Source organism: Schistocerca serialis, chromosome 11 (genome assembly GCF_023864345.2).
Source record: "Schistocerca serialis cubense isolate TAMUIC-IGC-003099 chromosome 11, iqSchSeri2.2, whole genome shotgun sequence".
Lineage (NCBI taxonomy): Eukaryota > Metazoa > Arthropoda > Insecta > Orthoptera > Acrididae > Schistocerca > Schistocerca serialis.
The window spans coordinates 188,837,723-188,909,811 of NC_064648.1; the positions used below are offsets into that span (position 1 = coordinate 188,837,723).

At 41.8% G+C, this 72,089-nt stretch overlaps 1 long non-coding RNA gene across 1 annotated transcript; it reads right to left on the reverse strand.

Annotated features, from left to right (window-relative positions):
• Positions 1-2,922: 2,922 nt before the first annotated feature.
• On the reverse strand, positions 2,923-37,364 carry LOC126426722 (uncharacterized). The gene is made up of 3 exons (XR_007576402.1): positions 37,327-37,364; positions 24,662-24,855; positions 2,923-3,057 (listed from the first exon to the last, which is right to left on the reverse strand). It is a non-coding gene; the product is annotated as an uncharacterized LOC126426722 (long non-coding RNA).
• Positions 37,365-72,089: the final 34,725 nt, after the last annotated feature.

The window sequence follows — 72,089 nt, forward strand, 5'->3', positions numbered from 1 at the left end:
GGCTGAGCTGCACGTCACACCTACCTCGTGTCATACGAAGATGGCGAGGGATGCTGCAATCTCTAGTTCCTCTACATCCAAAATAGAAATCCCTCCTCCACGAAATTCACCGTTAAGGTTCGCTGTAATTTGACACTTTCTGAAAAAATGACTCTATGTAATACCGTCTGTGGCAGTGATGCTCAGTAGGAGTGTATATTAAATTCACACAGGGATCGGTTCCATTTGCACTGTTCGCTCACTCTGTTTTTATTCGAACAAATTGGCCATCATCTGTTGATTACAAATCACACTAAATTCGAGGTACTACGTCCTTACAGTTTAACTCTTGCCAGACATATGTTCTTTCACATTAACTTCTGACAAATTTTTTTCCCTTCCACTATATTAATTGTAAAAATACACTTTTAAGCAACATGGTTTCTTCTTTACAAGTGCTACACAGTATATACATTGATTTTTAACGTTTTCTTTAATACCTTACTGTATTTCTCAATCAGTATGTCAACATCCTGTACAACAACTGCTCTTATTCCTGTGTCCTGTGCAATTGTCCTTTAACACTATGCATTCACTTCAAACAACATGTCACAACGACACTTGTTTGTTACTGTCTCATACTATAACATTTTGTACCCCTCTGACCAATCAGAACACTAATCAGCGCTACGAACACCATTACATGTTCTTCCACACAGTTGAGTTATCTCCATCTTCCTGCTCCTCTGGTTTGACACTGATACTAATTTTTCTTGGCACAGTACTGAACATACACGTAATACACACATACAATTCTTATTTAAGACTTGCATATTTCCAAAAAATAAATACTGTCATGGAACAATGTAGATAAGTAAATAAATTCGCAAAAAAATTCTGTATCAAGCTGAAGTTAAATATGGTACAAGGGAATAATTTTCAGATACACAATGCGTTGCCAGAGGTGAAAGTCATGTAAATTGTCATTAAAAAATTCCTAGTACTAGTCGGAGACAGAATTTTGGGTTGAGCGATCTAGTGTGAGACAAAAGACGAAGCACAGTTCTGCAGTTATTTGCAAGATAAGAAGGGTAACGTAGACATCTTTTTGAAGCTTTGTAGGAATAAATGGGAAAGGCAAACATTCCTGCAAAGACATTGCAAGAGTATATTCTGTTCCCTTCACTGCCCAGTGGTTGAAATATTTTTTTCATATGCAAGAAATTCTTGCAGTATTTTCGTTTTTATCATATGCTATGGATAACAAAATATTTTTGTGAAAATTTCGGAGACCAAGTTAACATGTTATCACAGGGTGGGTTGGAAGAAATGGAGCAAGAAATTCTTATTATCTTGTAGCAAATTACATTTTAATAGTAGTTACTTAATGTCAATTCATTAAATTAACTAGACAAACACAGACATGTAGAATAATTTAGAACAAGTGAGAAAAATACACTGGTTTTGCGTTAGCAGTAGGAGTTAATTTTGTGTTGTCAGCTGGATTCAATCATTATGACTGGTCACTGGCTGTAGTCCTGCCTACAGTCGAGACAGCCCTTTGGAAACAATATCCATGTAACTTACAACGAGGATTGCGCAAGGAGAGACCGTTCATTTCTCCTCCTTTCCAGATTTCTCTCAGCTGTTGAACAGAGCTCCTGTCCTGGGCGTATGATATCCGGATTCCACCACGACAGCACTCTGTTCCTGAGCAGAGGCAGCGTCGTTCCATTACAAATGAAGAAAACGAACTGCAGTGGTCCCTGCAGCATCGTGGCTATGTGTACGTAGTACACAAACTGCGCTATGCCTTGTGCCTGGTGGAACCCAATTCTAATAATTATACCTATCCCGCTCAAAATAACACCCTTAACTGACATAAAAACATATTGTTTCTTAGAGGCAAATTTATCGTTACTAAAGATTTTGAGTTGCCGCATGGAGTTCCGAGCATGTAAGTACATGTATCCCACCGACCCAAGACAAACCAAATTGAAAGTTATCGATAGAGAAATCCCCGCAAGGAATATTATCCGACTGTGCATCAGGTAATATTTGCTCATCTTTTCGAAAGCAATAGTTGCTGTGCATACCACACTCCACGGTATCAGTGCGTACAGCGCTTGACCACGGAATACCCTTCTGGCTTCAGCAGGTGGCAGGTCGTCAGGGAGCCTAAGATGACGGACACACGCGTACATTTGGTAGCAGAATAAGTTTAGCCAGATACATCTTAGAAGAGTAAGGGCACTATCAATGTGGACCATCGTAGATAGGTCGGGGACACCTGTCATACGATAAATGACCTCAGAACACAAGATCTGCGTTATACCCGTGATCTGAATGGACAAGAATATCTTTCCCGGGACATTACGTAACTGGGGCAGGTACATGTATACAACAGTGGTCAAAAAGCGGAAAATAATATTTAAGGCTATAAATGACATTTCTAAAGGTTTTAAGCTGTCGATTTTGAAATCTTTGTATTTCAAGGTGGCACTGTTCAAGCTGTCTTTGTACTTAAGAGCCCTTTCTGTTGGCCTCACATACCCTTTGTAGAACTCTCTTTCCCACGTTAAATTGTACGTCGTGAAGTGTGATCCGTTTGTGTAGAAACTGACGCCGCATAAATCGAAAGACTTATGGAAAGAAAAATCGCCACACATCAGCAACAGGACTGCTCTGGAAACAGAGCAGATGGTGTCTGTAGCGTTCGACTGCAGGCAGGACTGATCGCCAGGGCTGTCGAAATAGCAGCGAGCATCATGTACGGATTGTAGCATACTAAACGGGACGTCCTGACAAACGCCGAACGAGTTGGCTGTCATCCAGGCCAGCAGGCAGAGGTTATCCTCTGCGTGTAGGCCAGGTAGCTGGTGACGGGTACGTGGGGCGACCTCTGCACCACGTCGTCCCACAGCTGCACGCGGCACCGCTCGCGCAGGTTTTTGGTTTCCGGTGGCAGGTCTTCCAGCGGACACGTGGGGTGGTCGAGGGCGTTCGCCAACAGCTGCACGCAGTCAGTGTCCACGGAGAGCATGGCGTTGCTTCTGTCCTCCCTCTGCCACTCCTCATCTGGAAAAGAATCACTGCGAGTTGAGTGGTGCTCACACACCAAATGTATGCAGAAGCAGATGTACGCATCTGATCCCAGAGGCTCCTCTGGATGATAAGACCAGGTGTATTTCATCATCGATGATAAATAATGTCAACAAAACTTTTTGTATTTGGAAAGATATATACCAGAGTTGAATCGAGAGAAGAGCACGTAATTCGTTTTCATCTACAGAGTACGCAGGAAGTCCTCAAAACCCTCCTGACTATCTACAGTAACTGTTCATCATTTCCTTGTGCCTTTCTCCCACGTCAACGCAGGGTCGGCGTTGTTACTATGGATTTGCCATTGTTAGTGCATAGGGCATCCAGATCCCCTTCCTATCCCCCCCCCCCATAACCTCCCCCCCCCCAAGATGGAATTAGTGTACCCCAGCTGTCTGCGTCTAGTGAAAGCCATGGAATAGTGTGAACGTGTTCAGATGTCTGGGAGTCGTGTAATGGAGGCGGGACGTGGGGACTGCCCGGTATTCACCTAGTGGGATGTGGAAAACCGCCTAAAAACCACATCCACGCTTGCTGGCACACCGGCGCTCGTCGGTAATCCACCAGGCGGATTCGATTTGGAGCCGGCGCGCCTACCCTAGTCCAGGAAGCAGCGCATTTGTGCTCTCGGTTAACTTGGTGGGTGACTTTGTGCAATCATTGAGGACATACATTCGTTTGCTTGGTATCCCTCCTTTGAAGCTGACGAAAAGCGTTGGTGTAATTACTATACTCTTTTGTTTCACTACAGCACCATTTCAGTTGTGAATTCGTGTTGAAACAGTTACACTGTAGAGGTGCGTTTAGTGGCGCGTGTATGAATATACGAAGGTCCACAGAGAGGGCAAACAACGAAAAACATTATGAGAGTATTTGCCATGGTGCAAATCGTAAAGCAGCTCTGCTTGTTTGAGCGCAATAAGCTGGTTATGTATCGAAGGCTGGTAGCGTGCTGGACGTAAAAAATACAAATGAAAGCGTGTTTCCTCAACCGGCCGAGCAGTCTGGAATGAAATCCTTTCGCAAGAGTTGCTCACATTCAAGCATTGTGGTCACCAACATATGACCACATTAAAAAATATTTGATAATGAAAGGATTTAGGCCAAAGTTAATGAATAAAGTATCTGACTGCTGCTTGGAGCAACTAGTTGCGACCTGCCGCGTCTCGCCCAAGAGTGTTAACAACAAGTATTATTTTTTATAGTCTCTAGCCGTATTTTGGAGTCTGAAGCGAAGCCTAATCACAGGCTCTACTGTAGAGATTTTGGCGCAATTTCCACTAGCAGAGAGACAGGTTCACGAAATAGGTTTTTGTATATCATCTGTAAATTTTTAGTGCAAACTTCCTGAGCTTTGATAAATTAAAGTCCTTGCCTGAGTGAAAACCATGCGATTACCATGGCACGTTTACCTGTCTACATGTGAACGCTAATCTCAGTAACTGCTGCAGGTGTGCGTGTGTGTGTGTTTGTGTGTGTGTGTGTGTGTGTGTGTGTGTGTGTGTGTCTGGAGCTTACAGTCGGTCAACAGCGAGATTATCAGCACCCTTACTCACATTAAAAGAAACAAATGTGGATAAAACTAAGAAAATGGTAACACACAGTGAGGAGGAAACCTTTAAAGTGACGCTCATCCTCTCTCTCCTACCTCACTCGCGTTGACCACACAAGCACTCTGTCTCGCACCAGTTAAGGCAACGGATAAAGGGTGAAAGGTGCTATATCTGGGATTAAAACGAAAATAAAAGGACAGGTGAGCTAAAAAAAGAGACTCTAAGAAATCTGATTGGCTGACCACATACGAAAAAGATGGGTTAGCTGGGCACACAATTAATACGTTAAAATCATCTCCCTAAAATTTTCGGAAACATAGTTGACAAATCACAAAACCATAAGACTCTCATCACATTCGTTTGAACGTTAATTAAAACGGAGGGCAGATCTATCAGCAAATCAGTCGCTGCCCACTGGTCGGAGAATAAAACACAGTGTGATAAAATCTGGCACACTATGATCTGTATGCCACAAGTACTACACAATGGACAGAGTCCTCACCGGAGCAAGAAGCCACGTGTCACAGGGCTGTGGCCTGTGTGAAGACGACTGGGCAGCCGCTCATCCTCCCACCGACCCAAAAGCAAGGAGACGGCAGGCAGGTGGATGGCACACCGCGCTAACTCAGCAGCACGGCACGCCTCCCTGCTTGCTAGACCTGCCCTATCGTTTCCAGCAATATCCACATGCCCTGGCACTCAGCAGACTGACTTCTCCTTCCACTGCCGTTGTAGTAGGAGGAGGACGTCCTGGATATTGTGCACTACTTTAGCTACTGGGTACAAACGTTGTAGAGAGTGAAGAACAATTAGCGAATCAGACAAGACAAGAAATTTATCACGTTAAGCACATCTCGTCTGCTACAGTGCCTGCAAGGTCGCATGTCAATCTGCATCAAAGACAAAAAACTTGCAAGGCAGTCAGACATCGAGTATACAAACAGAGAAAACAATAGTGCAACCAACAGTGTCCCCCTGTTTCGACCCATCCATAAAGACAGTTATAAAGGTTTGGTGACCATTAAAAAAGTCCTTTGGAGTGCTACATCTGCTATACTACACTAAATCTAAAGTTACTCTGGACCTCTACAGTAGTCAGGGTAGCAGACTGTTAAAACACTGCATTTGGGGTTGCACTTGTTCCACACCAAGTGACTACAGCACATGCCCTACCTAGTGTCCATATGTCCATGTTGCTCATGGAGAAATGGCATTCCAGAGGTGGAGGAGCAATGGTATGGTGTGCAGGTGTAGTTGGAGCTACAAGAAACTTACATGCCTGATTCACCATGAGGAGGTGTCGCTAGATGGTGAATGGCCGTTTCCCAACCTTAGCACAGAGACTGCGTATGGGGCTGGTTCTGTAAGCGCATCCTAATATCCTTATGCGTCAATAATCTTGAGGTAAAAAGACCTCGTTGACCTGTGCACTGTGCATCCATAGTCTAGCCACGAACACACAAGAGCCCTATAAAACTGGAGCAGACACACCCTGTCTCATCCCCTAGACCTTAGGTCAAGGCACTTTACAGTATTCAGTGCCTTCTGGGTTCTGGCTTTCAGGTCTCACAGGTGTGGCAACCACGAAAATTTGGAGTTCAAACTGAGGCCCAGAAACTTGATTGAGTCTTAAAAATGTCGACTTGTATCCCTCACATGCAAGTCAGGTAAATTAAAATTACAATGAGAATAATTAAAATTCTTATCTGCAGAAAACTGAAAACCTGTCTTTGCAGCCCACCTCCCTAACTTCCGCACTCTAAGTGCAACTGGTGGGTCGCCGTAGCACTTCTGGAGGAGGAACATGAAACAGCAAAATTGTCCACAGTTAAGAAGCACTGTACAAGGCTCCTTTCTGTATATGTGATACTGTTTATCGCTAAAAAAAAAGAGGTTAAAACTCAAAACATTGCTCTAGGAACACCATTCCCTTGCTCAAAACATTCCAACAGCGTGTTACGAAATCAAGCCCTAAAAAGGCGCTTAGACATGAGGGACCATATGAAGATGGTGAGGTGACCATGAAAGCTCCATTCGTGGAGTTGCACGAGAATACTGTGCCTTCTGGGTTCTGGCTTTCAGGTCTCACAGGTGTGGCAACCATGAAAATTTGGAGTTAAAACTGAAGCCCAGAAACATAGCGTTGTACACCTTACTGATATCAGAGAATATGCCAAGACAGTGCTGTCTGCATAGTAAGGCCTGCTGAATAGCCACCTCTAGTAGAGTCAGGTTGACAACAGTGGATCGAAACCTCCAGAATCCACACTGAGAGTGGCTAAGCAGTTGCCTTGTTTGTAACAGCCAGACCAAACGACGGTTAACTATTCGCTCAAGGGTCTTCCCTCCACAGCTTGTGAAGGCTGGCATCAGCAGTAGTCGCTGCAAAATGATCTGCCAGAGTTTGAGTGATGTTTCTGGGTGTAGTTTGGAGACACTTCTATTTCAGCACTGCTGTTAGAAACCCTCATAATGGGTTCCAGTACTTTTATAGAAGAAGTGGAATGGTTGAAAAAGTCCAGAAACGCTTGGTACGCCGTTTTCTTGCTCTCCTTAATGATGTGTTAAGTATTGGCTCTCGTGACCTGAAAGGCTGTGAGATTGTTTGCTGCTGGGCTGTACTTAAATCGTTGAAGAGCTAACTGTATGCCTGTCCTGGATTGCTGAGCGACACACACCAGTCCAACAAGCAACAGGACCTTGGGATTGATAAGTCAGTGGTGTGATGGATCTATCGTGTGATGTGGTCCACCCATTCGCTGACACTGTTGCAGTCTTCAGACACAGCCAGATGGACGAAAAGCATCCAGTTAGCCCTACTGACCAACAATTTTGGTGGCTTCTGTGCAGGTAATGCTCCATCCAGTAGGTGAATACAGACTGTGACGTGGTCACTGAGTGAAGATCATCAGTGACTTCCCACTGAACCTGGTCTGCGAAGCCTGGAGAGCAGAAAGAGAGGTCGCTGGCTCACAGTGACCCAGTGGCAGCACAGAAAGGAGTGGGAGTGCCTGTGTTGAAGATATGCAGCTCGTGAGACATCAGAAAGCTCTCCGAAACGCGACGGTGAGGACAAGTAGAGATTGATCTGCACAGGATATTTAGGACATTAAAGTCTCCAAGTAGGAAGAATGATTGGAAGGGCTCTTTCATAAGGTCTGTGACAGTCTCAGTGTGCAAATGGATAGGGTGTAGTAAACCAAATTTGGTAAATAGATAGCACACGAGTAGGCAGTTAATGTTATATGTGGCCCCCCGTGACAGGACGTTGTTGATTTTACAGCTTTGCAGTATTACGTGTTTTACAAAAGTAAAGTGAGCATAAAACGTCCAGCGGCACGAACTTGCAGCCAATTTGAAAGAGTAAATAGCAGAAAGTTATCTAAGATTGAAAGTGAAAGATATCTGAATATAATATTAACTAAAATGGACAAGAAACTAGAAATGAATGGATTTAGATGAGAATGAATTCTCGGAGGTAGAGGAAAGTGAGTACACATTTACCGAAAGACGATACAAAAGAATGAGTGACATCCTTTCCAAACAAAATCCAGAATGTGAAGCAAAACCGAAAGAGCCACAGGTGATACTATGCTAGGGCATGCTTTAATTAATCTCATGAAAGAATTTGAATTGCAGGAACCAGAAGAACTACCTGATGAAATCATAGAGGGACGAGAACTGTTAAAGATCGCTAGAGATATAGAGATCAAGAAACCTAAAAAGCCACCCCGTATACAACAGAAATAAGTAGGTAACATTTCCTGGAAGGACATAATGGTTGAACATAATTTATTGTGGGAAGAACAGGAGGTGAAAGACTCTAGAACTGTTAAACAAAACCATTATCCCCAGTAATGTTTATAATATTGAGTTGCAAGTATTTTTGGGTATAGGATCAGAAATTAGTGCTGTATCAGAATCATTTTTTGAACATATTTCAAGTAAGTCAGGGTTAGTAATAATGTCTGTGAGTGGAGTGAAGATTGTAGGAGCTACTGGCAAGTCCAGTAAACCCATTTGCAAAAATGTACTGATTGAATTTAAAATGCAAGGACAGAAATTTGAACATGACATTTTAGTGGTACCTGAATTAAGTGCTGAGATTATTTCAGGTATTGATTGACTGGACAAAGAAAAAGTGTTTTTAGAGTGTCGTAATGGAATTGTTAAAATTAATAGGGAGCCTAATACTTTAGAAATTAAATTTACAGAAGATGACACTGTACATGGTGCTAATGTAGAATCCATAATGCTAGAGATAGAATCTGAAAATGATGGTTTGTCCCACTTATATGAAATCTACCATGTGAAAAATTTAATACTGAATGAATAAAAAATTGACAATTTTAAGGAAATTGTTGCTATCCAAGAACTCTTGTGTGAACAGAAAGATGAACTATTTGCTGTTTTAAATAACAACAGGGAAGTATTCTCTGATAAACCAGGTGTTGTCACGAACTTTGAATACCATATCGATGCAGTTGAACATGAACGATTCTGTGTAATACCCTATCCAGTGCCAATAGCTAAGAAAGAAGTGGTACAGGGCGAAATTCACAGAATGTTAGAATGGGGAGTGATTGAAAGAAGCAACAGTAAATATAATAGTCCACTTATTATAGTAAATAAGGAATACAGTGGCATGCAAGTTGTTATTCATGCATAAACACTGAACAAGATTGTCAGGAGAGAGGTAGACAGGCCAGAAAACGTGGGTGATCTGTTGCAAAAATTCCATAGTGTAATGTACATAACTAGTCTTGCCCTCACTGCGGGATATTGGCAAATAATCATTACACGAAGATTCCCAGAAACACACAGCATTCGTGTTTGCAGGGAAATGCTATCAGTATAAAGTTGTACCTTTTGGTTTAAATGCTTCTGTTTCAGTTTTTATAAGAGCATTAGATACTGTGTTAGAAAAAGAAATTTGTGCTAGATTAACTGTTTGTATAGATGATTTGTTGATTGCTACTGAAAGTTGGGAAGAACATTGTGAACTATTGAACAAAACTCTCGTTGCTCTTCAAGCAGGAGGAATGACTTTGAAATTGAAGAAATGTGAATATGTAAAACAGGAGATTAAGTTTTTAGGACACATCGTAACTACAGCTGGGATTGGCAAGGACCCAGAGAAGCTAAATGCAATTGAAAAGTGTCCTCCACCTAAGAACAGAAAACAACTGAAAGCATTTCTTGGTCTTTGTGGTTTTTATAGCAAATTTGCGAAGGGGTAAGCTTTTAATAGCCCACATTTGAACTGTTTGGTAAAGAAAAACAGTGCATATATTTGGACGTCAGAATGTCAGAAAGACTTCAGAGACTTGAAAACCGAGTTAATAAGAGAAACTATTTTACATCATCCTATTTTAAGTGAAACATTCCACATGATGACAGACAGTAGCGCATAGGGGATTAGTATTGAAATCTTTCAAGAAAGCACAGAATTTGCGGAAGCAAAACATAGAACTATAGCTTTTGCTAGTAGAGCTCTAACTAAATATGAGAAAAATAACACTATTTCAAAGAAAGAAGCTTTAACCATAATTTGGGGCTTAAAGAAATTTAGAAATTACTTATGGGGCACAAAACTATTATTCATACTGACCATAGAGCCTTAACTTTTTTGAAAGACTGTCGATTGTTTACTGGCAGGTTAAGTTAATGAGCTCTGTACTTACAACAGTTTGATTATGAAATTTTGTATATCAAAGGCAGTGAAAGTCGTGTGGCCAATGCTTTATCTCCATTGCCAGAGGATATGAATAACCTACTGAAAGAATGTAATAAAGATGGTAAGTTTCACATGAGATGTATCAAAGACGTTGCAGGTAGAAAAAGAACTGAACAGATTTGTAAGAGTATGCGGTCTGGAAATCTGTTAAAACAAATTTCATTAACTCCAACGTACCACAAATCAGTAAATTTTATAAGATCTTTAATGGAGTATTGTATAGGAGGAAGATGCAAGTACTCAGGAATGGAAAGTTTATTGGCCTATGCAGTTTGAAAATGAAGTTATTGATTATTTCCATTTTGCCTTAGGCCACTGTGGTCTAAAAAGTGTATTGAGAAATTAACTGATGTAATTGTGATTAATGTGGGTGCCACCGAGCAAATTGCTGACAGAATTAAATCTTGTGATGTGTGTCATAGGGCACAAGTTGCTAACCAGACCAACCAGGGTATATGCAAAACACAGTGCCAAAAGACACCTTGGAATTGTTATCAGTAGATTTGTATGGTCCTCTCCCTAAAACATAAGGAAGTAGGTCTTATATTGTGGTATTTTTAGGAGTTTTCTCTAAATTTATTAAGTTATACCCTATCAGAAAAACTACTGCAAAAGCACTCTTCAGTAAAATGAATGAATATTTTAACACCATTGGTAAACCCAGAGCAGTCCTATCTGATAATGGACCTCAGTTTATTTCTAAAATATGGAAAGAAGGTATGAGACAACATGGTATACAAGTGAAATATATTTTTACCTACCACCCTGCAAGTAACCCTGTCGAAAGGCATGTGTGGGAATTAGAAAGATTAGGTAGAACCTATTGCCACCATAATCACAAGGCCTGGGGCAGATTTGTGACAGATTTTGAAAACGCCATGAACACTCTCTACCATGAGACAATGGAGTTTACACCCAAATAAATTCTGTTGAACCATAAAAGCAAAAGTGTTATTGAAGAGATCTTGAAATTTCCACCTGTTTTAGGGATTAACTTGCATGAGCAAAAAGAACTAGTTAGGAGGAGAATGAAAGAGAAAGTGGCTGTTAGATCTAAAAGGCATAATAAGTGCCTCAAAACAACTAAATTTAAACTTGGTGACTATGTTCTGGTGAAAACACATGAAAAATCTAGTGAAATTAATGATGAAATTTCTAAATTTAGATACATTTACAATGGACCATTTGAAGTGCAAGGAACTCCACATGCCAGTGCTTATTTTCTTCTATACCCTAAATCAAGAAAACCTTTGGGAGTTACAAACATTGTTAACCTAAAATAGTATGTCCACAGAAACAAATAATGAATGAAATCAAAACCCTCAGAGGGCACTGCACTCTATGCGATGCTAGGTGTCTGGCAAACACCACGTACTCAAGTTATTGACAATACTATTTCCTTTTCTTTTCCTGTTATCAATCTTCCTCTTCTAGCATTCAGAACTTCTACTATCAATTTTCCTTCTTCCCTATCAGAATAGATATCAGAATAAATAGATGTGTATATGCTAAAGGGATGTGATAAATAAATGCAAAATACAGTAATTGTTTATGGATAAAGAAGTAAATAAGTAATACACGTGCACTAGAAAATGACTAAATATGTTGTAAGTAAAGTGGGTACTGTAATAAGAAGTAGAAGCACGCAATGGAAATGAATGACTAAAGTTCTTGGAAGAAAGGTGTACAAGAATAAGTAAAAGTAGAGTGTCAATGGATACTCTAGTATGATTAATGTCTAAAAGTTTTTATATAAAAATGGTGATGAAAAATGTTTGTCAAAAACAAGGGAAAAGTATCTACTATATGTGTATGAGTTAGAAGTGAGATGTTCCTTTTTCTAAACCACAGGAGTTGACAGAAATCACTTGCAATAAAATATAAGATGGTTTCCTGAGTTGATATGTGTAATGACCTAGAAGCGTGTGAAAAAGCAATGACAAATGAATAGAAAAAATCTCATTCTTGACTTAATCCCGCGTATGAGATTTAAATTCACGGGTTTATGATGTTTATGCTACCTGATGTAGTCATTTGAAAAGAAATGTTTTTTGTTACCAGTGTCTAATATATGTGTTTAAGTTTCACATTCTGTATAACATAAAAAGATATATTGAACCAAATGTGTAATATTTACTGGAGATGATGTAATGGGGACTGCAAGGATAAAATTTCTGCAGTATAAAATAAAATAAAATGCCAAAAATGTGTTGTCGGGCAACAAACCAAAGTAGTAAAGAGAATACAATACAGTTAATGACAGAGGACTGCCAATTGCAGCAGGCAATAACAAAGACTTGCCAACCAGGGGCAAGAATACAGTTAAAAATGGCTCTGAGCACTATGGGACTTAACATCTATGGTCATCAGTCCCCTAGAACTTAGAACTGCTTAAACCTAACTAACCTAAGGACATCACACAACACCCAGCCATCACGAGGCAGAGAAAATCCCTGACCCCACCGGGAATCGAACCTGGGAACCCGGGCGTGGGAAGCGAGAATACTACCGCACGACCACGAGATGTGGGCTACAGTTAAAATATTTCCTTTTTAAAGAAAACTTGTACGTGTTTCTGTGTACCTAAATGTTTACAGACATGGTTTGCCGAGTGCTATTGTAGGCAACAAAATAAGCTGAATTTTCTGGATTAATGTCGTGTATGTTTTAATTATGAGTTGCAAAATTGTACTGACTATTTCTTTAGAAGTCAGTGAAAAACAGTATTAAATCTGATGTAACTATAGGTATGTCTGTGCAATCAACCAAAAATGGCCTGTGTGGTTGTAACATGAGGGCAGTGGAAATTAAAGCTAGGTTCTAAATAAATATATTAGAGTGTTTATGTGCTTTTAAGAACAAAAGTTTTGAATTGCTATTAATTAAACGTACAATGTAGGATGCTTTTGTGTTTGGTTAATGTATGTCTTAGTATATGTATATTTGCTTTTCTACAGAATGCTATACTTGTTTCATAAATGTGTAGGTTATTTTATGAACTGGTTGTCTGTTAATGGGTAATATATGTATGAGATGAAGATGATTAAGGATGTCCTGTTTAACGATGGATTTTTTCTCTGTTTATAATAATGTTAAAATTACTTTCTCTGTAGTAAAGAAAATATTTGGACAGTCTATGAGATGATAATGGGTAATGATGTCCTGTTTTACGATAAACCTGTTATTCATAAAGTAAATGATATATATGCTTCTTTTTTAACAATCTTTTGGAAGAAATGTATGATTCTTCTTAGTGTATTTACTGTATGTATGTAACATGTTTTCTCTTACCCAACGAAAGTTGGATGGAATAATTTTTTTTTAGCCAGTACTACTTGAGTGTTATAGACGTTTGGGAAACCTCAATGAAGCATGGGGCATGTGTAACGCAATAGTAAGATCTTATGTAATGTTGTTCTTCTGATTATTATGCTTTACAGAAAGTGTATTTTCTTTAGTATGTGCTCTTGATATGTTGTACTATGTTTTCTCTTCATTGACTAATAGCTTTGGTTGTATTTGGAAATGGATGATTTTGGTTAAGTAATTTTGTATTGATTTGCTAATACGGGTAAATGCAATGTTTACTTAAAAATTTTTACTTTGTAATGGTACTTTGACTACCGCGCCTCCGCCAATACAAAGATATAATTTACGATCGCGTACGCAGAAGAGCGCTGAGCCAGCGACCGATTTTTATAAATAATTTTGTTCGTTTTTTTTTTACTTTTGCGTAGGTTTTTGTTTTTAACAACTAATTGATTAGACTCTCTCTCTTGTCTTCATACTAAAGACGTGTATTTTTCGGCGATGTGTTGAATGTGCTTTTGGGTGAAAATTAAAATTAAATTACAAAGCGAGGTTGTTTCAATAGTGACTCGAGGTGGTTATCATCAAATTTGTAAATTTATCATGACAGCGACAACTTGAAGAAGTTTTCAACAGACGGAGAACAGTGAAAGACGGGTCATCCTACAAGAAAAATTAGGAGGACAGCCATGAAGACTACATTGTAATTAATACTGCGTATCTAACAAGATTATAAATTTCAATTAGTTCCTGATGCTATTTCCGTACAGTCGCTTTTTGTAGTGTTGCCGACCCGGTCTGCCATGCACGGTCAAATTACAGCACGATCTCAATCAATAATACGAAGTCCGCCTTATCTGTAACTGAAACCACCAAAATTCCAAACCCAATCAGGTTTTCTATTTTATATTTTTCATGGCAGAACACCGAGGAGAAGGGTACACTACAACTTGATGCTTGTAACTGCTGATCCAAAGTTAGCTATCTTGGTTCATGTTATGGTAAAATATGGAGTGGTTCCCCTCTAAACAGAAGTTATTTAGCATGTACAAAATGTGATTTGTGTGAGTGAAAAGATGGACATGAGAGTCAGTTGGAGGCTAGCTACTGTACAGTTGGCAGCTAGTGGTTGGGAAGTGAACTGTGCAGGTGTCGAGTTACGCTTTTAGTTCTTGGATTTGTTATGCCAAAGCCTTTGGTGGATGAATGGATTTAATATGATGCTCTGTGGCCTGTGAGTATTATGTAACCTGATGACCTCCACCCCCCCATGAACCATGGACCTTGCCGTTGGTGGGGAGGCTTGCGTGCCTCAGCGATACAGATGGCCGTACCGTAGGTGCAACCACAATGGAGGGGTATCTGTTGAGAGGCCAGACAAACATGTGGTTCCTGAAGAGGGGCAGCAGCCTTTTCAGTAGTTGCAGGGGCAACAGTCTGGATGATTGACTGATCTGGCCTTGTAACATTAACCAAAACGGCCTTGCTGTGCTGGTACTGCGAACGGCTGAAAGCAAGGGGAAACTACAGCCGTAATTTTTCCCGAGGACATGCAGCTTTACTGTATGATTAAATGATGATGACGTCCTCTTGGGTAAAATATTCCAGAGGTAAAATAGTCCCCCATTCGGATCTCCGGGCGGGGACAACTCAAGAGGACATCGTTATCAGGAGAAAGAAAACTGGCATTCTACGGATTGGAGCGTGGAATGTCAGATCCCTTAATCGGGCAGGTAGGTTAGAAAATGTAAAAAGGGAAATGGATAGGTTAAAGTTAGATATAGTGGGAATTAGTGAAGTTCGGTGGCAGGAGGAACAAGACTTTTGGTCAGGTGATTACAGGGTTATAAATACAAAATCAAATAGGGGTAATGCAGGAGTAGGTTTAATAATGAATAAAAAAACAGGTGTGCGAGTTAGCTACTACAAACAGCATAGTGAACGCATTATTGTGGCCAAGATAGACACAAAGCCCATGCCTACTACAGTAGTACAAGTTTATATGCCAACTAGCTCTGCAGATGATGAAGAAATTGATGAAATGTATGACGAGATAAGAGAAATTATGCAGGTTGTGAAGGGAGACGAAAATTTAATAGTCATGGGTGACTGGAATTCGTCAGTAGGAAAAGGGAGAGAAGGAAACATAGTAGGTGAATATGGATTGGAGGGAAGAAATGAAAGAGGAAGCCGCCTTGTAGAATTTTGCACAGAGCATAACTTAATCATAGCTAACACTTGGTTCAAGAATCATGAAAGAAGGTTGTATACATGGAAGAATCCTGGAGATACTAAAAGGTATCAGATAGATTATATAATGGTAAGACAGAGATTTAGGAACCACGTTTTAAATTGTAAGACATTTCCAGGGGCAGATGTGGATTCTGACCACAATCTATTGGTTATGAACTGCAGATTGAAACTGAAGAAACTGCAAAAAGGTGGGAATTTAAGGAGATGGGACCTGGATAAACTGAAAGAACCAGAGGTTGTAGAGAGTTTCAGGGAGAGCATAAGGGAACAATTGACAGGAATGGGGGAAAGAAATACAGTAGAAGAAGAATGGGTAGCTCTGAGGGATGAAGTAGTGAAGGCAGCAGAGGATCAAGTAGGTAAAAAGACGAGGGCTAATAGAAATCCTTGGGTAACAGAAGAAATACTGAATTTAATTGATGAAAGGAGAAAATATAAAAATGCAGTAAATGAAGCAGGCAAAAAGGAATACAAACGGCTCAAAAATGATATCGACAGGAAGTGCAAAATGGCTAAGCAGGGATGGCTAGAGGACAAATGTAAGGATGTGGAGGCTTGTCTCACTAGGGGTATGATAGATACTACCTACAGGAAAATTAAAGAGACCTTTGGAGAGAAGAGAACCACTTGTATGAATATCAAGAGCTCAGATGGCAACCCAGTTCTAAGCAAAGAAGGGAAGGCAGAAAGATGGAAGGAGTATATAGAGGGTTTATACAAGGGCGATGTACTTGAGGACAATATTATGGAAATGGAAGAGGATGTAGATGAAGATGAAATGGGAGATAAGATACTGCGTGAAGAGTTTGACAGAGCACTGAAAGACCTGAGTCGAAACAAGGCCCCGGGAGTGTCCAATCTCCAGTTAGTGTAGGCTTGCAATTGTTGTGCTGATTAAGTTACTCAGGTTTGACAAAGTATTTAAAATTGATGAGTGTAACAATGTCTTTTGTGTTTCAGAGGACAATCATGTTTTACAATAACTGCTAGTATCCACTTTACCACTTTTTTTCTTGTGATTGGTTTCACTGCATTTTCGTAGGAAACAAGTATAGACTGGGTTTTTCCACTACAACTGGCTACTTTTTCTTTAAAAGAAATGTTTCGCATTTCTATGCCTAATTAGTCTGGCGACCGTATTCTATTTCATTTGAGTACGTTTGAGTAATTAAAACTTTATCTAAATTGGATCTGACAGTTTCTGTGTTTTTATGTATCTTTCATTTCAAGTCCAATAAGCAAAAAATGGTTCAAAAAATGGTTCAAATGGCTCTGAGCCCTATGGGACTTAACTGCTGTGGTCATCAGTCCCCTAGAACTTAGAACTACTGAAACTTAACTAACCTAAGGACATCACACACATCCATGCCCGAGGCAGGATTCGAACCTGCGACCGTAGCAGTCCCGCAGTTTCGGACTGAGCGCCTAGAACCGCTAGACCACCGCAGCCGGCTCCAATAAGCAAAATGCTCTAGGCATTTCATGGTTAAATTTTGCAAAAATTCTCACATTATACTGCATCTACATACCAAAATTGGCTATAAATATTATATCTATATACTAAATGGTGCAGTATAGTGTTACACATGACTTTTCCCATGACAGGACAATTTGTTCAATTGGGGCATAATGCATAGTAAACCAAATTTGGTAAATAGATACCACATGTGTAGGCTGTTAGTGTCATACCCTCCCACATGTGCACCAAAGTTAACATAGGCTGCAAATACCTTGCTAAAGAAATAGGTTTCAACCTCCTGAATCTACTCTGTAAACTTGGCCAATTTTTAATCAGTTATGGTATATGGGGGTCAGATCAGGGACTGAGGGGAAGAAAAAGGGTTGGGTTGATTTTGGGGGAAGAGACCAAACCACAAGGTCATCGGTGTCATCAGATTAGGGAAGGATGGGGAAGTAAGTCGGCCGTGCCCTTTCAAAGGAACCATCCTGGCATTTGCCTGAAGCGATTCAGGGAAATCATGGAAAACCTAAATCAGGATGGGCGGACACGGGATAGAACCGTTGTCCTCCTAAATATGGTAGATGGAATTAGCATTGTTTTCACAGTTTGGCCATATCGATTCAAGTGTCCATTGGAGGCCCCCATGATAGCGATAAATAAATCACTCCTTATTCTAAATAAATCTATCCCTATAGCTGAGTATGCTTCTGGACGAACATCGTAACTTTGAACTACAAATAGAGAAAACTGGCAGAAAAGGTATAAATGTGATGAATAAAGTTATAACCGTAGCTAACAGGCAACAACAATCAGAGTTTACCATCAATCTATATTAGCATCAATTACAGGATATCGTGTGAGACTTTGGACTCATAGGTTGGAGCTAGTTAAGGCAGCTGCATTAGTGAGGAGAGTTCAGTCAGGAGTGCTGCCAAAATTAATGGGTGTCTATTGAACTGCCCCATATGATGCTTTGTCAGTAATTCTAGGAATATGCTCACTATAGTTGGAAAATAAAAAAAAACTGGTCTTTTACTGGCTACAGAAAGGAATCAAATGAAAGTATGAAGGGTGCCTGGAACTGAGGCCAATCCGAAAAAGTAATAAATAAAAGATTACATATTACAACTGTGGCAAAACGTGTGGGAGGGAGTAAAAACGAGATTTCTTAACCCGTCGAGTGGACTGATTCATTACCTGACTGTTATGGCCCTTATGCTAAGTATCTATACAAAATTGGAAGATAGATACATGATAGCTGTTCCTGGGACAGTGCAGGCACACCAGAACACACATTGTGGGAGTGCATGATCTGTGAAGATAAATAATAACCAAATAATAGTAAATAATAAATAATAAATCACTACTCAGTTCAGTTCAAGTCCTTGATTATCCAGTTAATGAAACCTCTCATGGCTTGGCACCTGTCTGCTAATGCAATCTACCTACTATGCCAAGAACACTGTAGTGTTATTCTAACGCTGATTTTCGGAAGGGAAACTCATTTTTAGCTGTGTTTGAAGATTGTACACACATGTGAGTCTTGTTCTGCTGTCCGTCAATATCATAGGTTACCACATGCCTATCCTAAAATCCATGATGCTGTGTGGTGCTCTGAATAATTTAGCATAACTAATAGGTGAAAGCACTGAGTACTAATGAACAGTTAATTAATTCATTCCATGTGAGGATGAACCTGAATTACATAATTATCTATGCTTTTTTGTTTAACGTTACCCACTCATCTATGGTTTAATAAATCTTGTGTGAAATTCCTTAGAAATCTACTCCTACAGCTATCAGTATCAAGATTTTACTTTAAATACTGATCCTAATTGCTATGCATTGTTTGAAAAGAATATTACTTCACCTGGTATTGGCCAGTGGCGACCAAAGGCACTCAGTTTGATTACACTTATCTACAAGAAGTCAGTGGGTAAATTGTTTCCCATTGCCACTTTTAAATCTCTTATTGTCACAGTTCATAAACCGAGTCATTCAGTTAAATGGTTACGTTTTATTTGATAAACCTTGGTACAACGTTTTGGTAGGCACTCAGGTCTGTCTCCAGTAAGTCCTTACATTTTATTTAATTGACACTGCCAGAATCTTTTGATAGACAGTTGGATCCTGTCAAGAAATCTCATTTCCAGTAAAGTGAAAGTAATAGTTATGTCTTATTTTGTGTCCCTGTCAGGATAGCACTTTTGATATGACTTCATATACACTAGTTAGGTGGTAATATTGGCTTATACATATTTTGTAGGTATATCATATCAATATTAATATTGATGATTACTCATGTTTATCACTGTCCTAGAGGTACTATGCAGGTGCTGCATTAGCAGAATGTCACAGCAAAGTTTGCAGCTAGTCATGTATGAATTGGCATACTTACATCCGACTGCACTTCCTCCTTAGGCCAGTGATCAGTTAGTTATACATGCAACCCTTGTCTGGTACTAAGTTTCTAACGGTCAGAACGACCATAACACCTCTTTCATCATGAACATATCATACTGTACAATCCAGTACTTTCCTTGTGCAGAATGCAGTAACACTGACCTTTTAAAATGATTTTTTCAACCAGCACTACTGTTTAGACACATCATTCATACAAAGTTTTCTCAGTATTATTAGGATTCACAGAATCAACATTTATAAGAAAATTATTAACAATTTATATTCCATAATTAACTATTCAATTTTAAATAAAAATATTAATCATTAATGAAAAATAGAAAATTATAAGAAATATTATACTTAGATCATATACGAAACGTTAAAATAACTGCAGCATTTACAATATTAACACTTTCACTGCCTCAGACGTGCTGGGTGTAATGTGGATACTGCTGGCCAAATTATTATACCTGTGCTGTCATGAACTACTTATCATCCGATCTTTGGAAAAGTATTGCGTGAAGAAGTTTCGTCTTTGCACATACTACTGTCTGACATCTTATCTCCATAAGGTACAGAATTTCATTTCCTTCTTGTCATATTTCACTACGTCAAATTAAGTAAAACATTGCACGAAATATGGAAGAGTTTCCATAACTAATAACACATTGCATTAACCGTGTGTATGTTTAATTTCACTTCATTCGTTGCATTATTGGAAATGTAGATAAAATATGGAAATTTTATTTCAAACTTAGAACAGATCGTTATCTCATTCCGTCCTCCAGTTATTGATTTTTATATCTGTTGGACACTTCCGTGAATTCGTTCATTTCCGTCCCTGTGCATCATAGTGATGTGATCGTAATCAACATAATATTTCATAAACCGTTCGAGATAGTGAAACAAGGTTTACGCAAATGACAGCACTCAAAGACGTACATTGTTTGTATGATGAATAATCGAAACTTTTCTGTTAATCGAGATGAAGTAGCTGCTATGGAGCAGGGAGAGGTCGGCAGAGTGGGACACATAAATACGTCAACAGTGCTTTAGGAAATCCCAGGGAGCGCACTTGCACGTGCCCTCAGTGTGCTGGTGTAAGCTGTCGCCAGCACAGCAGTTGGCAAAGATGATATGCAAAGTTCAATAGTAGACGCCTCTAAAAGACGGATTGTGGCGCCCTGAAAGTATTCCAAGTTCGGAGTTGTCATGGTCGCGTGGACCGCTCGGCAGGCCGACCACGTTGTGCCGGACGTTGGCCGAAGCAAGAGGGCTGCAGCCCGGGCACGAGGCTGGCAGTTCCACGGTGAGGCTGTGTCAGTGAAAGAGGCTTGCACGCCGAGAGTGCCAAAGGTGGCGGACTTTGTGAAACCATCGTGGCAGACATTTCGCAGTTTGTATAGATGTTAATACTAGCCAGATGAATCATGATACCTCAAAAAGAAACATGTAAATTACTATCATTTGCACGACGATTCTGATGCTGTAATCAGATTTTCAATATCTTTATTAGTTTAAAGTTTAGTATCTGCGGGTAAATTGTACAAGTAACACCCAGCAGTGAATTTCCAAAATTTAAACACTTCATTCGATTTCGTCGATCGACGTGTCTTTGGAAAGCTATTAGATTAAACCTAAAGTGGTATGAATTACAGGCATCTAACGTCAATAGTACACGAGTTATTGGAGGTGAAAATAGCCGATTACTATAGATAGCGTCAGGCCATAAGTACTCCACAGCATGCTTATAAATATATTTATTCATCTATGTCTTTGTTTAAATCCGATATATGCTATTCGTGAAGAAAGTGGTCAATTATTTACCGTGTTTTAGAAAGCACAGAGACATTAGGCTACTGGGTTACTTTGGCTCGCTATTCCTTTGATATATGTTTATATAATTTGTTGATGTATTTAATAATGGATGTTAGAGCTTGTTTATAGTCCAGCCGTAGGAATATTTATTTAATTTCAAGTTATTTAGATTTAAATCCAGTATTTCGAGAGTGTTTGATGTTTGTGAGCGTACTTTGGCTTGAAGACATGGCGGGAGCGCTCTAGCCAATCACAGCGCTCGTGAATGGGGAGACTCGATGGAAGTGGGAGAGGGGTACGGCAGAGGACACGGGGGAGGTGCTTGACGCGGCAGTCGAGGCAGAGACTTGGAGAGTGGGCAGCGGTTTGCGCCTGGTCGCCACAGATAGAAATACTTCGGAATGCCGACGGTTGCACTTGTGAGATTTCCGTGGCTTCTACAGTGAAGACGTAGTGTGCCTGTAGAAGTGAATATCTCACGAGCTATGTTGTCGTTCATAACTAATTACGTGCAGTAGGAATCTATTGTTTTCCTGTTATTCAACTTATATTTTATTTTATTATTGGACCATCGACACCAATAAGTGTTCTCCAGAAATATATACCACACTGTCAAAAGTACTTCTACTGTCGTACTCATCATTTAAAGTCGTTAAGATAATCTGCAGATTTATTTAATTGCAATGCTTCATTTATAAACGTTTTTTTTACGTCCTAAATTCGCAGTTGTTGAGTCATAGGAAGCTTCGACCATTCGATTCATGTGTACATCCATATTGTATACTGTAGACTCAGCTGTATTTGGCCTGTAATGCGACAACTACGTATCCCAGCTCCTAGACAACGAAACCAGCCAAAACTTTTCATATTGCAACTCTGTCGCAGGGTACATAGTTGAGGGCCATCCATTCACATCATCACATTCTTATTGAGAACGCCCGCACGCTGAATCAAGCGCGCCTGTCACGAGAGAGGCCAGAGACACACCCGCAAGCAAGATGTCGCCAACGCCCTCTAGGCCTCACTCACGAACTCAAACTCCTGTTTGGCATCTGTCAGTACGTTTGCAGAGCACATCACAGCCTATGACAGTACATTGTGACCAGATTGTTAACTATAGTGGGACTAGCAATGTCACTAAAGTTTGTAATATCAAGGTTACCGATATTGCGTGCAAGAGGACTATTACTGATGAACTTGTACCAAAACACATGAACTCTATTGAAATTAAGTAAAAGTCTGTTCATGTAAATAAAGAACCATATTAGTCCACGTGTGCATTTGTAGTGTAGAAAGAGGATACCAACCATCCATAACAACGTCTGCTCCCTTGCTTCCTTGCGGTACAAGACTCCACACTCAGTAACTGTGGTGCAGCGGAACACGACGATTTAGCTCGTCCACAGCAGTTCAGTGCTTAGCAAAAAATTTATATCTGTAGCTGTTGAGCTACAGAAAACAAACATATTTAAAACCGGCCTTTTGTTCGGTCTCAAAAGAACTGTGTATGCAAAGCTTTACACTGTTCAGCGAAGATGATAAGAAAAGTTTCTCTCATGTGACAGAACTCTCACAGACGTACCGTTATCCCGCTAGCTGTCCATGAAGTTTTGACGTAATCTGTGTTCAGAGACCATGTTCAGATGGCTGTGTGATGAATATTGTTTTCAGGATGCTGCTGATCTCGTACTGAGGGACATGAAGCCTTCGGTGTATGGGGCAACGATAGACACTCCAGAAGAGTTGATTTTTCATTTGGTTAAAGAATCTAGACGTATAAGGGGTCCCACATCACTCCAACTGCACACGCTCCACACAATTACAGAGCCTACACCAGCTTCAACAGACCGCTGCGACCATGCAGTGTCCACCGATTCATGAGGTTCTCACCATACCCGTACTCGTCCATCCGCTCGTCTGACCAGGCGACATATTTGCAGTCATCAAGACTCAAATGTCGGTATAGACAGGCCTAGGCTAGGCATAAAGCTTTGTGTCGTGCATTCATCAAGGGTACATGATTGGGGCCTCAGCTCTGAAAGCCGGTATCGATGAGGTTTCATTGAATGGTACGCACGCTGGCACTTGGTGATGGCCCAGCATTGAAATATGTAGCAAATTGCGGAAGGGTTGCACTTCAGTCACGTTGAACGATTGTCTTCAGTCGATGTTGGTACGTTCTTGCAGGATATTTTTGGGCCGCAGCTATGTCGGAGATTTGATGTTTTACAAGATTCCTAATATTCACGGTACACTGAAATGCTCGTATCGGAAAATCCTCTCTTGAGCCCTACCTTGGAAATGCTGTGTCCATTGTTCCGACTGTAACACCACTTTAAAACTCACTTAAATCTTGATAATCTGTCATTGCAGCACAAGTAACCGATCTAACAACTTCTCCAGACACTTGTAGTCTTATATAGGCGTTGCCGACCGCAGCGCCGTATTCTGCCTGTTTACATATCTCTGCATTTGAATACACATACCTATGCCAGTTCCTTTGGCGCATTAGTGAACACGAGTCAGTTGGTTGTTTTGATGGAATTGGGCATTGCTATGGCGATGGCAGCAATGGGTAAATGTAATTGCGCGACGTTTTCAGCAACGTCTCTAAAACCATACTAGTCAAGCAGCAGTGTTAACAACGTCTGTGAATATCACTAGCGTCGCGAAATTCACGGACGCCTAGTGGGGAACCGACGCTCCAGTGACGTTTCTGTAACATTTAAAGTGATTCTTTTTATGTCTTCCAAACACTGTAATATTTGCTATATGTAGGTTTTTACATCCTATTGGGCAGGAGTCTATAGATACGTCGAACTGGAGTAATCAGCTTGCAATAGAACTAGGGGGAGAGTTGCCAACCAGTCGAGGAACCAGCAATGAAAAGCACACCAGTAGTTAACGCAGGTCACATGGGAAATTACGGAAAATGTGAAACCACACATCATTAGCTGTTTACGAGGCTCAGTCCTCGACCTGGAATACAGTAGGGAGTCACCAGTGCACAAAAATGAAGTGGCTGACTGAGAAAATTATTCTTACCTAAACTCTCGATGTCACCTACAAACTGTAGGTCGAAGAACCAGTTGTAATAATAGAAGGAATACAGTGCGTCGGCGAGACCAAACATTTGTGACGCCCGTCGATGTCGAGCGACGCACAGCGCAGTAAAGTCGTCCCTGAAGGAGAGGAACCGCTCGTGGTAGGACAGTAGGTCATGATTCAACAGAGGTCGTCTGTAACAAAAAAAGTTGCGACGTTAAAAGTTAAAAACAAGTTAATTCAGCGTGCCAGATCATGTGCAGCTCACGTGTGATGTAGAGGTATCCGCAAAGTATTTACTTTCAGCACTGGAGGGTGCACTGGTATGAAACTTCACGGCAAATTAAAATTGTGTGTCGGTCTGTCATTAGAACATTTTGCTCAAATAAAAGTCGTTTATTGTGATGAATTACGATGAATTACAGTGTTATACATGGAGGTGACAAAAGTCTGGGGGTAGCGATATGCACATGCACAAACGGCAACAGTATCACGTACACGAAGTTTAAAAGGGGAGTGTTTTGGTGGAGCTGTCATTTGTAATCAGGCAGTTCACGTGAGAAGGGTTTCTACGCGATTACGATCGCATGACAGGTATCACCAGACTCTGAACACGGAATGCTAGTTGGATCTGGACGCATAGGCATTTTGGAAATCGTTAGAGAATTCAATATTCCGAGATTGACAGTTCCAAGAGAGTGTGCCAAAAATACCAAATATCCGTCATTACCTCTCATTACGGACAACACAGTGGCCGATGGTCTCAACCACCGAGAGCAGCACTGTTTGCGTAGAGTTGTCAGTGCTAACAGGCAAGCAATTCTGTGTGAAACAACCACAGAAATCAGTGTTGGACGTAAGACGAACGTATCTGTTAGGAAAGTGCAATGCAATTTGTTGTCAATGGGGAATGATAGTAGAAGATGCTGCTACTGCTCCTGTGCTAGTGACCGTATTGGTTGCGCCCTAGAGTAAGGGAAACTGTGGCCTTTTCAGATGTTTCCCGATTTCATTGTGTAGGAGCTGATGGTAGGGTCTGAGTGTAGACCACACACCATAAAGCCGTGAACCCAAGTTCCCAACAAGGCAGTGTGCAAGCTGATGGTGGCTCCGTAATGGAATGAACAGGGTCCTCTGGTCCATCTGGACTGATAAATGACTGGAAACGGTCTCGTTCGGCTACTTGGAGACCATTTGCAGTCGTTCATGCAGTAATGTTCCCAAATAAAGTTGGAAATTTTATAGAGCACCATGCACCATGTCAGTAGCGGGACAGAGGGGTAGTCAGGTTGTCTACATCAGAGGCAGGTATGCACTCAGGGGGAAACCTATTGTTCTCCTTTGTTTGACAGGTACTTAACGTATTATTCTGCTAAATGCTTTACCATGTTGCGGCACTTAACCTATTGTCCCTTCCAGCCCCTCCCACTCCCCTCCCCCCTCAAGAAGGGGATGCTGACGCATTTTGTTAGTGCAGGTTACCTACATCGTGGGCAGTATGCATTCAGAGGCAATCCTATTGTTCTCCTTTGATTGACAGGTACTTAACCTATTGTCCTGTTAAGTGGTTTTCCATGGCACTGCAGTTAACCTATTGTCCCCCTCCCCACCCACACTAACTCCCCCGCCCCCTCACTGCTACAGGTACACTTTGAGGTCTGAGTTATTGGAATAGCCCCTGTCACTACTATTTCACATGATGACACAAGTACCATTAGACCTGTGACGTCACAGACATACTGATGGGGCTCCCATCGCAAATTCACGATGGGGGCCATGATGGCGCACGTACCATTACCGAAGATGGCGGCGGCGGAAATTCAAAAAGTGCCATTCCCCCCTTGCAAGTGGGAAACTCAAATTTTGTCATTTTTTCGCGAGGGCCACGCTCACTTGGACTTGCAAGGAAATAGTTAAAGTCTCCACCACGAACCTCAACCAACTGCCACATTCCCTTACCAACCCATGTTAGCAGGCTAACAGGTACTAACGTGCACTAACATGTACTAAAGTACACAGCGCATGATGTCATCTAAGATGGCGTCTGTGATATTAGTTGATGACAGATGTGCCACACACCACCTGGTGGGAAGTTGGAATTTCGACGGGAAGATAGGTCAATTGGGCTAGCTCTGCTAACCTAACACCCCTCCTCTTCCCACAAAAAAATGGTGGGAAGTTCAAATTGCAACAGGATAATGCAACATACCTAAGAAAATGGCAGGAAAAAAGAGCACCTGCACTGACCTAATTCACCCAACCAACACCTCTTTCTAGGAATTGGTAGGAAAAAGACTCAGTTGATCGATCATTTGGAGGGTATTTGATTGCTCTGTATGGAATATTGTTTAAACAATTAAGAAAATTTATGGAATATATGGAAAAGGTATATTGTTTATTTATAAGAAATTCAGTTTGTGGGGGTTGGATTTCTCTGGCTCATCATTCTCTGCTGTTTGGAAACATCTAGGTCTTGTAATAATCAATTACATGGGGAAAACATGTTGTGTAACATAATGTTCAGCACTGTACTCTGGTTGTTTAACCTAATGTTTGGCCCTTTGTCAGCACTTAACCTGTTGTTCTGTTAAATGGTTTTCATTGTCATCCCCATCCCCTTAAACTATTGAACTGCGTTTCACATAAAAAGTATTCAAATTAACTTAGTGTGCTGCAATTAACCTGCTGCTCTGCTCCATGTCACCCACGCATACACTGCCTCCCCTTAACTACTGTACCGCTAATACCACATTGACATAAAAAACTTATGCAAATTAATTAAATCGATATTCTTCACATGTATGGTGTAGTTGTTTGTAATTTGTGGCATCCTATTGGTCTTTGAGTATTGTTTGTATGTATGGGGGTTCTTACCAGTTGGTTCTGATTCAAGAGATTGAGAAGGTTCAGAGAAGAACAGCAAGATTCGTGACTGGTACCTTTAACCATCACGAGAGTGTTACAAATCTCATTCAAAATTTGAAGTGGAACACACTTGCAGATAGACTGCGCACTAAATGGAAGGGCTGCTCACTAAATTCAAAATCCTATCTTTGCCGAGGATGCAGAGCATATATTATTACCACCAACTTTCATATCGAACAATGATCACCATTCAAAGATAAGGGAAATTGGAGCTCATACTGAGGTGATCAGACAGACGTTTTTCCCACACACAAACTGAGAGTGGAACAGAAGGAGGGAAATATAACTTTGGTGTGAATAGTGCCCTCCACCACACACCGCTTGGTGGCTAGCAGAATATATATTTAGATGGACTATAGTTTAAATAAAAGATTGCTAATAATAAAAAACACATCCCACCACCTGATACCTGACGCTGCACTGGCACTCCCAGCGAAGCTATGACGCAATAGTTTGGGCTCTGTGAGTATAAGACGCTGTCATCTCTTTCATACTTTACACTTGAGAAATTCCTACCGAAATACGTGTTCACCTAGGCACCATTGCTGGTGTGATGACACATAGCTGCAGTTCGGTCAACCACCTAGAGATGTTGCAATGCTTCCCAGGGCACATTCCTAACAGGAGATCCTGTCCACCAGTGAACTTACCTGTAAAACTGCTCGTCTGGGAGCACCATCTGCCACTGTTTCCTGCAGACGAGACTTTCAGAGACAAAATTATTTTGCACAGATCGCTACATTGCACTGACAGTTAAACCCTGCAAAAATTGTCTACAGATCGTCAAATACATACAAGACTCACAAGAATATTTAACAGTCTAACTACAATTAAATATTACGATTCAACTGCAGTCTGACACCGATAGATGGTCAGCTAATGTTTCCTCTAGAACGAATCTCATTATCTACAGTGCACATACTGTAATTTCCCATGTAAAAAATCGCTTGTGGTTATCGATGTCCCTAATATTTACGTTCCTCACGATAGGACACACAGTTATCTTCTCTAGTCATGCCACACCATAAACCACAGTAACTTTACAATGCAGTATATACACATTTTGCACAAACAGTGCAGTTATCGTTTGTATCTGCACAGCATCCAAAAAAAGGCCCACACTCACACTGGCTATATGTCTCGATTCTCCTCAGTCCTAGGAAATTACCCGACAAAGTCGTCGAATCATCACTTCTGGAAGGTGCTGCACCCTGCCGAGATTCTTCAAACAAGTGTTATGAAGGCAGGCGCCTGGCACTGTGTGGTAATGAATACCCCATCCGCGGATGTAATGCTAAGAAAGGCGTCACAGACGCGGGTTGGCGTACTGAATCAACATCACTTCTGACAGACAACAAGGAAAATACTAGGGTACGCTTACGGGGTGCCGATGAGGGGACGTATTGTAACAGCTGTATTGACTGTCCTGTTTGTACACTATAGCAGGTCCAGATGAACACTTGAATTGCTATATTGTGCAGCTGCTTAGGAAATGAATCTATCACCACCTATGTTCGGATATACTTCCCGATGCATTGAAATCACAATTCACCATGTTCAATCCATCATTCTGTTATGACTAGACATACACAATCTTTTTTCTTTATACATGAATAGTAGTTTGATTACGTCCCACAAACGTATGTCAGAACATAAGCCATGGTACCTTCACATTCAAGCAGCAGCATAACATTTCCGATCGTTAACAGTAAACCTGTCTGTCATCAGAGGACTTCCATCTCATGTGTGATGAGACGTGACACATCCCAGTAAATGAACTTTGATTTATGTGATGTACTCCATCCTCCTGCCGCATATTGGGTGTAAAATATAGACTTCAGCGTCATAACTAAGTTAGTGATACTGCATTCCCAGTGTACATATTTGCCCGACAGGAGTGCTGTTTACAGAGTTAGTGACAGATCGACTTAACATCTAAGGTCATCAGTCCTCTAGACTAAGAACTACTTAAACCTAACTAACCTAAGGACAGCACACACATCCATGCCCGAGGCAGGATTCGAACCTGCGACCGTAGCAGTCCCACAGTTCCGGACTGCAGCACCAGAATCGCACGGCCACCGCGGCTGGCCTGGAGTGAGGGGAGGGGGGTTATGTTAGGGGAGGTAGCCCAGTTGACCTATCTTCCCACCGAAATTTCAACATCCCGCCAGTGGGGTGTGGCACTTGCATCATCAACTGATGTCACAGCCGCCATCTCAGATGACGCTACGCACTGTGCACGTTAGTACACGTTAGTGCACGTTAGAACACATTAGACCACCAAGGATGTGGTGGTCAGTTGTAGATCGTGGTGGAGGCTTTAACTAATTCCTTCAAAGTCTAGGTGGGTATGGCACTCACAAAAACTCATTCTAAATCTAGGTGAGCATTACCCTCGCGAAAAACTGACAAAATTTGAATTTGCCATCTGTGAGGGGGTATGGCACTTTTTGAATTTCCCACAACGACCATTTTGGGTAACGATACTTGCGCCATCACGGCAGCCATCTTGGATTTGCGATGGGAGGTCAATCAGTGTGTCTGTGACATCATAGCTCTAATTGTACTTGTGTCATCATGTGAAATAGTAGTGACAGTTTCTATTCCAGTAATTCAGACTTCAAAGTGTACCTGTAGCAGTGAAAGGAGCAGGGGAGTTGGAGTGGGAGGGGGGGGGGGACAATAAGTTATCTGCAGTGACTTGGAAAACCGCTCAATGGGACAATGGGTTAAGTATGCGTCAATCAAAGGAGAACAATAGGATTGCCTCTGAGTGCATACCTGCCCCTGATGGAAGCAACCTGCAGTAACAAAATGGCCCCACACCCCCATTGTCCCACTACTCATGTCATGAGGTAATAATTATTTGCAACTGGTTCAAAGGACATTCTGGACAATCAAGGACATGAGTGCCATGGAACACTAATTTAACATAATTGTGAGGTCAGTTTTTGCACAAAATCGTGCACTGGAAACACTTTTGCTATTATGGATGGTTACAGAGGCAGCATGATTCAATATTTCTGCAGGGGATTTCCAATGAATCAATGCCGCATGTAGCTGCTGCACTACTTCAGGCAAATGGAGACCTGATACGATATTACTAGGTATCCCATGACTTTAGTCTCTTCAGAGTACAAATTCCAATGCAAACATTTACCCTTATCAACACACCCTTCAAATTATACACATAATGCATGGAATATTTTGGGGTAAGGCGGCAGTAACAGTATCCATTTAGGAGAGGAGCGAAGTAGCTGATCGTTATGTCAATCATGAGATGCCCAGTGACTTCACCAAAGGTCTGTTTATTTTCCTTTACATTCAAAACAATTTTAGAATAGGGGTTTTATGCGCCCATTAGGGCACCTGTTGAGACATACGTTTTATCGGTATGAATTAGCAGGGCCAGTAAGATAGGAAGAATAACCATTACTGAAGGAGTGGCGGTGGTGCATGGCAGTAGCTGTTAGCATGCACCAAGGCGGCGTGGGAGTCGCTGCTGGAGTACTCGTTGTTCTTCTTGCTAGTAAATATGGATTAAAGTGAATGTAGATTAAAGAGGGAATACTCTATTGAACGTAGGCAGAAAATTTCGAGTTTAAAAAAAATGTATGTAACGTGAAAGGAACACACCTAATGAATCCATGGACCCTGTATGACAGCAAGGGCTGTTCAAGCTGGTGGGGGCTCTGTAATGGTGTGGGGCATGTGCAGTTGGAGTGATGTGGGATCCCTGATGAGTCTAGATACGACTCTGACAGGTGACACATACATAAGTAGCTTGTCTGTTCACCTGTGTCCATTCATGTCCATTGTGCATTCTGACAGACTTGGACAAATCCAGTAGGACAGTGCAACATGCCCGAAATATTATGTAAGATTAGAGTGTGTTTGAGGCATACAGGCCTACAATAGCTTGTTTAAATCTAATGTGGTGTCGTTACCGAATGAAGTTCACTTAGAAATTTCAGTTTGTCTTGTAGACACTGCATCAGCATTTCATAGGAAATGACCAAAAACTGGTGGCTTTAGAAGTTAATGACGTTCAGTTAATTAAAAAACAAATGAAAAACGAGAATTGTCACATTTAACATAAGCAGCAGTGATTCACTGGATAAAGTGTATGCAAATCTCTTTCTAGTATAAGAGATCTATTTAAAATCAAATGTAATGAGGTTGCAGGTGAACTGTCTTTTGATCTAAGATTGCGGTGAAATAGAGATATGGATTTGATAGCTATTTTCGCCAGCCATCGTTAGGTAGCTATCTAAGGCACCCTGAAAAGCGAAGCATTGTGCACTTATGGAATAACGTACAATTACCGGAAATTAAATTTACCTGACTCAGTCAAAAATTACACACGTCACACCACATGGAAATACAAATGGAGACAGGAGGGTGATGGGTAACGTATCAGGTTCGTATGAAGTCCGATCATGTACATTAACGACAAAGGGATTGCACAAAGTAAAATTCTTGAAGGTACCAAGGAGAGTAAAACAGAAACGGCCCAAGAAAATAGTATGGTTTAACGCATATGGAAACGAAACCAATCACCCATGTGAAGAGAACATAGACATCGTAAATACGTGTATGGGGATTGAATAAAGGAGTCTGCTAAAGACAGGGAGGACACTAGTATTGTCTCATGTGACTGTGTTGCAAAAGAGGTATATTTCAACAAGCCAAGAATGAATCCACTGAAAGATAAGTCGCTAAACATTTGCAATTCAGAAAATGATATTTATGAGAGAAGGGAGAAGTATAAATCAGATTATAAAGAAATGACAAACGAGAAACAAAAGTAAAGTCGAAGCTACAGCGGTCTGATACTTGATGAAGAGAAAATGGATACATTTGACGAGAAAAAGTATTTATTAGAAACTAGTGATGAGTACAAAATTTAAACCGATCCCTGTAGTCTATACTAAGCAACCTCAGGGGACGCACAACTGTTCTGCAGCTATGAAATTCGCCATTATAGGGCCCATAGCTACGGTGGTGCTATCTAGTTTATATCACAATTCTGCACTACTGCCAACTCTTCTATCAAGAGTACTCTTTAATCGTGGATCTAATGGGACTGAAGTAGAAGTAAGTGTGACACTCAATTATGGAGTAATAGATTGAGTCTCAGCATTAAACAAAATCTCTGCGCTGTGCAGCTATACAGAACATGCGGATAAGGAGCATAAGGGCTCAAGGTCATGTTTGGTAATCTCTCCATTTAGGTTTTTTGTATGGCAATGCATTCTTCAACTATCGTGTCAATCTTTAAAGCATAAACCTAAATTCTTTTAACTATACCTAATAACAAAAATGCTAAACAAATGGAAGTCATAGAAATCATGAACATAAAATAGATCAAGTGACACGACAGTCTTTGACAGGTGCATATATGTGAAAATATAAAGTCACATGGGTGGATAAGATGTACTCAGAAACACGCAAAATATATCCTGTAGTATCAACGACACAGCACCTAAAAAATCACTACTCCCCTATGGAGACGTAATTGACACTAAAGTTTGATGAGTATACAGAAATAAACGTGAAAGAATAAGGATTAGAAGGTAAAAGGCAAAGAACAGGTAAGTGAATAACACTATAAGGATAGTAGATATTTGCGTTAATAAGTCAAAAAAGTAGGACTTGGGAGGAAACCAGCTGGAGCAGGCAGTTCCGGTCATTAAAGTGTATAAAGGAGTCGAAAGTAACAGAACACTAAACAGCGTTAACACCTTGCTGTGGACTACAGATTAATAAGATATGTGAAGGGGAAGGAAGTGAGAGAATATCCAGTAATATAAACAACTGGCACTTGTTTAAAACGAATTCATTTTGTAGGTGTTCAGGTAAGCCTCGCCACCTCCCAAGTTAGTAAGAGGATATTGGGTAGGAGGACTCATTCCCCATGTTGGTGTTGCTGTGGTCTTCAGTCTGAAGACTGGTTTGACGCATCTCTCCATGTTATTCTATCCTTTGCAAGCCTCTTCATGCCCGAGTAACGACTGCAACCTACACCGCTCTGAATCTGCTTGCTGAATTCATCCCTTAGTCTCCCTCTATGATTTTTATCCATCACGCTTCCTTCCAGTACTAAATTGGTGATCCCTTTGTGCCTCAGAACATGTCCTGCCAATCGATCCCTTCTTCTAGTCGTGCCACAGTCTCCTCTTCTCCCCACTTCTGTTCAGTACCTCGTCTTTAGTTATGTGATCTACCCTACCTAACAATCACCACCCATATCTTTCTGAGTTGTCGTACACTATTTCCTTGCTCACTTTGATTAACCCTTCGACACCTACATTATCGTTGTGGACCTGTATATCCACAGCAGTTACCATGTTGAACGTAGCTGAGGGCAAATGATCTACTTCCTTTCATGTCTCAACTCCCCTATCACTGAAATGATTCGTCTGTCTACCTCCTCAGACGCATAACTGCACATATCCTTCATCTGATTGAAAGTGATCACGAGTTCATGCAAAAGTCAACCCTTATTCTCACTCCATCTCATATCCACCCCACAATAACCCACGTAAAATAATTCTAGAATAGTACCATAAAATCTAGGACGTTTACTGGAAGCTTGTACAGACTCAAATCAGAAAATACCTTGTCACTCTCCATATCCTGAAGGTATATCCGATACAAATTCCTTCCTGCAGCAAATTTCAACGAAAGTCACTATCACACACACACACACACACACACACACACACACACACACACATACACACACACTCATCCCAGCTATCAGTCCCATTTAAATTCTCCCTACTCCTTGACCTCTTGAAATATTCAAAGAATCTCATGGGTACTACTGTTCCTTCTTCCTCACCAATGTCTTGAACACACTAACTCGCCACTAGGAATTAGAGAGATGCCACAGCAATATACTTCATACAAAAAGACGCCTGAACTGACGACAGACAAGCTCTGAGTATACCAACTATAAACTCAAGTACTGGCAAGCTTTCTATTGACTTACCAGCCATGATCCACTCAACATTACCCTCTCTTTCTCAATAATCAACCCCTGACTGACAGGCTAACAAGGACCCTCTTGAGTCCAAGATCACAACTTCAGTCTTTAGTAAAGCTAATTTCAAAGCGTTGTGTTAACAATTCTGACAGGAAGAACATTAGCTGCAAATGACTCACCATGTTCATCAGGATGGTGACAGAAAATAAGTGTCCAGGAGGTGCACAGATCATACTTCTAATGGCACATATGCATTATACTTCACAGACAGACATCGTCGATATTCAAGACATGTTAAAAGCAAACCATGAAATAGCACTATGAACACCAAATGAAAAATAGTGCGTCATAGTCGTCAAAGAGGTGCCAACCATCAAGATCCAAGGCGAACTACTTTGGGGTTACAAGCCGAAAAGGACGTCCAACTGCATATTCACTCTTAAAGAAAGCATACAGAATCATATTGGTGTAATAGGGTGGTGAAAACAGATGGAATGTGATTCATCCAGCCTAATGCAGAACAGCACGCCGAAGAGCTTATTGTGAAACTGATATCCTTGAAGACATAGCTCCAGAAAGTGCTATAATATGGTTTATAGACGTGCAAAAAGCAGACATCCAGAGGTCGAATTTACACAGTGGTTCCAGGTGGTGTGAAATGCAATGTCACACATTTTTTGGGAGGAATAGTTTGCTCTAAAGGAGCATGATTTTTATCTGGAGACGAGGAATCAAGCAAAAGCAAGTTAAATGGACCAGCGATTGGCCCAAACCACTGCTCTTACCATAGCTGTTGTTTTCTTACACCGCTATTCCATTCTTGCTTTCTGTGACATAAATATATCCTACTGCCTTTGCAAGATCACACACACGAGAAAGAGTCGTAGGGAGCAGAGCACCTTCAGCTTGTCGCAGCACAATAAATAACTTTATAGCCGATTTACCATCAAGTTAAACAATCGGTATAATTGTATACTAATGTATTGAGGCATTGATTTTACTCGACTTTGACACAACTCTCTTAGTACCTCTAATTTCCTGGATTCCTTTTAAATGCATTTCTTCTTCAAACAAATTCCTTACTGAAGGATAGAATAATCATCTACAAATTTTCGGGTCGATTCCGTATTTTGCAGTGCATATCACGTGGACACTTCGTTTGAAATGTCGTTATCTTATGTCTTCCAATTCTATAGCACTGTTTCAAGTTATGCTACCGTCTACTACTTCCCTTGAAATCACTGTAATCTACGTCACACACAATTTGATGTGCATAACGTAGTAGGTAACTATCATGGACATCCCATAAATTTTATCAAGAAACCTTGAAACGCGCGGAGATCAGTTTTTGTAAAAAGTCCTTCTTGTTCTACCCTGAATATTTGTCCTTTTTCTTATGCAGAACACTGTCATACTGCTGTGGAATTATTCGAAATCTATTCACAGTTGCGTTATTCCTATCCTGCGGATGATCTTCCATGTATGTTATTATGTTTAATACCAGCTCCTTGGACAACGATTGGCCTTTACTACGTTTCAATGGAGCCGAGATTTCTGGCTCCCTGCCCTACAAGTGTGATGAACTACATAGCTGGGACTCGTTTCAGTATCAGTTTCACTTGTTAAGCACATATTATCATCATTGCACTCGTTATTTATACCATCTGTACAGTCAAACATATACGATGCCACACATACCACTGAATCATCTTGCAGAAGTCTTAATATTTTATCTGTCACTTCTTTCTCACTCTGCAAAAATCCCTGTGTTTCTTTCTGACGAATCATCAACTTCGTGAAGTGTTGTTGTAGATATATTGCAATGTTTGTTTCTTTATTGTTGCCATTGCTCTGCTTCATATCAGCACCACTAGCATTGTAACACTATTGCGAGTTACTCGTTGACTAAGCAGTTCAGTTATGTTCCATAGCCTCATGTTGTGCTCGCAGCTGGAGACCTCCAGTTCCACCCCTGTTGCCATTGGCAGTCAATATTGTGGTTGCACGATAGACAATATGTGAGGAGTCGAATGCCACAAACATCATTGGCCTTTTGCCACCCCGCACGCAAAGGGGTCGTCGTAAGTATAGTAAAACTTTTCGCCCTGCACCTCCAAGACACACTCACCATCCTCGACAATCCCAAGCTGGCCACTCCCTGACCCCACATGCCCAGTGGTGGAGAGGCATACACGTTGTACCTCTCACTTCTATCTTCCAGTATTTATGCACTGTGCTATGAGCGGATTTAAAACCGCACGTCACAGTGTAAGACATGAAAACTATGACCAATTACCACCCCACACCCTCCTATCGACACCTCTTCATCTTTTGTTTAATCGTTATCGCTGGTTAGCCCTTAGATTAATATAACTTTTGTACGCTCTTCCTTCCCTAATTGGTGCCATCATCTAGGCTAGACGTGGAAATACACGTTATTAGCATGACTTTCCTCGATTAGACAAATTGTTTTAGCCCTGTTTGACCTCTATACTAGGTTTATGTGTCAAATACTACAAATTTTCAGAGGTTCTCACTGTTTCCAAAAATTATGTAAACTTATGTAGTATCTGGCAGCAACGGTATTTGACTGTTGTCCACTAGTCACATTTTCTGCTCAGTCCTGAATTAAATTATCGCAGCTGTTTACGTAACTGTAAAAAATACGTACGAGGGGAAGGAATGGAATAAAAATTCATGAATCGTAATTAGTTCGACAAAAGTTACAAAGTATACTTGCTTTTACCTAAGTATATAAGTCCCAGGCCTGTTCTTGTGTTCTTCCACTTTGTAGTACGCCATCTGCTCGCTGTGCAGCATGTCTCTCAGATGTTTCATGCTGTTAATCCATTCATGGCGTTGCAGATCATTTGAGTGGATACCCTGAGACACACAGAAGGTGGTTCAAATTACTTACAATATTCACAATTAGCAGCCAACTTTAAGTTACACGTGTAGGTGCCACTATTGCATAATGCTTAAGTTAATGCTAGCTTATGACTAAATATTCAGTTTTGTACAACATATTATAACATTAATGCAAAGTGGGTTGTATTGATGTCTTATCAAACACACAATTCTCAAGCTACAAAGTCAGTTCAGAGAGTTGCATTTATTTGTACACAATGGAGTCGAATTAATGTGACCACCACCTACATTCGACGTTAACACATACTAGCTATGGATGTGTATGGGTAGTTATAGATAAACTTTCCCTAAACAGATTATAAATGGATCTAATGGATACGTTCGTCATACGCCCCGCACTGCTTTCTGCCGTTATTTCACGCAGTGCTGGTTGTCTGTTAGCAGTGACAGCTGTAGTCAAACGCCGCTGCTCTCGATCATCAAGTGAAGGGTGTCAGCCACTGCATTGTCCGTGGTGAGAGGAAATCCCTGAAATTTGCTATTCTCGGCACAGTCTTTATACTGTAGGCAGCAGGATACTGAATTCTCTGACGATTTCCGAAATGGAATTGCCCATAAATCTAGCTCTAACTACTATTCCGCGCACAAAGCGTGTTAATTGCCGTGGTACGATCATAACCACGTCAGACATGAATCACCTGAGTACAGTCGGCAGCTGCGCCAGTGCTCTGCCCTTCCACACATTGTGCACGCGACATTACCACCATCAGTAAGTGAGCACGTCGTTACTCCGTGCCTTGTCATCTCAGTGTAATTTCGCAGAAAGAGCAGGAATACTGGAGTGTGAGGTAGGTAGTGGTTGGTCATGATGTCCACGGTGCATAAGCTTAAGTTTGCGCCCATTAAATTCTTCATGTGTGGATAGACATTCTCCAAGTTATTTCCGAACGATGAAGCCTTTAAAAAATCAACATAGGCTGTCAAATTCTATTACGCAAGGTGATCTTTATAGCAGACCGTAATCCCTGACCCCTCTCTCCCGCCTATTACCTACAGAGTACTAGACTCCAAATAAGCAGATTCTCAGATAGTGAGATAAAGGACGGTTTAGTAACATCTGGACCATTGTCTAAGAAATATGTGGCCACCAGGCTTAGGCTTGTACTGTAGGATCTGACAGGAAGTTTTCCAGCTGCTTTAGGAAGTTACGAGAAACTACGAACAAGAAAGGTACGGATGATTTTCTTGGCTATCCTTAACCGTTCCCACTGTGCTTGCTTTGCCTAATAACCGCACAAGGTAGAGGGGGTCCGATCTCTTGCAGTGAGTTAACATTGCAGTCAGAGCGGCGGAAACAGCGACAGTGTGAGCCACGTAAGCCAGTAAACAGACTGAGAGGACTGACCACGTAATCGTGGCTGTGTGTATCACTTTCTCATCCCGCGTACATATAACATAAAACACGAAAAGAATCTCCACTTACCATTTGCTCGAAAGCGAGGGGGACGAGCAGCTGAGAGAAATGTTTCACACCCAGTGAGAGCAGCTGCGCCGAGTCCCGCCAGTAGTCAGAGAGGTGCTCCAGGAAGACCGGTATCTCGGCCTGGAATTCTGGACAAGAAGACAGACGACAAAGTGGTGAAGAGGTCAGTGAATCAGATTTCTATGCGAGCACAACATTCACTTTCTGCATTCACAAGGATAAAGAGGGTATGAAGGTAGAATTTACTAAATATGTATACACTGTCAGACTACAGTCACACTACAGTATGGACACCTTTTTCGGACCGAAGCGGTACACGAGTAGTATATCTGTGCCTGTATCATATGTTGATGGAAATGTCATCTCTATGTCAGCTTACTTTTAGCATTTTAAACACTGGCGTCACCAGCACTAAATTCCAGGGGGGGGGGGGAGGGGGACCAAATAGGTAGGATTACATCATAAAAGACTCTAAATGGGAGATCTCCTTGAAGAAAGTAAAAAAAATTGGAAGGTAAAATCATTTTTTGGAGGATTGGTAAGGTCTCAGACCACATAAACTGACGGGGAAAGAAAACGCAATGCCAAGAAAGAATTGTGTGACATAAACGAAAGTAGGAGTGTTTCTATATCTTAATGATGACGCCTATTCCAATTTCGCGCCAGTCGCGTATGACGATACAAATTACATTTATTTAAATACACACTGTAACTGTTATGATCGTCAGTTACCTTTGGTACTGGATGTGGCACATTGACGTTAGTCAAGAATATCTTCAAGGCGACAGACACGCTATTATCAACAGCTCACAGCGTTTGTAATAGGGCTATGGGAACCTGGATGTTCCTTTGTGATATTGCAGAAAGACTTGACAGGTAGGTAGGTAGCCACTGTACGTGACTGCTGGCCACGGTGGACACGAGAATGCACGGTCTCGAGAAGACTGGGGCCTGGACGACCACGTGGCACTACCGAGAGGGAAAACCATCGTGTTCAGCAGATGGCTGAAGGAATGTGAGCAGCAGTTGGAACAACAGAAACTCAATGACCTGTTACAAATTGATTACTTGAAGGACAGCACCGACCAAGATCCCCTGTACTGTGCATTCTCCTCACCCCAAACCACCGCCATTTGCGACTTCAGTGCTGTCAAGAGAGAGCTCGCTGGGGGCAGGGTGGAGATCTGTCGTGTTTTCTGATGAGAGTTGGTTCTGCCGCGGTGCCAGTGACGGCCATGTGTCAGTTAGGAGGAGCCCAGAGGCCTGCAGCCAGCTTGTCTGTGTGCTAGACACATTCAGCCTACATCTGGAGTTATGGTAGGAGGTGCGATTTCGTATAGTAGCAGGAACACCCTCGTGGTTATCACATGCCTCTGACGCAAATTTGTACGTCAGTCTGATGACTCGACCTATTGAGCTGCCATTCACGAACAGCGTCCTAAGGAGTGTTTTCCAACAGGATAACGCTCGCTGTAGTGGCCCCAACATGCTCTACATAGTGTCGACATGTTGCCTTGGGCTGTTCGACCATCAGATTTCCGATCGAGCACGTATGAGACATCATCACACCACGATTCCAGCGTCATCCTTACCAAGCTTTAACCACCCCTGCATTGAGTGAGCACGTACAACAGGCACGAAACTCCATCCGCCAAACTGAAATCTGGCACCTCTACAACACAATGGATGCTCGTTTGCATGCCTGCATTCTAAATTCCGGCAGTTACACGTTTATTAATGTACCAGCATTTCACATTTGGAATGGCTTTCGCCTTGCTTACATTAAGCTGTTATCTACCAGCGCTAATCATCTAAATATGGTACCTAGACATGTATATTCCCGAAATTTAGTTATTCTACATTAAATAGGTTTTTGTGTTGCAATTTTTTCCGTCACTCTTATTCAGTAGCTTTTTAAACTTCTACAGCTTTCGAATTTAAGCCCAGATTAAAACTTGTTTTGTTATTACCTAGTACAAAAACATATATGATATTAACATATGCACTATCGAGGGTATGTGCATGATTAAAGTGTATTACGTCCTAAACAAACATGGAAACCATTTCAAACTTCAAAATTTTTCAAAGCAAATAAAAGATTCGTCCATCCAAAATTTCGTCTCAGTCGCTTGAGTATAACAAAAAGAGGCGGAGACCACATTTTTAAATATTGTATTAGTTTCATTATTAAAACCAGCTTAAGAAAGTGAAAATAACCCGTTACAAAACACAATGTACTTCATACTTACAAGTACAGACCTGCTGTTTACATATGCTTGTGTATATATCTCTGCATTTGAATACGTGTGCCGGCCGGGGTGGCCGAGCGGTTCTAGGCGCTAGCCGGCCGGAGTAGCCGTGCGGTTCTGGGCGCTACAGTCTGGAGCCGAGCGACCGGTACGGTCGCAGGTTCGAATCCTGCCTCGGGCATGGATGTGTGTGATGTCCTTAGGTTTGTTAGGTTTAAGTAGTTCTAAGTTCTAGGGGACTGATGACCTCAGATGTTAAGTCCCATAGTGCTCAGAGCCATTTGAACCATTTTTGAATACGTGTGCCTATACCAGTTTCTTTGGCGCTTCAGTGTAGTTCATAATAAGTTGAGCCACCCTATAATAGAATTAAAAATATTAGGAGCCCTTGTGTACTGAACATAAAAACTCAATCCGTACATCTAGTTTCATGTAAACAGAGAGAAAAGCTTAGGCAAGTGTTACTCAAGCATAACACTGCGTTTTCAAATGTATGGAAACATATTACTAATGCATTTTAAATGTAAGACTTTGGAAATATTTTTCAAGAAACCATATCCAATGATGACCAGTTGCCAAGAACCTATTAAGAAACGATTCAACGAACGTTAGATTGGGGGATATTGTAACACGCAATACATATTTTTAAAAATCCACTGGCGGTAGCACTGAATTGTTATAGAATTGTAAGGCTGGTACTAGATGCTCATACTTTAAACAAAATTTAATGAGGGTCAGCGCACAAAATATACAAAGTTATTGCAATAATTCAGAGAAGCTACTTGTTTCACATGAATGGTTCGATATAATTTGTGGTTACTCGAATTTTCCATTGGCAAAAGACTGAAGAAAATACGTGTTCCGTATATATAATGGATTTTCTCGTGGGTATGGAGTATTTCCGTCTGTCTTTAATATATCGGTCTTTGCCATTTTAAGAGATATGGCGCTGTTACAGGGGCAGGAACCATTAGGGCAAGTGACATTTTACGTAGACAACATGAAGTTGCATGTCCTACTTGGGAAGAGTATTTTAGTTTTCTGGACAATGTATGAGATGAAGTAGGAAAAGGTGGCACAAAACTGAATTAAGAAAGTATGGCATGCACTAAGAATCAATTGAATTTCTTGCTCCATGTGTTTAGCAGAGAACGTATTTTAGCGAAACCATCCACGTTCTCAGTGACTGAGCTGCTTGAAACGTCAAAGAAAAAGCAACAACGTAAAGCCATGTTTGGCCTGTTTATGTCTGATCGGCGTTTTGTGGAAGGAGTCATTCTACGCTCCTTACACACATCAGTTGTTAAAAGAGGATAGCTCCTGGGTTCAGACTGAAGAATATCAGCCCACATTTCGAAAGCTCATAAATTGTTTCTTAAATAACCCGCTGCTGAATCACTCAGATTTTGAGAAGACTTCTTTTATTTTAGTGAGCTCTGATGCATATGGTATAAGAGTGTAGGTGTTTAAAATAAAAAAGAAGGGGATATTGAAGTGCATAAGATGATTGTTTTTAAGACTTAATCAGGACAATCAGTGGAGCATAATAACGGAGTATCAGATCTAGACGCAGTGGCCATCGTATTTGGAATGCAGAAATTTGAGCATTCTTTGTGAGTCACCAAGTAATAATATGCAATGGTCTTAAAGCATTAACATTTTTGTAAACTTGTAAGTTGAAACATGCAAGGTGAGCAATGTTCCTGCAACAGTTCGATCATGAAATTAAAAACATATGAAGGAAGTGTACTTTGGCGTCCAACAGGTTGCCTAGAAATGCTGAGCTATATAAGGCGTCTGAAATTACATTAACTGAAAACGATTCGGTACTCACTTTAGCTATAAATTAAATCAAGGTGGAAAATGCTTTGAAGAAAATATGTCAGTACTCTGAAAGAGAACAGAATAGGGTGATCATTGGAGATTAAAAAACGTCATTTGCGAGACCCTAATTATCTCATGGTAACACAATATTACATCCATCAAGGAATTTGGTTCAGGAGAACGAACATGGATTTGCCAGAACGGCTACTATGCTTCCCCTCCAAAAATCTGCGCTTTTAATAGACTATGTGTATTTACAGTAAGAGCATTAAGGGACTAAGAAATGTATTGCAAACTTCAGTGACACAGTAACTTTTGAAAATATGCGTTTTGAGTTAGAGACTAGTAAGTATCATTGTGCAAAGGAATATGCAATCCCTTTAACGCAGTGGAATTATTAGCATTAGATCATTTTCGACCTACACGTAGTTCTAGAGGAGCGTGTTTTGGTCTACGTCAGGGGATTCAGTAAATACATCAAGCTATTTCCAGACAGAAGAGCTAATGCCACAACACCTACAGAAAAGCTGGGTAACAACAATTTTGTTGTTTTAGGCATACCTGAGAGTATCGTGTTGAATAATGGTAAACAGTTTCATGCTAAAATATTTATGAAATGTTGTCGGGACACGATACATAATTATCTTAGGGGTTTCCTTTGGATAAATATGAGCGGTAGGGTTACAGGGGACTTTGCAGGAGATGTAGAGGAAACATTCCACATGGCGTATTAATATTAGGTATTTAGAAGGCATCCTTAACAACCACAAGCATGATGCAACAGTATTTGCACCACGCGAATTGACGCATGGTGCAGGGAATGGCGGCAATTGAATCTCAATCTAGATAAGTGTAATGTGCTGCGTGTACATAGAAAGAAAGATCCCATATCTTTTAGCTACAATATAGCAGTTAATTCCATAAATTAACTGGGAGTACGCTTTACGAGTGATTTAAAAAGGAATGATCATATAAAGTTGATCGTCGGTAAAGCAGATGCCAGACTGAGATTCATTGGAAGAATCCTAAGGAAATGCAATCCGAAAACAAAGGAAGTAGGTTACAGTACGCTTGTTCGCCCACTGCTTGAATACTGCTCAGCAGTGTGGGATCCGTACCAGATAGGGTCGATAGAAGAGATAGAGAAGATCCGACGGAGAGCAGCGCGCTTCGTTACAGGATCATTTAGTAATAGCGAAAGCGTTACGGAGATGATAGGTTAACTCCAGTGGAAGACTCTGCAGGAGAGACGCTCAGTAGCTCGGTACGGGCTTTTTTGGAAGTTTCGAGGACATACCTTCACCGAGGAGTGAAGCAGTATATTGCTCCCGCCTACGTATATCTCGCGAAGAGACCATGAGGATAAAATCAGATAGATTAGAGCCCACACAGAGGCATATCGACAATCCTTCTTTCCACGAACAATACGAGACTGGAATAGAAGGGAGAACCGATAGAGGTACTCAAGGTACCCTCCGCCTCACACCGTCTGTTGGCTTGCGGAGTATGGATGTAGATGTAGATGTGAATGCAAATTAATATGTAACCATGAACCAGAGCTGACTGACTTTTCTTGTTTTATTCGATATCTCATTAGGCAACAATCAAGCACAAGAAAGAGTAAATATAGGGGAAAGAGTGTTAGATGCGAAATGGTGATATGATGTAAAATCTATCACCAACCACTAGTTTCAGAGTAGGATAAAAGGTACTAGTAATGAATAACGCAGAATGGCACAAACTAAAATGGATATACAGGTATATCAGCAACCATTCAGAATTGTACGAAGCCCCACATGAATGTCTCTCGAATATCTGAAAATTTGCAAGGAATTGAAACTCAGGAACATTACAGCCCTGAAAAAATTATAAGTAACAGTAACTAAGAGTTTGTTGGGAAGGTGCTTCTGCATGGTAGGTACCAGTTTGGCGACCAGTGAGATCTGATATAGATGGAACTTTATTTCCAAATTCAAGTTTCATACTTCCATTCATCTTTCGTTCTTGTTAATTATGTGTTATTTGTCTTTATTTTTGACTATATTCACTAGAATGGCGCAGCTGAAACAGTTACCTGATACTGACCACTCTGAATCAAGACAGAAATCTGAAAAGAGAGTTTGCATCTGATAACTACGTAAACAAATATACAAGTTGCAACAATAAAGTAATGTTACTGATGTGAAAAAAATGTTGCTTACCGTTTTAGTCAAGTTTAGTGTTGTCTCCTTCAAAGTAGTTCCTATCTGATCGCACACACTTTTTCCAGCGCTTCTGCCTTTGATGGTAACATTTCTGGAACTCATCTTCTGTAATATTCTCCAAGACCCTCGTCACAGCTTTTTGACTTCTTGGTGTACCTCGACCGCCGTTTTGACTCTTGGAAATAGAAAAAAGTCGCATGGAGCGATATCTGGTGAATAAGGTGTCTGTGGTAGTACTGAAATTTGTTTTGAGGTAAAAAATTGCTGTACTGACAGAGCAGTACGGGATGGCGCAGTATCGTGATGCAGAATCCAATTGTCAGTAATGTTGGCGCGGACGCGAAGAACTCTTTTACAAAGTCTTTCTAAAATTTCTTTGTAGTAATATCGGTTAACTGTTTGTCCAGGAAGCACCCACTCTTTATGAACAATTTCCTTGGAATCAAAGAAGCACACAAGCGTGCATTTCACTTTTGACTTTGACGTGCGTGCTTTTTTGGTCTGAGTGATCCTTTTGAGCATCATTGCGAACTTTGACCAATTGTCTCTGGATCGTACTGAAAAAACCAACTTTCATCACCAGTGATAACACAGCCCAACAATTCTGGATTCATTTCTGTTTGCTCTAACAGATCGGCTGCCAAATTTTTCCATGTTTCTCGGTGTTGTGGTGTGAGATTTTTCCCCAATTTTGCAGGAATTTTTCTCATACCAAGATCTTCAGTTATTACTAGACGAACCGTTTCTCGATTGATGTTCAGTTCTTCTGCAATCATTTTCACAGATAATCTTTGATCAGATCGTACGAGTTCACGCACCTTGGCCAAGTTGACACACGTCCTTGAGGTTGATGGTCGTCCATTGCAGTCTTCATCTTCAACATTGGTTCTGTCTTCACTCAACATTTTTTGCCAACGAAAAACTTGAGCTCTTGACATAACCTCCTCTCTAAAAGCCTTCTGAAGCTTACCGTAAGTTCTCGACGCGTTCCCACCCAATTTCATGCAAAAAGAAATGGCATACCGTTGCGCAATATTATCTGGTTCCATTTCCGTGACGAGAGACACAAACACGTGTTAACTTATTACAGCACAACTCACGACTGAGCAGTTGCATCGATGTGCCACTTGGACTAGAAGCAGCTTATAGACCAAAGTCAAATGTACTGCAGGGTTGCCACATCTTGCAAAGAAAATCAGTCTCATTACTTTATTGTCGCACCTCAGATATACATTTATATCTTATGTAGATAGTAGAGAATATGACGTGTATGGAGGCACAGACCCATATTAAATCATATCAATGTTCGTTGCATTGAAGATGACGCTAGTAAAAGCCTGAAGATGCCACTAAGTGTAGTTATTAGGTGTTACTTAAAAGAACTGAAGATGTGGCATGAAGTAGACGCCCCTATACGTTGAAAGGGGTCAGTATAATGATGAAGTATGGAGATATACTGGATAAAAATAGTATAAAACGTAGTGTGTATTGAGGAGAAAAAGCGGTTTGGGGCAGTAGGGAGAAGTTTTCTCGGAAATGACTCAGGAAAACGCAGATAACTGCAGTGCGGCAAGAGGTGGTAGAGACAAATAAAGGGCAAGTACAACCAGAAATAAAGTCTCAGTCATATAAGGGACGATCAAAAAGTTTCCATCTGAAAGCTCTTTCTATAGCATATCTGCAGTGTAGCATGACTCTGACGCGGGTATAGAAGCACCCACATGTAGGCAAGGGACTAGTGTGCCATTTGTGTCTCTTCGAGGAGTGTGCGGTAAACACAGCCCCATAATCTATGTGTTCTCTATCTTAGACAAGATTTACTTCCTAACATAACTTAAAGGGTACATTCCGCTTCATTTAACAATTATCTTAGCACCCACTGCTTCTCTTGTGTGGAGTGTATGGTCTAAACAGATTATTTCTTTATCGAATTTTTACGCCGTTCAAAAATCGCTACATCTTCTAAGCTTTCCACGCTAATTAAGGCCGTAGAAGCATGGTCTTTTCCGAATTTACTTCCGACCAGAAATCAATTCTGGTAGCTGGAGTCAGAGATCCTCGTTAATCCACCATTGTGAGTTCTTGTGGTGATAGTTACTTTCATCAAAACTTTCTTTGCCTAACGCATATTGCCTTAAAAGTCAAATACCAATTTTATAGATTAAACTTGAAATGTTTTAATATAAAGAATTTTTTTATAAAACTATCGTCGCTTATTTCACCCCGTTAGAGGTTGCATTTCCAGAAAACATTTAAACATCAATTTCTTTACGTCTAACCAAGAAGCCAAATACAAACTTTCAACATTTTATTTGAAAAATTCTTTCGTAATCAAATATTTCGAGAACCATTTTCATTCCCAATTTTACCTCCTTAGCAGCTGAATTTCCAGAAACACCGAAACACATAATTTTTTAAATTTTCAACCATGAACACAAATACAAATTTTCTTCAGTTTACCTATAGAAAGGATTACTTAATGAAATACATTCATAAAAATTTTCATCGCCTGTATCACCCCCTTAGCGACTAAAATACCAGAAACACCAAAACACATACTTTTTAATTACTAACGAAGAAGTCCTATGCCATTTTTCAGAGATACATCTTTAAAAATGCTTTATTAGTACTGCAATAATGATTTATTTTCAAAATAAACTTTCACCCACTATTTTAACCCCTTAGTAATTGAATTTTCAAAAATACTGAAGCATGTATTTTTTTATTTCTGATTGAGAAACCAAACACCAGTTTTCAAGCTCTAGCATCACAATTAACATAAGAGTGACATGTCTTGAAAAAACATTTCAGCCCCTACTTGACCCTCTTAGGGATGCAATTTCGAACAATGCCTCACTAAATGGTGTTAACAGTATAAGACCAGCGCCCATTCTAGTAGTTCAAGTTTCTCATTAGCAGTTTGGGCTAGTGAATGATGAGTCACACACTAGTTCATTCACTTAGGGGCTGAATTTCCAAAAGCACCGAAACACGTATTTCTTGTTTCTAATCGAGAACCCAAATACAAATTTTAATTAATTTAGCTTTAAAATGCTTCCATAATGAAATAATTTCATAAAACATTTCACTGCTTATTCCAAAAACGTTGAAAACGGTATTTCTTTTTATTTCTAAGCAAAAATTCAAGTAACATAGATGTAACTTCAATAACTGTTTTAACAGTTCTTTAATAAAGATTTATTTTTAAAAAGAGACAGTCACACACTATTTCTCCCCCCACAGGAATTCAATTCCTGTAAGTGCTGAAACACTGTTTCTTTACACTCTCCAAATTTCGAATTTCTATCGTTGGCGGTTAAGGCTGGATTGTGACGAGTGAGTCACTCAGGACATTGCCCTTCATATATAGAGATAACAAACTGTCAAAGGAGATACTCACCAGTTTTGCTGATGTTGTGGTCATTATGAAGAAATTCCCAATTATAATCCAAGACAAGGCGATTCCTGTGGTTTATGGCTCTTGTGATCTGCTGTACAGCGTGCAGTAACTTGGTGAGGGTCGCACTCCTCAGCCGATCCGTTTGCAGTGTCTCCAGGTTCCATTCAATGTCATCCAACCTTAAACAATGAAATGTGGTCACCTGTTGTAACAAGTTACATTTTCATACTAGACCGTCTTTTCTTGAACAGAGCAATGAAACCAAACTCGGCCAGTCACTTCTCAAGTTTTTATGTCGCCCTTCGATACTGATATCCAGGTCATTAGGTATGAATCAAGATATTAGACTGAGATACTCCAGCGTGAATTGCGAATGGTATGCGAGGCTGTTGACACGTTTTGGTAAAGTGAGCGGTCTTTGTTGAAATACAAGAATGCTTGTGCACAAAGTTATCCAATACTATGACAGAACAAGTACAAACTCTAGTACAGACAGATCATTACTAACGTACTCCTTATAGAACATACAAACATATACATTATGTTCATTGGTGAATGTTCAAATTTCATAATCAGATCATAGCTCTTGACGCAAGTCTTTCAGGCTAACTTTCGAAACATGGCGTTGACAGTTCTCTACAGGTGTCTGTTCCTCCACAGCACAGCCACATGCAACACTTTCACTATAAAGCCAAAACTTCATCAAGAGGTGGCCATAACTCCCTTGCGCCATTCGGGTGCAGATGAGTCATGAGCATTCACCACAACGAAGATCAGACTCTGCATGCTTCACCATTGGTTTCTGAATAAGATGCGCCTTTTGGGTGGATGTTCATTCCCACATTCTTTCTACATCTCGGTGACATCGAAGATAAATACGCAAATAAACACAAAGTGGCGTGTGTGGCTTCCTTCAGGTGTGCAATCAGTGTATTTATGGAATACGGTATTTAGAACTGAGTTCATACGGGGCATCAAAAATTTGCACCTCGGTCGCTTTACATATCAGGTAAGCAGGAGCAATGTTGGATAGGACAGGCAACCATTGAGTGGCACTTGATCTGGCAGTGCCATTAACGGTTCTCAAGGCCTCATTGTGCATAATCGTCACTACATTTTCATGCTGTGGCATTGCGTAGCATATCTGCATTTAATCCCCAGTCGTTTCCAGAAAATTGGTTTACTGTTGACCCAAACTTTGTCAGGTTCATGAAGTGCAGCACAAATGACACAGATAGATAAAGGGAGACGCCTACAATAGGTGTTTAGGGAAGCAGTTAAAGGAGACTTTTATTTAATTTAGTTGCATCTGGAACTTGCTGCGTACCTCTTCATTGTGGAGATGTAACGCTATGATCTTTATTTTATTTGGGTTTGGACAGGGTCAGCGCACTGGTCAACCAAAGCACTGTGACCACCAAATTACTATCGATACGTAACCGTCCAGACTGTAGCAGCGTTACCTGGCGAGGAACGTGTGCTAGTCACACACACACACACACACACACAGACACACACACACACCATGTGGTATCAGTGGGCGAGCTGTCTGTGTGTAGCATGGGAAGGCACGCAGCCCATCTGAGTTCCTCCAAGGGCGGATTGTGATGGCCCAGAGGCTCGGCACGAGCATTTCAGAAACTGCACGACTCGACGGATGTTCCGGGAGTGCTGCGGGAGTGTCTTCAATGCGAGGCGACGCTAAGGCGAAACCACATCCTGACATCCTACAACTCCAGCACCTGATCAAACCAGAGCAACTCCCTACAGATCATCTTACCGCCCTCAATTAAACGGGAAAGCATAAAATTAAAAAGACTGAAAATCGAACGAGATATGAATAATGAAACAGACGTCTTTGCCACACCAAGAAATGGAGGAACACAGGCCTGCTGGCCTGGATGATGTCTGCAATACAGGAATAAAGCATTTTGGTACTACAGCACTAAAATGTAATGTACGGTTAATGAATAGCTGTATCACTAGCATGCACATTCCGAAACTCTAGAGGAAAGCCAGAGTGGTAGCCGTGCTAAAAACCCTACAGATACTCAAACTTCTCGCCTTTCTCACATTCGTGTCATCTCTATGGGGCCATTGAAAGAATATTTTTTGAAAGACTTTTTGTAGCATTAGAGACCAAATTCATACCAGAACCAGTAGGATTTATGCCTGGTGTTTGTGGTAAAATAGTCTCATTCAACATATAGAGGACGGCCTCCAACAGAAACAGATAATGGGACTTGCTTTTACAGATCTGTCGGCTGGCTATGATACTGTCAGTCACCAACGGCTGCTCATTAAGTTTTATAACAAGGACTTCCGAATGACAAAATTAGGGGAACGTCTATTTCAAAATAGACTTTTTATGTGACGCTACAAACAAGAAATAGGCACAGGAGAAGGCGAAAAAATGACACAAACACAAAATTGGCTCAAATGGCTCAGAGCATTAAGGGACTTAGCTTCTGAGGTCATCAGTCCCCTAGAACTTACAACAACTTAAATCTAACTAACCTGAGGACATCACACACATCCATGCCCGAGGCAGGATTCGAACCTGCGACCGTACCAGTCATTCGGTTCCAAACTGTAGCGCGAAGAACGGCTCGGCCACTTCGGCCGGTCTACACACACACACACACACACACACACACACACACACACACACGCACACACACACATACATATATATATATATATCGACGATATTGCCATGGGCTCACAAGGAAAATCGTTTGTGGTGTGAATTCTCAAAGACATACTATGGAGAACACTTCCGCACATCAAATCCCATTAGAACTCTGATTTGTGTCTTTCACTTTACAAATAAAGACGCACATACACAATTTAAAGTGGCGAGGCTGTGTCAAGAACTAAACCAGATGAACCGCTGAAATATTTGGGTATCCGACTTGACAGCAATGTGACATTTTGGACGTTAAGGGAAAAGTGTGTGCGAATAACAACATCATCCAAAAATTCAGCGGCACGAAATGGGGAGTTCATCATCAAATTCTGAGAACATCGGCTCTCGTCCTATGTTTCTCTGCAGCTGAGAATGCGACAAATGCCTGGTACCATTCTGCAGTTGCCACTTATGCCGACGTGGCAAACAATGAGAAAGAGCGCGTAGTGTCTGTCTCCTAAAACCAACGCTAGTTCGGCAAATTTACCCAACCTTCGACACAGCTCGACCCATAAACAGAAGGTAAGTTACAGTCCGATTATCACCGGCACCATTTATGCGGTTACGAAATACAGCACAGGCTACTGGTATCCCAGTGGAGTTTAATGCGAAGGACTAACTCTGTAAACGAGCCTCCTGAAATAGGAGAAAAAAATTATTGCAAAACTGTACTGATCAGATGCTAATAAAGCCTGAAGAACCACTGGCTGCTGCGAATCATCTGTTGTTTCCGACATGGCAGGTGCTTCACCACTTAAGAACTACCATCACACACTGCAATACCAATCTGAGAAAATGGAGGTGTAACAAGAACAACTCCTGTGAATGTGCCGCAACACAAGACTTAACGATATGTCCAAAAACAGGCAAAACGATCACAGTGGCATACTTTATGATGGCAAATGACAAAGGCACCCATGTGTCTCAGTACTGGAAATTCATTTATCAGCTGGAACATTATGACCTTATAGCCTGTATGTTCACGTTTGGCATGGATAATAGTGGATTCTTATCATGGTATGGAAGCAATGAGCCCTTTCTAGGCCTCTGCAGGTAGCTGGAACTACATCTGCACACACAAATCCCCAATTCCCGTAAATTCCGGGGAGGAGCAGAAACCATATGGGCATTTGCCTGAAGTGATTTAGGGGAAACAGAATACTGAAGTTAGAATATCTGGGTGGTGAATAGAGCAGACTGGTGGTGTACTGTCCGTTCATCCCTTAGAAACAGACCTGCATACTCTATGTACACAATATCAACTGCAATCAACAGTATGACGATGATGTAACGTTTTAATTTCATGTACCATAACTTCCCATTGGCTTGCCAGAAAATACTGAGCTAACATCCCTCCACAATGAGTGAGATATTGGGCTCAGAGGTGTGTCAGTATTTTCCAGTACAGAACATTGTGATGAAGTTTTACATAAAAACAAAATGCAGATGATTGTGGTGTGTTATTATTATTTACTTGTGTTACATTCTTAGGAAACCTCTGTGTTATCAAGTAATACTTCACTGTATAGAACTTACTGTTTAACAGGTGGTTATTAACTGCATCTGTAAATATTTTCGTTTCTAGTCTCTTTTGTCTTCTTAAGCAATCTATTGGATATTTTTATTCCTCGGTACATACCCATGCTCATGAACACAGCAATTTCTGCTCTAATTAACTGACTGATAAATGTACTCACTGCTGTTCTTGCTTCATGTTAATGTTCTATTATTTTACTGGCATCAGCAGACAGAATTAGTGATTTTCACAGGTGATACATGCATTATTGTGAAGGCTAGTAAAAAAACATGAGCAGAAAAAATAGTAAATTGTGCTTTTGGAAAAGTTACTGACTTGTAGCCTCTAATGGGCTGCCTTTAAAATTTGAAAACACACTCACACACAGACACACCAACTAGTTTTGTACTGTCAAAAGCATTCTACCACTGATTAACCGAGAATACAGAACAGAAATAGTTAACAGTGTAGAAGTTTTAAGTTGTTGAGTGCCCATACTGATGAAAAGTTGAACGGGAAAACCCGTTGAGTAGACTTGCTAAAATGTTTAGCTTTGTTTACTGTTGAAATGAGAATAATTTCCAACTCTGGGGATATAGAAGTCAGTAAGTTGATATGCTTTCCATATTTTCATTCACTGATGTCTTAATGGAAAATATTCTTGGCTAACTCCTCAGAGAGGCAAAAAGTATCATTTCCCCAAAGAAATTACTTACAATTATGTGAGTGGTCCTCACACATACGTCCAGAAAGTATCCCTCTAATAATCCGAGAATATTAATCACAGCCTCATAATTCATTTATGAACTTTACAATTTGTTACAATCAGTGAATCCGAGTTTGAAAGTAACAGAGATATTCATAACACTAGAAACATTTGCTTTGCCCTTCATGCAACCTTGTCACAGAAAAACTGCAATATACACCATCTGAAAAAATGTCAGATCATAGAAGAGTTTTTCCACGTAGATTCAAGATGTGTCTCCTTAACAACTCCTTTTATTCCACAGAGGATTTCTTCAACTGAGTAGCACATAGTCATGTGAATAGTATATTTTGGTTTAAAAATTGTGTGCTATTTTTCTTCAAATGAGACGCTTCCCATCAAAACGTTTATTTATTTATTTATCGGGACTATGATTTATGGAACACGTCGTTAAGTAACTTGACATGCTAGAGCCGTTTCTTTTTCTAATATACCTTAATGACAATGTAGCAACTTCAGCAGATGACTCTGGAGACGTTTTTCTTGTGGAGGGGATAGACACTATGTTTACACACTCGAATTAGGAGCTGAATAAATTATATTCTGGAGGAAGTAGCTTTTCGTTTATAGCTGATAAAATAAAAGTAGGTACATGCACTTTCTTGTGAATGAATATGTCCTTCCTGGTGTTCAACTCCTACAATGGTGGTGTGAGTAATGCATCAGGACACAGTGTGTTCTCGTGTCTGGTGGTATACTATATTCTTAAACGACAGGCACTTTTTTTTAATCCACCAGGTTTCTGACAAGTTTGATGCACCTCACCATGAATTCCTCTCCTGTGCTAATCTCTCCATTTCAGAGTTGCACTTCCAACGTTTGTCTTCAATTATTTGCTGGATGTACTCCAATCTCTGCTTCTCTTTGTGGTTTCTGCCCTCGACAGCTCCCTCTAGTACCATAGAAGCTGTCCCCCAATATCTTAAAAGATGTCCTACAGTCTTGTGTCTTCTTCTTGTCAGTGCTCGAATATATTCCTCTCCTAACTGACTCACCAGAGAACCACCCCATTCCTTACCTCATCAGTCAGCCTAATTTTCAGCATTCTTCTGTAGCACCACATCTCAAATGCTTCGATACTCTTCTTTTCCGGTTTTCTGAAAGTCCATATTTCACTTACCATACAATCCTATGCTCCAAATGTAAATTTTCAGAAATTTCTTTCACAAATTAGGGCCTATGTCTGATACTGACATACTCCTCTTGGCCATAAATGCTCTTCTCGCCAATGCTAGGCTGCATTTTTTGCTCCGTCTGTCATGGGTTATTTTGCTGCCTAGGTAACAGAATTCCTTAATTTCATCTACTTCGTGACCACCAGTTCTGATGTTAAGTTCGTTGCTGTTCTAATTTGTGCTACTTTCGTCTTTCTTACTCTCAGTCCATGTTCTGCACTCATTAGACTGTTCATTCCACTCAGAAAATCCTGTAATTCTTGATCACTTCCACTGTAGACAGCAAGGTCATCAGCGAATGTTATCATTGATATCCTTTCACCTCGAACTTTAATTCCACTCTTGAACCTTTCCTTTAAGTTCCATCATTGCTTTTACGGAGAACAGATTGAGCATTAGGGGCGAAAGAGTAAATCCCAGTCTTACAATCTTTTTAATTCGAACACTTCACTCTTGATCTTCCACTCTCATTGTACCCTGTTGATTCTTGTACATGTCGTATACTACCCGCTATTCACTATAGCTTACCCTTATTTTACTCAGAATTTCGGACATCTTACACCATTTGACCCCATCGAACGCTTTTTCCAGGTCGTCAAATCCAATGAAAGTGTCTTTTTTTCTTCCATGCTTCCATTATCGACCGCAACGTCAGAATTGCCTCTCTAGTGGTTTACCTTTCCGAAAGCCAAGGTGATAGTCATCTAACTGATTCTCCATATTAATTTTGTTTCTTCTGAATGTTATTCTTATCAGAAATTTGGATATGTCAGATGTTAAGATGATTGTGCGATAATTCTCGCACTTGTCGGGTCTTGCAATCTTCAGAATTATGTTGATGATGCTTCTTTAAAACTCAGATGGAATGTCCTCAAACTCATACATTCTACACACCAACGTGAATAATCGTTTACTTTCGACTTCCCAAATGATTTTAAAAATTTCGATGGAATGGTATCCATCCCCTTTGCTTTATTTGATCTTAAGTCTTCCAAAGCACTTTAAATTCCGATAGTAATACTGGATCCCGTATCTCTTCTATATTGATTCCTGTTTCATCCTCCTTTTCAGGTTAGAAGGTCTTTTTTAGGTTAGAGGGTATCAGGAAACAACAGAAAAGGAGTTTACTAAAAGGGGGCAGGTAAAACACAGTGAGGCAATTGTAGCAACAGCCGGTATTGTAAATTGTCGTAGCTGTTTTGGGAAAGAACCAGAAAGCCCTAATAGAAAGCGTTGAAGCTGAAATAGTTATAGGTACGGAAATCTGGCTAAAGCCGGAAATAAGTTCAGCCAAAAATTTTTCAATGCACCTTTCAAAAAGGATACATTAAGCACAGTTGGTAGTGGAGTATTTATCACTGTCAGGAGTAGTTTACCTTGTAGCATAATTGAAGTAGATAGTTCCTGCGAAACTGTATGGGTACAGGTTGTACTTGACAATCGTACTAAACTATTAATAGGCTCGTTTTACCGACCCCCCGACTCAGAAGATATATTTACTGAACAGTTCAAAGGAAACTTGAGTCTCATTTCCAATAAGTACCCCACTCATAAAATTATACTCGTTGGTGACTTTAATCTACCCTCGATATGCTGGAAAAATTATACGATTAAAGCCTGCTGCAGGCATAAAACGTCATCGAAAATTGTACTGAATGCTTTCACAGATAATAATTTTGAACAATTAGTTCATAAGCCCACTCGAAACGTAAATTGTTTCGAAAGCATACTTGACCTGTTAGCAACAAATCCTGCACAAATAGTATCATGACGAATACAGGGATTAGCGACCACAAGGTAGTTGCTCCTAGGCTGAATACCGTAACATCTACAACGATCAAAAAGAAACGCGATGTATACCTATTTAAAAAAGCTGATAAAAGAGCTCTTAATGCCTTTTGAAGAGACAGTCTCCAGTCCTTCCCATCTGATCATGTAAGCGTAGAAAAGATGTGGAATGATATCAAACATAGTATCGATGGCAAGTGAGAGATATATAACACATAAATTAATAAGTGATAGTACTGACCCCCATGGTACACAAAACGGGTCAAATGGCTGTTGCAGAAGCAATGAAAAAAGCATGCCAAATTCAAAAGAACGCAAAATCCAAAAGACTGGTAAAGTTTTGCAGAAGTTAGAAATATAGCGCGTACTTCAATGTGAGATGCTTTTAATAATTTCGACAACGAAACTCTGTCTCGGAATCCGGCAGAAAACCCGAAGAGATTCTGGTCATACATAGAGCACACCAGTGGGAAGACGCAATCAATACCTTCACTGCGCGATAACAACAGGGAAGTCACTGATGACAGTGCTGCCAAAGCAGAGTTTCCGGAACTCCTTCATCAAAGAAGTCGAACTAAATGTTCCTGAGTTCCAATCAAGAGCAACTGCCGAGATGAGAAACGTAGAAGTAGATATCCTCGCAGCAGCAAAGCAGCTTAAGTCGCTTAATAAAGGGAAGGCCTCCGGTCCAGATTGTATACCAGTCAGGTTCCTTGTAGAGTAAGCTGATACAATAGCCCCACATTTAGCTCACAGGAAGATCCGTACCTAAAGACTGGAAAATTGCTCAAGTCGCAACAATACCCAAAAAGGGAAATAGGAGTAATCAGCTCAGTTACAGGCCCTTATCACTAACGTCGATTTGAAGTTGAGTTTTGGAACATATACTGTATTAGAACATTACGAATTACCTCGAAGAAAACGATTTATTGACACATAGTCAGCATGGCTTCAGAAAATATCGTTCTTGTGAAACACAATTGGATTTGTGATTTCCTGTCAGAAAGGTCAGTTAGTAGTAACAGACGGGAAGTCATCGAGTAAAACAGAAGTAAAATCCAGCGTTCCCCAAGGAAGTGTTATAGGCCCTCTGTTGTTCCTGATCTGTATTAACGACATAGGAGACAATCTGAGTAGCCTTCTTAGGGTGTTTGGAGATGACCCGGTCATTTACCGTCTTGTAAAGTCATCAGATGATCAAAACGACTCGCAAAATGATTTAGATAAGATACCCGTATGGTGCGAAAAGTGGCAATTGTCTCTGAATAAAGAGAAGTTTGAAGTCATTCACATGAGCAATAAAAGAATTTAGCTAAATTTCGATTACGCAGTAAGTCACACAAAACTGAAGGCTGTAAATTCAACTAAATACTTAGGGATTACAATTGCAAATAACCTAAATTGGAACTATCACATAGATAATGTTGTGGGTAGAGCAAACCAAAGACGGCGATTCATTGGCAGATCACTTAGAAAGTGCGACAGGTCTACTAAAGAGACTGCTTGCACCAGCTTGTCCGCCCTATTCTGGAGTACTGCTGTGCGGTGTGGGATCCGCATCAGGTGGGACTGACGGATGACATCTAAATCGTTCAAAGAAGGGCAGCTCGTTTTGTATTATGGCGAAATTGGGGAGATAGTACTACAGATATGATACGTGAATCGGAGTGGCAATCACTAAAACTGCCTGAAAATTACTTACAAGTTCGTGGCGCCCTCCATCAGTAACGCTGTAATTCAATATGGTGTTGGCCCAACCTTGATGACAGCTTCCACTCTCGCAGGCATGCGTTCAATGAGGTGCTGGAAGGTTTCTTGGGGAATGGCAGCCCATTCTTCACGGAGTGCTGCACTGAGAAGAGGTATCGATGTCGGTCAGAGAGGCCTGGCACGAAGTCAGCGTTCCAAAATATCCCAGAGGTGTTCTATAGGATTCAGGTCAGGACTCTGTGCAGGCCAGTCCTTTACAGGGATGTTATTGTCGTTTAAGCACTCCGCCACAGGCAGTGCATTATGAACAGATGCTCGATCGTGTTGAAAGATGCAGTAGCCACCACCGAATAGCTCTTCAACAGTGTGAAGCGAGAAGGTGCTTAAAACATCAGTGTACGCCTGTGTTGTGATAGTGCCAAGCAAAACACCAAACGGTGCAAGCCTCCTCCATGAAAGACACGACCACACCGTAACACCAACGCCTCCGAATTTTACTGTTGGCACTACACACGCTGGCAGATGACGTTCACTGGGTATTCGCCATACCCACACCCTGCCATCGGATCGCCACATTGTGTACCGTGGTTTGTCACTCCCCACTGTTCATCTGTCCAATGTTTACGCTCCTTAGACCAAGCGAGGCGTCGTTTGGCATTTACTGGTGTGATGTGTGGCTTATGAGCAGTCTCTCGACCATGAAATCCAAGTTTTCTCACCTCCTGCCAAACTGTCATAGTACTTGCAGTGGATCCTGATGCAGTTTGGAATTCCTGTGTGATGGTCTGGATAGATGTCTGCCTGTCACACACTACGATCCTCTTCAACTGTCGGCAGTCTCTGTCAGTCAGAAGAAGAGGTCGGCCTGTACGCTTTTGTGCTGTACGTGTCCACTTCACTATCAAATTGTAAACAGTGGTCATATGTTTAGGAGTGTGGAAATCTCGTGTACAGACGTATGACACAAGTGCCAGCCAACGACCTGACCACGTTCCAAATCCCTGAGTTCCGCAGAGCGCTCCATTCTGCTCTCTCACGCTGTCTAATTACTACTGAGTTTGCTGATATGGAGTACCTGGCAACATAATGCACCTAACATGAAAAACGTATGTTTTTGGGGTTTGTCCGGATACTTTTGATCACATAGTGTATGTAGATGGGTGTAAACTTTTATTAGATAGAGGTTAGCGAAAACTACATCATGATCCAAACCTGGAATCACGAGGGATTAGAATTTTGTTACTAACAGCTTAATTTTCAGAATACGACAGCTACAAGAATTCAGTGAAGCGCAGTTGGAAGACAGTGCCCACAAAAGTCCCAAGTCAACATGGCAGTAGTTTGTAATGTGGCGTCAGGAGAAAAAATACTGTGTAGTTTGCAGAGACAGACACCTCCTGAGGTGCTAACAGGTGAAACAGTCACAGGCAGTGTAGAACTGAAAGGAAAAATAGTCCCTCATAGAATTACACGTTGTCAGCGATGGGAGGTACAAAAATTATTTAATGGATGGTCAGGAGAGTGTTTCAGTGGGGCCATCGAATTAGGCCATTATAGTATGAAAAACATTATTTGTCCTACACTGAAATGTCTGACGTCACTGCAGCCAAAAAATGTGAGCAGAGAGGATGGCAACCAGTTCTTCAGTGAGAACGCGCCAGGTGTTGGAAGAAACTGGACAGGCAAAAAATTGGTGGTTCACCTCTATGGCATAACAAGCTTTTCTTGCTCATTCCCAGTTAACAAACTGCCATCAAATACAGTTTCATAGGAATTGAGTCTGTTTGACATTGATGAAGTATATTTTGTTTTGTGACAATCTACACAGACTTAAAAGATGATACATAATGAGCAAAGCTAACGCAGTGCAATACACCATCACCCCAACTCTAAATGGTAAGTGGAACGATGTAGGGTGCCAAGTTGTCGACTGGGTGAATGTTGTGACTATATCATCGTGCGTGGCCTCTTGGTCATGATGACACGCTTAAATCGGTTTGTGTCATGTTATTACTTGCCAGCAGATCCAAAATCATGTGGACTTTGTGGTCTTAAGTCCCATTCGGTGGACCACTCAGTACAGAACTATTGTTGCATGGTAGAACTGTAAACTCATCTACACACATAAACCACTGTGTCTGATGAGAGAAGCAATCAGTGAGTGCTGGTGGTAAGTAGGAGGGTGAGGAAGGAGGAAGGATAGCAAGGAAGCGGTGGGGAAGGTTGCAGTGTTGCTTGTGCGAACACGCAGGAATATGATGGGGACATGACAAAAAACAAGATGTCAGTCCGCATGACAAACTGTGACCAAGAGGCAGCTGGACACCCAGTTGCTGAATATGCTGCCCAATACATTGGACCTCAGTTCAGTGACTGCTTCACAGACTGGGCCATCTGGATCCTTACTAACAGCACCAGCTTTTTCTGAATTGAGCAGGTGGGAACTCTTCTGTAATTATCTTACCTTCCCATAAGCCCCCTGGCCGAGCCTTTGCTATTCCTTTTGCTCCACACTCGCACCTCCTTCCTGCTCCTACTCCAGTTCTACACAGCCTTCTATTTCATCAATGCCTTCCCTTCACTACTCTTTTTCCTCTCATCTCCCTTTGCCATTCCCCTTCCCACCTGCTCAACTGGTAACTTTAAGGGAAGTTCAGCTCCGTATGACAAACCTGAAGAGTCTTATGAACTCCAGCGGTCATTATCAAGTTCTCAGCCGGTGTCACAAGGTGTTACCTTGATGTCTCCTAGATGACCAAAGTTTCGTCCCGTCTACTGACTAACTAATATTAGTCTCGGAAAATAGAGGTAGTAAAGGTAGCTTAGAGAACAAATATGAGAACTGGAGAAAAGGATTACACGTAGGACTATGGGTTGGTTCTTTCAGTGGCGTACGTACCCTTGTACGGAGCAAGAGCGAATGCAGTCGGCAGCGACGCTGCGGATGAGGCCCCTGGTGAGTTCCCTGGAGCTGTCCTCCGTGAGGTGGCGAACCTCCGCGAGGGCGCGGCCGCACTCCTCGTCCTCCGCGGGCGGCGGCTCGTGGCCTCTGCGCGGCACCAGCCGTGTGGCGGCCGGCACCGCGACGGACGGCGCCTCCAGGTTCTCGCACGTTTCGAACAGATAATAATTTCCTGCGAAACGATTTCCAGTACCCATCAGGCTGGCACACTGACTGATCAGACAGGTTCTTCTTGACTACTACTGTCTAGACGGTCACTAGCAGCCATTGAAATTGCAACACAAAAATCTACCGAGACCGAACGTTGCCAGGTTGAACTGGTCGCTCTCATATATCTCCGGCACCTGGCGTCATCGTACGCGGAGCCATTTGCTACAGAGTAAATGGCTGGAAAGTTTGACAAAAATCGTTAAATTTCTGACATGTTAAGACCGGTGAGTGGTCTCTATCTTCTCCATCATTCTGTCTTCAGCAAAATATTAAGTTCCTGGCAGATGAAAATCGTGTGCCGGACGGAGACTCGAACTCGGGACCTTTGAATTCACGGGCAAGTCCTCGATTGCTAAAGCACTTGCCCACGAAAGCCAAAGGTCCCGAGTTTGAGTCCCAGTCGGGCACACCGATTTTATCTGCAAGGAAGTTTCAGGTCCAGAGTTCGAGTCTCAGTCAGGCACACAGTTTTAATGTGCCAGGAAGTTTCATATCAGAGCACACTCTGCTGCAGAGTGGAAATTTCATTCTATGTTACTCATACTCTCCAAACGTACATCAATACAGAGAGTGTTGGGCACGTCCTGCAGACCTCTAACCCATTGAAAGTACCTTGTCACGTGTTGCTAAGAAACGGGCACGTCAAAACTCACCAGCCATTGAGCTCTGGTACAGAGTTGAAGAGGGGTAGAATGTAACTATACCTGTCATCTAAGCTTTAGTTAGTGTCCAGTCAGATCACAGCCACTGTTGGTGGCACAACTGGAGGCTCTGTGTAATACAGCTTGTATAGTCATCAGTCAGCTAACAACGTAATCATATAATCTGCCCGTATTCAGAATACACACAGAAAGTACAATTTAGTTATTTTCTGTACCTTCTGCTGTTACGAATCTAGTAGCCAAATGTGGGCTTCTACATCCATAATTTAGCGACGACTTTGATGTACAGCAAACCAGCTACTTGGAATTTTGTGAAGGAATGATACTGCGAGCCGGACCGGGACTCGCACTCTGGAACTTTACTTTTTGCTCTCCGGACTGAGCCACCCAAGCACGACTCACGACCCCTCCTCACAGCTTTACCTCCACCAGTAGTTCATAGAAGTTTTCCTGTTAAACTTATGGGATTAGCCCTCCTGCTTCATCCAGTTTTTCTGATTTTGCACATTTTCTGCAGTTTTTGAGGTGTGACATGAATTATTCGTCTTTTTTAAACAATAATCTTGTTCAATACTGCAGCATTTTCAAGAACAGTCTCAAATGTCATCATTCGTTAAAACACTTGAGCGTCCATTGTAATGATACGTTCAGTACCATACCTTTTATCTCCGACACATAACGCTTCAGCTTAGTGAACCATTATACACTTAAGCGCTAAAGAAACTGGTATAGGCATGCGTATTCAAATGCAGAGACATGTAAACAGACAGAATACGGCGCTGTGGTCGGCAAGGCCTATATAAACAAAAAGTGTCTCGCGCAGTTGTTAGGTCGGTTACTGCTGCTACAATGTCAGTTAATCAAGACGAGTTTGAATGTGGCGTTACAGTCGACGCGCGAGCGATGCGACACAGCATCTCCGAGATAGCGATGAAGTGGGGATTTTTCCGTACGACCATTTCACGAGTGTACCGTGAATATCTGGAATCTGATCTACATCTACATCCATACTCCGCAAGTCACCTGACGGTGTGTGGCGGAGGGTACCCTGAGTACCTCTATCGGTTCTCCCTTCTATTCCAGTCTCGTATCGTTCGTGGAAAGAAGGATTGTCGGTATGCTTCTGTGTGGGCTCTAATCTCTCTGATTTTATCCTCATGGTCTCTTCGCGACATATACGTAGGAGGGAGCAATATACTGCTTGACTCTTCGGTGAAGATATGTTCTCGAAACTTCAACAAAAGCCCGTACCGAGCTACTGAGCGTCTCTCCTGCAGAGTCTTCCACTGGAGTTTATCTATCATCTCCGTAACGCTTTCGCGATTACTAAATGATCCTGTAACGAAGCGCGCTGCTCTCCGTTGGATCTTCTCTATATCTTCTATCAACCCTATCTGGTACGGATCCCACATTGCTGAGCAGTATTCAAGCAGTGGGCGAACAAGCGTACTGTAACCTACTTCCTTTGTTTTCGGATTGCATTTCCTTAGGATTCTTCCAATGAATCTCAGTCTGGCATCTGCTTTACCGACGATCAACTTTATATGATCATTCCATTTTAAATCACTCCTAATGCGTACTCCCAGATAATTTATGGAATTAACTGCTTCCAGTTGCTGACCTGCTATTTTGTAGCCAAATGATAAGGGATCTATCTTTCTACGTATTAGCAGCACATTACACTTGTCTACATTGAGATTCAATTGTCACTCCCTGCACCATGCGTCAATTCGCTGCAGATCCTCCTGCATTTCAGTACAATTTCCCATTGTTACAACCTCTCGATACACTACAGCATCATCTGCAAAAAGCCTCAGTGGACTTCCGATGTCATCCACAAGGTCATTTATGTATATTGTGAATAGCAACGGTCTTATGACACTACCCTGCGGCACACCTGAAATCACTCTTACTTCGGAAGACTTCTCTCCATTGAGAATGACATGCTGCGTTCTGTTACCTAGGAACTCTTCAATCCAATCACACAATTTGTCTGATAGTCCATATGCTCTTACTTTGTTCATTAAACGACTGTGGGGAACTGTATCGAACACCTTGCGGAAGTCAAGAAACACAGCATCTACCTGTGAACCCGTGTAATTGGCCCTCTGAGTCTCGTGGACGAATAAAGCGAGCTGGGTTTCGCACGACCGTCTTTTTCCAAACCCATGCTGATTCCTAGTCTCCAGAAAAGTCATTATACTCGAACATAATACGTGTTCCAAAATTCTACAACTGATCGACGTTAGAGATATAAGTCTATAGTTCTGCACATCTGTTCGACGTCCCTTCTTGACAATTGGGATGACCTGTGCCCTTTGGAACGCTACGCTCTTCTAGAGACCTACGGTACACCGCTGCAAGAAGGGGGGCAAGTTCCTTCGCGTACTCTGTGTAAAATCGAACTGGTATCCCATCAGGTCCAGCGGCCTTTCCTCTTTTGAGCGATTTTAATTGTTTCTCTATCCCTCTGTCGTCTATTTCGATATCTACCATTTTGTCATCTGTGCGACAATCTAGAGAAGGAACTACAGTGCAGTCTTCCTCTGTGAAACAGCTTTGGAAAAAGACATTTAGTACTTCGGCCTTTAGTCTGTCATCCTCTTTTTCAGTACCATTTTGGTCACAGAGTGTCTGGACATTTTGTTTTGACCCACCTACCGCTTTGACATAAGACCAAAATTTCTTAGGATTTTCTGCCAAGTCAGTACATAGAACTTTACTTTCGAATTCATTGAACGCCTCTCGCATAGCCCTCCTCACACTACATTTCGCTTCGCGTAATTTTTGTTTGTCTGCAAGGCTTTGGCTATGTTTATGTTTGCTGTGAAGTTCCCTTTGCTTCCGCAGCAGTTTTCTAACTCGGTTGTTGTACCACGGTGGCTCTTTTCCATATCTTACGATCTTGCTTGGTACATACTCATCTAACGCATATTGTACGATGGTTTTGAACTTTGTCCACTGACCCTCAACACTATCTGTACTTGAGACAAAACTTTTGTGTTGAGCCGTCAGGTACTCTGTAAACTGCTTTTTGTCACTTTTGCTAAACAGAAAAATCTTCCTACCTTTTTTAATATTTCTATTTACGGATTAAATCATCAATGCCGTAACCGCTTTATGATCGCTGATTCCCTGTTCTGCGTTAACTGTTTCAAATAGTTCGGGTCTGTTTGTCACCAGAAGGTCCAATATGTTATCGCCACGAGTTGGTTCTCTGTTTAACTGCTCAAGGTAGTTTTCAGATAAAGTACTTAAAAAATTTCACTGGATTCTTTGTGCCTGCCACCCGTTATGAACGTTTGAGCCTCCGAGTCTATATACAGCAAATTAAAATCTCCACCCAGAACTATAACATGGTGGGGAAATCTACTCGAAATATTTTCCAAATTATCCTTCAGGTGCTCAGCCACAACAGTTGCTGAGCCAGGGGGCCTATAAAGACATCCAATTACCATGTCTGAGCCTGCTTTAACCGTGACCTTCACCCAAATCATTTCACATTTCGGATCTCCGTCAATTTCCTTCGATACTATTGCACTTCTTATCGCTATAAACACGCCTCCCCCTTCACTGTCCAGCCTGTCTCTGCGGTATACATTCCAATCTGAGTTTAGGATTTCATTACTGTTTACATCTGGTTTCAGCCAACTTTCTGTCCCTAGTACTATATGGGCGTTGTGACCGTTTATTAATGAGAGCAGTTCTGGGACCTTTCTATAGACGCTCCTGCAGTTTACTATTAGCACATTAATATTGTTATTCCCTGTTGCATTTTGCCTACTCCTATCTTGCCGCGTTTCAGGAGGCGTCTTGTCGGGCCTAGGGAGGGAATTCTCTAACCTAAAAAACCCCCATGTGCACTCCACACGTACTCCGCTACCCTTGTAGCCGCTTCCGGCGTGTAGTGCACGCCTGACCTATTCAGGGGGACCCTACATTTCTGCACCCGATAGCGGAGGTCGAGAAATTTTCACCCCAGATCTCCGCAGAATCGTCTGAGCCTCTGGTTTAAGCCTTCCACTCGGCTCCAAACCAGAGGACCGCGATCGGTTCTGGGAACGATACTACAAATAGTTAGCTCTGATTCCACCCCGCGAGCGAGGCTTTCCGCCTTCACCAATTCCGCCAACCGCCTGTACGAACTGAGAATGACCTCTGAACCCAGACGGCAGGAGTCATTGGTGCCGGCATGAGCAACAATTTGCAGTCGGGTGCACCCAGTGCTCTCTATCGCCGCCGGTAGGGCCTCCTCCACATCTCGGATGAGACCACCCAGCAAGCAGACAGAGTGAACACTGGCCTTCTTCCCCGACCTTTCCGCTATTTTCCTAAGGGGCTCCATCACCCGCCTAACGTTGGAGCTCCCAACAACTAATAAACCCCTCCCCCCGTGTGCCTGCTCGGACCTTGCTGAAGGAGCGGCCACATGTCCACTCACAGGCAGAGTGGGCAATGCCACGCGGCCAGCCTCCACATTGACCCTCCGCCTCGTGCGCCGCGAACGTCGCTGAACCCGCCACTCCCCTTGGGGAGAGGGTGGCCCAACCACGCCCAGTACACGCGAAGATGTCTCGACAGCAGGGACAGTGGGTGAAGCATGTAACACCTGGGGTGTACCTTGCGACGCACCAGACTCCCACTGCCGCTACACTCCGAGGCAGTAGCCTGAAGACGGATGACCGCGGCCATCAACACGTTCAGCTGTTCGCGAACAGTGGCCAGCTCCTCCTGCGTCCTGATAAAAGTCAAATCTCCGACACCGCTGCGAACGGAAAAAGATCCTGGAAGAATGGGACCAACGACGAATGAAGAGAATAGCTCAACGTTACAAAGCCCCACCCTTCTGCAAATTGCTGCAGATTTCAGTTCTGGGCCATCAACAAGTGTCAGTGTGCGAATCATTCAACGAAACGTCATCGATATGGGCCTTCGGAGCAGAGCGCTTATTCGTGTACCCTCGTGACTGCACGATACAAACCTTGACGCCTCGCCTGGTCCTGTCAACACCTGCACTGGACTGTTGATGACTGGGAACATGTTGGCTGGTCGGACGAGCCTCGTTTCAAATTGTATCGAGCGGATGGACATTTGAGGGTGTGGAGACAACCTCATGAATCCACGGACCTTTGCTTGTCAGCAGGGGACTGTTCAAGCTGCTGGAGGCTCTGTAATATGGGGCGTGTGCAATTGGAGTGATATCGGACCCCTTTTAATTCTAAATACTAGATACGACTCTGGGAGGTGACACGTATGTAAGCATCCTGTCTGATCACCTGCATCCATTCGTGTCCATTGTGCATTCCGACGGCCTTCGGCAATTCCAGCAGGACAATGCGACACCCCACACATCTAGAATTGTTACAGAACGGCTCCAGGAGCACTCTTCTCAGTTAAAACAATTCCGCTAGCCACCAAACTCCGCAGACATGAACATTGTTGAGCATATCTGGGATGCCCTGCAACGTGCTGTTCAGAAGAGATCTCCACTCCTTTGTACTCTTACGGGTTTATGGACAGCCCTGCAGGATTCATGGCGTCAATTCCCTTCAGCACTACTTCAGACATTAGCCGACTCCATACGACATTACGTTGCGGCACTTCTGTGCGCTCGCGCGGGCCCTACACGATATTAGGCAGGTGTACCAGTTTCTTTGGCTCTTCAGTGTAATAGAAATGAGATGTTGTGGTCTGAATTGTTGTGGATAGGGAACTGTTGGCGATGTTTTATATGTTCGTTTTCGTAATGTTTTGCCGCGCGGGATTAGCCGAGCAGTCTGGGGCTGCATTCATGGACTGTACGGCTGGTCCCGGCGGAGGTTCGAGTCCTCCCTCGGGCATGGGTGTGTGTGTTTGTCCTTAGGATAATTTAGGTTAAGTAGTGTGTAAGCTTAGGGACTGATGACCTTAGCAGTTAAGTCCTATAAGATTTCACACACATTTGATTTTTTTCGTAACATTTTTCTGTAATCTACGTTGTTTTATGTGTGGTTAGCTAACATTTTGGGAGAGAGAACCTATATCCATGTAGAAACACTAACGAAAGAAATGATCAGCGAAAAACCTAGAAGTAGCGCTGCAAAGCGATGAGCAATCGAGCGAGCTCGTAAGGGCGGTAACAGGTAAGGCGAATGGTCGACTTCGGTTACAGGAAAGCGTAGCTCCTCTGCAAAGGAGGCAGCGTATGGAAGAACTGTGCGGTCCATTCTTGAGTACTGGTCGTGTGTGTGTTACGTCCGCCAAGTGGAATTGTAGGAAGATGTCGAGGCAAATCAGAGGAGTGCTCCTGGACTTGTTACCGGTAGGTTCGATAAACACGCGAGTGTTACTAAGATGCTTGATGACGTCAAATGGGAATTCATGGAGGGAAGACGATGTTCTGATCGCTAAAACCTGCTGAGAAAATTCGCGAGTGGAACGGAAATGGCTAGTAGTGGCGGCCTGAACCCTCCTGCATTCACCTTGCGGTGGCCTGGCCAGTATCTATGTAGATGTAGATGAGATTCTTGTTACAGGCTGCTTTCCCTTGTACTACACACGAGGGGTTCCTCCCTGCTTTGCGTATTGTACACGGGAAGAATGAAATACGTAGGTGACTCTAATTTAATTTCTGATTCCAAACTTTTTCACTGGATCGTCACCCTATATAGGCTATCGAGTAATAGCTAAGACTAGTTTGGCCTTGACAGCGTTCCCCTGAAGCTCTTACGCGACTCAGAGAAGCCTGTGGCCATTCGAATTGCTCTCTTCCATGTTGTTGTTATTGTGGTCTTCAGTCCAAAGACTGGTTTGATGCAGCTCTCCATGCTACTCTATCCTGTGGAAACCTCTTCATCTCCGAGTAACTACTGCAACCTACATCTCTCTGAATCTGCTTACGGTATTCATCTCTTGGTCTCCCTCTACGGTTTTTACATCACATGCTTCCCTGCAGTTGGTGATCGCTTGATATCTCAGAATGTGTCCTACCAACCGATTCCTTCTTTTGGTCAGATTGTATCACAAATTTCTCTTCTCCCCGTTTCTGTTCACTACCTCCTCATTAGATACATGATCTACCCATCTAAGCCGGCCGGGGTGGCCGAGCGGTTCTGGGCGCTACAGTCTGGAACCGCAAGACTACTACGGTCGCGGGTTCGAATCCTGCCTCGGGCATGGATGTGCGTGATGTCGTTAGGTTAGTTAGGTTTAGGTAGTTCTAAGTTCTAGGGGACTGATTACCTCAGCAGTTAAGTCGCATAGTGCTCAGAGCCATTTGAACTATTTTACCCATCTAATCTTGAGCATTCTTCTGTAGCACCACATTTCAAAAGCTTCTTTTCCTTTCTTGTTTAAACTCGATGTTAACAAATTTCTCTTCTTCAGAAACGCTTTTCTTACCGTAGCCAGGCTGCATTTCATATCCTCCCTACTTCGACCATCATCAGTTATTTTGCTTCCCAAACAACAAAACTAATTTCTAGTTTAGTATTCAAGTGCCTCATTTCCTAATCTAATTCCCTCGGCACCATCTAATTCGACTACATTCCATTATCGTCGTTTTCCTTTTGTTGATGTTCATCTTATAACCTCCTTTGCTCTCTTCGCCTACCTTCGGTATCCCCACTTAATCCTTTTTGGTATGCATCCCATTCATTTGACCAGTAAGCAGGGCTGGGTTGCACGACCGTTTTGTAAGGAAGCTCCCGTATAGACTAATTAGTCGTTAGACACAGCTGTACTCCCATACCCGTGGTTATGTTGTGATGAGTAACGGAGCAGTATACGGACTTCACAGTTCGGCCCTCGGTGCACGGGCAGGGTGAATCACATCTTTGTAATCTCCTCCTAGCATTTTCTCCAATGCAGTTTTTAAGTTGGTATTTAACTGATTGTATTCACGCAACATTCTCTTTGTTCCACGCCTCAGATATATTTATCCCTACAGGCTGCTTCATTGGTCCCATTCCCCACTATTTCTGTCTGTAGGGACTGATGCTGATGGTTTTGAGGAGGTCGCAAAGAGGCAATTACAGTAAATTTGACCCTGAAACGTAAGAATAGGTGAAAACCTGACATTTTTACCTAGTACCCATAGCAAATGAAGTCATCTCGAAGCATGCATTGTGTTTCCCAATTATATTTTAACAACACATTGATTCATTACATTCCGTGAAAAACGCATATTTTAGGGGTTCCTCTGGCTTACGATGTTTACATTTTTGATCTATACTCCCTAAGATGACTATACGATAATTAACGTAGTCAGTTAAATGATTCATAATTAAATGCAGCCTGACTAAATGCTTCCCACATTCTACATGTAAATGTACGTAGTCTCTCTGTTTCTTGCATAGCATTTAAATGACGCTGTCGCTCAGAGTGTTCAAGCGTCTCGGAAGCTGTAAGAGGCCTGTGACACTGAGGGTCTAATATGCACCGTGTTAGTGACTGGTCTGTCTCTGCAGCTGTTACGGCCGCGTGATGTTCTGCATGTAAGGTCCGGCGGCTCTGAGACTGCTTCGAGGCTTGTTGAGTACGAGAAACTTTCGCAGACAGAACTATCTTAGAAAAATATTCTAAATCAGACTTACGTTTACGAAGCATAGCATGAAATGAATGATAATCGGTGTGCATGTGGCAGCACGTGAACCTAACATATTCCAAACTATGCGTATAAAAACACGACCTTAATGTCCTCGAACCTGAGGTTATGTTGATGATAAAAAGGTAGGGCCCAGTGTTGAGGATGGACTTTGGGCTAGAGGCCACTTGCATACCCAGCAGAAGGCTCCTCTTAGTGCCACTATCCTACAGTACAGGATCAAGGTACGAATAGTACACACTTCATCCTGCTTAGGCAAATGGAGCAAATCGGTTGGCTCTTTTTGCATTTGACGTCTATAATGTGTTTGGGCAACGGCCTTGCCGCAGTGGATTCATCAGTTCCCGTCACATCACCGAAGTTAAGCACTGTCCGGCGTGGCCGGCACTTGGATGGGTGACCATCCGCGCCGCCATGCGCTGTTGCCATTTTTCGGGGTGCACTCAGCCTCGTGATGCCAGTTGAGGAGCTACTTGACCGGGTAGTAGCAGCTCCGGTCAAAGAAAGCCATCGTAACGACCGGGAGAGCGGTGTGCTTACCACACGCCCTTCCTATTCACAACCTCAGCTGAGGATGACACGGCGGTCGGATGGTAGCGATGGGGCACTTGTGACCTGAAGACGGAGTGTTTATAATGTGTTTGATGAAACTGATGGAGGCACCGTTAGTTAATACGTGGTTCCTTGGAAAACCACACAAGAAAGGCTTTTTACTATATTTTCGCTGGCACCGGCTGACCAGAACCCAGCTGAGGATTCCAACACAGCAAATATCCCAAAGATCCCGATCTCGAACAACCTTGAAAATTCCAGAACCCAACCTTGAAAATTTTTATTCCAACTTTATACATTCCGAGATACAGAGAGGTTAAAAGATATCCTACTAGTAAACGTAAAATACGCACCTCCAGTCCGGTTTGCGACGAAAACATAATTCATAAAGTGACGTAACTGGGAGAAATATGCTGTAAAGTGTCTCCGTTATCAACTGGGAACCTCATGTTGTAATACTAAAGCACATGAAAAATCCATTTGCTCCTAAAAATCAGGTCTGAAGTTGAAACTCAGTATTGCGTTATTTCAGTTTGACATATTCTATGTGATCAAAAGTATCCGGACACCTGGTTGAAAATGACTTACAAGTTCATCGCGCCCTCCATCGGTAATGCCGGAATTCAACATGGTATTGGCCCACCCTTAGCCTTGATGACAGCTTCCAGTCTCGCAGGCATAAGTTTAATCAGGGGCCTTGGGGAATTGCAGCCCGTCCTTCACGGAGTGCTCCACTGAGGAGAGGTATCGATGTCGGTCGGTCAGGCCTGGCACGAAGTCGGCGTTCCAAAACATCCCAATAGTTTTCTATAGGATTCAGGTGAGCACTCTGTCCACGCCAGTCCATTACAGGGATGTTACTGTCGT